Source organism: Erinaceus europaeus, unplaced genomic scaffold, assembly GCF_950295315.1.
Source record: "Erinaceus europaeus unplaced genomic scaffold, mEriEur2.1 scaffold_551, whole genome shotgun sequence".
Classification (NCBI taxonomy): domain Eukaryota; kingdom Metazoa; phylum Chordata; class Mammalia; order Eulipotyphla; family Erinaceidae; genus Erinaceus; species Erinaceus europaeus.
The window spans coordinates 1-67,963 of NW_026647505.1; the positions used below are offsets into that span (position 1 = coordinate 1).

General features: G+C 50.9%; 5 protein-coding genes across 14 annotated transcripts in view; 3 read left to right on the plus strand and 2 right to left on the minus strand.

Annotated features, from left to right (window-relative positions):
* Window positions 1-6: 6 nt before the first annotated feature.
* Window positions 7-4,554, plus strand: IZUMO1 (izumo sperm-oocyte fusion 1). 5 transcript variants are annotated; one of them, XR_009547968.1, is made up of 9 exons: window positions 7-414; window positions 1,185-1,259; window positions 1,580-1,666; window positions 1,873-1,893; window positions 2,110-2,190; window positions 2,358-2,458; window positions 2,741-2,925; window positions 3,560-4,077; window positions 4,314-4,453. XR_009547968.1 is itself a non-coding variant. In XM_007535986.2 (9 exons), exons 1-9 carry the CDS (start codon window positions 177-179, stop codon window positions 4,528-4,530), a joined length of 1,167 nt encoding a protein of 388 aa, XP_007536048.1. In that variant the 5' UTR covers window positions 7-176; the 3' UTR covers window positions 4,531-4,554. The 5 variants fall into 5 exon arrangements, 2 of the variants coding, with proteins under 2 accessions (XP_007536048.1, XP_060040068.1); XR_009547967.1 differs by having other exon boundaries at window positions 3,560-4,098; window positions 4,314-4,447; XM_007535986.2 differs by having other exon boundaries at window positions 2,741-2,894; window positions 3,885-4,077; window positions 4,314-4,554.
* A 248-nt stretch (window positions 4,555-4,802) lies between these two features.
* RASIP1 (Ras interacting protein 1) lies at window positions 4,803-27,343 on the plus strand. Of its 3 annotated transcripts, none has more exons than XM_060184082.1 (12): window positions 4,804-4,956; window positions 5,182-5,322; window positions 6,150-6,811; window positions 10,095-10,450; window positions 14,383-15,060; window positions 17,556-17,593; window positions 17,781-17,932; window positions 18,038-18,153; window positions 21,459-21,702; window positions 21,909-22,081; window positions 25,156-25,303; window positions 26,923-27,343. In XM_060184082.1, exons 2-12 carry the CDS (start codon window positions 5,186-5,188, stop codon window positions 27,120-27,122), a joined length of 2,904 nt encoding a protein of 967 aa, XP_060040065.1. In that variant the 5' UTR covers window positions 4,804-4,956; window positions 5,182-5,185; the 3' UTR covers window positions 27,123-27,343. The 3 variants fall into 3 exon arrangements, with proteins under 3 accessions (XP_060040067.1, XP_060040065.1, XP_060040066.1); XM_060184083.1 differs by having other exon boundaries at window positions 18,050-18,153; XM_060184084.1 differs by lacking the exons at window positions 25,156-25,303; window positions 26,923-27,343 and adding an exon at window positions 24,439-24,518 and having other exon boundaries at window positions 4,803-4,956.
* An 837-nt stretch (window positions 27,344-28,180) lies between these two features.
* MAMSTR (MEF2 activating motif and SAP domain containing transcriptional regulator) lies at window positions 28,181-33,930 on the plus strand. 3 transcript variants are annotated; one of them, XM_060184087.1, is made up of 10 exons: window positions 28,181-28,393; window positions 28,771-28,854; window positions 30,022-30,060; window positions 30,683-30,858; window positions 31,042-31,196; window positions 32,090-32,192; window positions 32,389-32,583; window positions 32,845-33,024; window positions 33,106-33,160; window positions 33,346-33,930. In XM_060184087.1, exons 2-10 carry the CDS (start codon window positions 28,797-28,799, stop codon window positions 33,627-33,629), a joined length of 1,245 nt encoding a protein of 414 aa, XP_060040070.1. In that variant the 5' UTR covers window positions 28,181-28,393; window positions 28,771-28,796; the 3' UTR covers window positions 33,630-33,930. The 3 variants fall into 3 exon arrangements, with proteins under 3 accessions (XP_060040070.1, XP_060040069.1, XP_016049312.1); XM_060184086.1 differs by having other exon boundaries at window positions 28,183-28,393; window positions 31,024-31,196; XM_016193826.2 differs by having other exon boundaries at window positions 28,188-28,393; window positions 30,725-30,858; window positions 31,024-31,196.
* Window positions 33,931-35,768: 1,838 nt separating this feature from the next.
* Window positions 35,769-37,845, minus strand: LOC103125189 (galactoside alpha-(1,2)-fucosyltransferase 2). Its single transcript, XM_007535960.2, has one exon. It carries the CDS (start codon window positions 37,843-37,845, stop codon window positions 36,823-36,825), a length of 1,023 nt encoding a protein of 340 aa, XP_007536022.2. The 3' UTR covers window positions 35,769-36,822.
* A 20,025-nt stretch (window positions 37,846-57,870) lies between these two features.
* LOC103125188 (galactoside alpha-(1,2)-fucosyltransferase 2-like) overlaps window positions 57,871-67,963 on the minus strand; it is a 23,105-nt gene continuing 13,012 nt past the window's right edge. For both annotated transcript variants that reach the window (XM_060184090.1, XM_060184088.1), the window contains one exon: window positions 57,871-59,304. In XM_060184090.1, coding sequence (XP_060040073.1) covers window positions 58,286-59,131 — 846 coding nt within the window. In that variant the 5' untranslated portion in view covers window positions 59,132-59,304 and the 3' untranslated portion in view covers window positions 57,871-58,285. The remainder of the gene's footprint in view (window positions 59,305-67,963) is intronic.

Sequence of the window (67,963 nt, forward strand, 5' to 3'; positions counted from 1 at the left end):
CCAGCGACCCCACGTGGTAGAGGGTCCCGCACCGAGGAACCGAGGTCGGGCAGTAATCGTCTAGGGGGGCGCGGGGTGGGGTAGGGAACTCTGATCTCCGTTTGACATTAACTTCCTCTCGGCCCTGCGTGAGAGGACCCTCCCTGGGGGTCTCAGCACGTCGCGTTCTGGGTGTCATGGGGTCGCGGCTTCCCCTCCTCCTGGGCGCGGCCCTGGCCGGCTGCCTGCTTCCTGCTCGGGGCTGTGTCATCTGTGACCCCAAGGTTGAGAAGGCGCTACAGTCCTTAGAGACGGAGTACCTGCCCGATCACCTGGAGGTCAAACATCACAAAGACTTTATGAACAGGGTAAAGCAGGCCGTGAAGGATTTCAAGGAACTGCCGATTCACGAGGATTCCTATATGGGGGTCGTCGGTGAGGGCAGGGCGGAGCGCCGACATCCTGGGTCTGGGGTCAGGGGAAAATAGGGGCTGGAGGCCTCCTGGGTTCTGAAATAGAGAAGTCCGAGGTGCAGATTCTGGGTGTTTTTTTTTTTTTTTTTTCCCCCAGAACACTGCTCAGCTCTGGCTTATGGTAGTGCAGGAGACTGAACCAGGGACCCGGGGCCTTCAGGCGTGAGAGTTTCTTTGCATAACCATTATGCTATCTACCCCCACCACCCTGATGTGCAGATTCTGGAGTGCTCCTGGACTAACATACCGGCTCCCTTCCCTGCAAGTTATATACTAAAACTACAATTCCCAGAAGGCAACGAGTGGCCAGCCTATTAACTAGGCCTGTCCCTGTCCAAGTAGCCCCATGGGTATTGTAGTTTCTTTTTTTTTTTTAATATTTATTTATTCCTTTTTGTTGCCCTTGTTGTTTTATTGTTAAAGTTTATTGTTGTTGTTGTTATTGATGTCGTCGTTGTTGGATAAGACAGAGAGAAATGGAGAGAGGAGGGGAAGGCAGAGGGGGGAGAGAAGGACACCTGCAGACCTGCTTCACTGCTTGTGAAGTGACTCCCCTGCAGGTGGGGAGCCCGGGATCCTTAAAGCTGTCCTTGCGCTTTGCGCCATGTGCACTTAATCCACTGCGCTACCGCCCGACTCCCGGTATTGTAGTTTCTAATGCTAGTGGAGCCAGAGATAGTGATGCTGGAATCTGGGGTTCTGTCTCTCCCACCACCCCCCACCCCTCCACAGATGAACCTACGCTGGAAAAGGCATCCTGGAGTTTGCTGAAGGAGTTGAAACGCATCATGGAAAGCAGAGTAAAAGGTACATGCATGTGGCAGAGGTGGGGGTAAGGGCAGCTGCAGAATCTCTCAGGGAAGTGATGGCTGGTTTCCCCTAGTCTGGTGGTGACTGGAGCCAGGTCGCCGGGTTAGTGTCTTCATCCCAGTCGCTGCTTAACTTTATGGCCAGCATTCCGTTCAGTGGGGTTATTTAATTTCACAATCCTTCTCCCAAATGGGAGTGTTAAACTCTGCAGAAAGAATATATATATATATATATATATATACTGCATTTCACAAAGGATGGAAAGGGGAGAAGGGGTCGGGGTGGAGGCCTCCCTGCACCCACCTGTTTCTTCACAGGTGAGCTCTTTGTAAAGGAGCTCTTCTGGATGTTGCACCTGGAGAAAGAAAACTTTGCCCGCTACGCTGCTCAGTTTCAAAAAGAGGGTGAGGGAAGATAGGAGTCCTGGTCCCTTTCCACAGTTCTAGTGTCCCTGTCCCCATTGGGGAGGGGGAGCGGGGGGCAGGGCGCCTAACATATATCTCCATCCCTCGGTGGGTAAAGCCTCAGCCTAGTCTCTACCTTCTCCTTCCCTCTGATTTGGAAAACTGATCCTTTTTCCCCTTTCTTTCTCCCCTTTCTCCCGAGGTAGCTTTTTGTCCCAATAATTGTGGTGAGTCTGTACTGCAGGGGCTGGTCCTCTGCCTCTCGTTCATGCCCCAGTTTTTCTCCTCCCCGCTTTGGGTCTCGGTGTCTAGGGGTGGAGATGAGGGGTTCCTGGCCTTCCACTTTGCCCTCAGCACCTCGCAAGTCTCAGCCCCTCCTGGTCCTGCCCTTCCTGTGAGCCCCGCCCCAGCGGGCGACTGCAGCCTCGCCCCTGCCCCTGCAGGGACCATGCTGCAGACTCTCATTTGGTGCAATACCTGTCAGAAGCAGGTCCACGCTTGTCGAAAGTCCATCGACTGTGGGGGTGAGAGCGAGGGCTTGGCGCCAGGGGGACCAAGTCCGGGGCGAGACTGAGTCGAGGGAGGGTGGAGACCGGAGAACCAGAACGAGAAGAGGAGGGATGACGGGGATGGGCTGGAAGCAGGGGCGCGGCCCACCAGAGCCCCCCTCTACCCCACCCCCATTCCCCAGAGCGGGAGATCCAGGTCCACGCCATGGAAGACTTAATCCTGGACTGTGAGCTCAACTGGCATCAAGCCTCTCAAGGCCTGACGGATTACAGTTTTTACAGGGTGTGGTCCTCCAACTCCTACAACACGTCCCCACCCCCTAAACTCCATCAGATTCTCCGCAGACCTGCACCCACAACCCCCATGACCCATGATGGCTTCTGCTGACCTACCCACCTCTTTTCCTGGATCCCCATCCCCTCCAAGCCCCTGACCACTTAGACTTCCCATTCCTCCGTCCTGAGCCCCCCACACACACCCGCCCCCATGATTGTTTCACCCCCACCCCACCCCCATCCCTGAATTTCCCAGGCCTCTGTTGTGACCCCTTGAGCTTGGGTGTAGGTCTGGCAGAACAATACTAAGACCTTGGTGTCCAGAGGGAAAGAGTCTACGCTGAGCAAGCCCATGGTGGATCCGAAGGACGCAGGCACGTACCTCTGTGAGCTGGGCACCGTGCAATCCAGCCCCGCTACCATCATTCATTTCCACGTCAAAGGTCAGCACAGGGCTGTTGCCACAAGTTGGAGGTTTTTATTTATTTATTTTTTATTTTATTTTATTTTTTTCCCTACATTCTGAATAATTTGTGCTACATGACAGGAACATGCATTATTTCTGTTACAGCCCATATCAATGGACTATAAATAATTATATACATAGGTATGTACATACATACCTTTGAAAATTTTCCATTTGTATAAAAATAATTCTAAGGGAGTTGGGCGGGCAGTAGCGCATCAGGTTAAGGGCAGGTGGCGCAAAGTGCAAGGACCGACATATGGATCCCGGTTCGAGTCCCTGGCTTTCCACCTGCAGGGGAGTCACTTCACAGGTGATGAAGCAGGTCTGCAGGTGTCTATCTTTCTCTCCCCCTCTCTGTCTTCCCCTCCTCTCTCCATTTCTTTCTGTTCTATCCAACAACTACAACAATAATAACTACAACAATAAAACAAGGGCAACAAAAGGGAATAAATAAATATTAAAGAAATAAAAAAAATAATGCCAAGTGATACCCCAAAATTGATACTGAAAGTAATAGAAAAGTGTAATCTGTTGGAGAATGGATATTACTGTCCTGTAGTAAACTCCTTTTTTTAAAATTTTTTTTTAATTTAAGAAAGGATTAATTAACAAAACCATAGGGTAGGAGGGGAGTTGGAGGTTTTTAATATTTTATTTATTTAGAATAAAGACAGAAGTGGAGAGAGAAAGGATAGAAGAAGGAAAGAGAGAGAGAGACCCCTGTAGCACTGCTTCACTGCTCATGTGGGTCCCCCAGGTGGGGGCCGGGTGCTTGAACCCAGGTCCTTGCACACTGATGTGTGCGCTTAGCCAGGTGCCCAGGGATTCCCTGGGGGCGTGGCATCCGGGGAGACTTGCGGCTTCACACTATCGGAGGCGTGGTTATGGGGGTGTGGGGAGATCGGGTCCTGAAGTGCGTTGGGCTGTCTGTCGATTTGGTCTGAGGGTTCTTCCCTTCTCTCAGTGTTGCCCAAAAGAATCCATGAGGAGACCCCATCCACGGCCGCCCCCCCCGGGGGGAAGGTACCTTTGGAGGTGTCCACAGGCACCCAGAATCCGCCTTTAGAGTCTCCGCAGCCCGGGAATGTGCTGAGTGGTCGCCTGGTGGGGCTGCTGACCTGGGGCTTGGTGGTTGTGATCATCGGCACAGCGACCGCGTGAGCCGCCCAGTGAAGAAGGCAGGGCTCGAGGGAGGGGCCCTAACCCTAAAGCCTGGCCCGAGGGGGTGTGGGAGCTCTGGACCGCCGGGCCAGCGAGCGAGGAGGGCCTCCGCAACTCGGTGGGACTCGCTCGTGTCACAGCTCAAAGGGAGACTGGGGGGCCGGGGGTGGGGGAGCAGTCCTCGGCTCAGCCAGGACCTAATCCGGGTCCCTTACATCCACCCCGCTCCCAGGCTGTTTTTCTCTCGCTCTGAGAAGGTGATCCACTTCCTCAAGTCCTTGCTACCGCGCGCTGGCAAGGAAGCCGAGGAGCAGTCTCACGCCTCCGAAAAATCCACAGAGAACTCTTTCGCCCAGGAGAATGTCCTGGAGTCTGAGGGAAATGTCACTGAGACAGAGAGAGAGGCCACGGAATCAGAGAAAAGTGGCATGGAATCAGTGGACGAATAAAGATGTATCTGGTTCTCTAACCAACTGATCCTGGCTTTGTTTTGTTTGTTTGTTTCCTCTTGACCTGGGCGTGGGTTGGGGTGGTGGGCATCTCCCGTGTGTGGGAGCAGAGGCTGGGAACCTGCCCCCCCCCCCACACACACACCCCATCCGCACTCTGGGTAAGGGAAGCTTCTGTGTGGTTCCAGAATTCAGGAGTCGGACAGGCCCAGCCCTCCCCAGATCTCCTCCCCCAGCCCCGGTCCCCCTCACAGGACGCCCCCTCCCCGCTCTTCCTGCCCAGTTTCCTCTCGCCTTTTCCTGTCCCCCACCCAGTTCTGGGAGCTGGGGCAGAGGCAAAGGCTGAAACAGGAGCGGTGGGGTCAGGAACCAACCCAGGCCAACGGAGCCAGGGCCTCCCGGTTGCTGCCGGGGACCCGAAACCGGGTAAGATCCAGCTGGGGACCCCCCCCCCAGTCCAGCCCCCTCCTCCCACAGCCCCAGGTGTCAGCCCCCAGACACCTCCCATATACTCGCACTCCAGGAAGCCCAGATTTCCAGCCTGAGGCAGGAGTCTGAGCCCCAACACCCTCCACCCTCTGACACTGCCCTCCCCGCCAACTCCACCATTCAGGACCTCAGGAATAGGGGGCTTTGCCCACCCTCCCTTAGGGTCATGCTATCTGGAGAAAGGAAAGAGGGGGGAAGCCCCCGCTTCGGGAAGCTCCATCTCCCGGTGGGCCTGTGGATCAACTCTCCCAGGAAGCAGCTTGCTAAGCTGGGGCGCCGCTGGCCTAGTGCTGCCTCCGTCAAGTGAGTGTGTCCTCCCCCACCTGCCCCCTTTCTATCCGGGCTCAAGCCCCAGCCCCTGTGTTAGGTCATGCCAGGGACCCGGAAAGAGTCAGCTCAGGTTCCTGTCCTGAACGGACAAGGGAGGAGGCAGTGGACCCAGGGATGGATGGAAGGCTGGGCCGGGAGGTGGACTGGGGCCGATGGATTCGGGGCAGGGGGTGCAGAAAGAAGGTGGAGGCTTTTGATTCACCTTCCTTCCCTCCCCTCCCCGCTCACCTCTTGGCATTTCCTTCTGCGAGGTTCGCCCTTATTTATTTTTAAATATTTTATTTACTTATTAACGAAGAAGATTGGAGGGGAGAGAGGAAGCAGCAGACATTCACTCCGGGACATGTGCTGCTGGGGACTGAACTCAGGACCTCATGCTTGAGAGCCCAGTGCTTTTATCCTCTACGCCACGTCCTAGACCACTACGTATTTATTTTAATATTTTTATTTACTTATGAGAAAGATAGGAGTAGCGTGAGAAAGAACCAGATATCACCCTGGTACATGTATGTGCTGCCGGGGATTGAACTCAGGACCTCATGCTTGAGAGTCCAGTGCTTTATCCTTGGCGCCACATCCGGGGCCACCTTATTTATTTATTTATTTTCTTTTTCTCTCCTCTTTACCTCTGGCCTCTGTGCCACTCCCCTCCCCATCTCTGGACCCTCCGTGGGATCTCTGTGCCCACCACCCCGCTTCTCTGAGTCTCGCTGTCTCTCTCTACCTGGGTCTCTGCTCCCCCCTTCTCTCAACCCCTCCCCCATGCCCCGTCCCCGCGTCTTTCTGGACCCGCGTCCCAGGTCCTCGTCCTCCGACACGGGGAGCCGCAGCAGCGAGCCGCCGCCGCCGCCGCCGCACGTGGAGCTGCGGCGGGTGGGCGCGGTGAAGGCGGCCGGGGGCGCGTCGGGCAGCCGCGCCAAGCGCATCTCCCAGCTGTTCCGGGGCTCGGGCGCCGGGGCGGCGGCGGCGGGCGGCGCGGGGAGCCCGGGGGCCGCGCAGCGCTGGGCCAGCGAGAAGAAGCTCCCCGAGCTGGCGGCCGGCGTGGCCCCCGAGCTCCCGCTGGCCGCCCGCCCCGCCGCGTCCCCCGGGGTCCTCAAGATCTTCGGGGCCGGGCTGACGTCGGGCGCCAACTACAAGAGCGTGCTGGCCACGGCGCGCTCCACGGCGCGCGAGCTGGTGGCCGAGGCGCTGGAGCGCTACGGGCTGGCGGGCGGCCCCGGCGAGAGCGGCTGCGTGGACGCCTTCGCGCTGTGCGACGCGCTGGGCCGGCAGGCGAGGGGCGGCGTGGACGCCGGCGAGTGGCGGGCGGAGCACCTGCGCGTGCTGGGCGACTCGGAGCGCCCGCTGCTGGTGCAGGAGCTGTGGCGCGCGCGGAACGGCTGGGCGCGGCGCTTCGAGCTGCGCGGCCGCGAGGAGGCGCGCCGCCTGGAGCAGGAGGCCTTCGGGGCTGCGGACGCGGACGGTGAGCCCGGGGCGGGGCTGGGGGCTGGGGGCGGGGCCTCAGGAGCCAGGTCTCGAGTGGCGGGCGGCTGCTCGGGGGCGGGGCCAATGCGAATAGCCGGGGTCAGTGGAGGGAGGGGCGGGGCTGGGAGCGAGGTCTCTGAGTGGTGGGCGGCTACTCGGGGGCGGGGCCAATGCGAATAGCCGGAGTCAGTGGAGGGGCGGGGCTGGGGGCGGGGCCTCAGGAGCCAGGTCTCGAGTGGCGGGCGGCTGCTCGGGGGCGGGGCCAATGCGAATAGCCGGGGTCAGTGGAGGGAGGGGCGGGGCTGGGAGCGAGGTCTCTGAGTGGCGGGCGGCTACTCGGGGGCGGGGCCAATGCGAATAGCCGGAGTCAGTGGAGGGGCGGGGCTGGGGGCGGGGCCTCAGGAGCCAGGTCTCGAGTGGCGGGCGGCTGCTCGGGGGCGGGGCCAATGCGAATAGCCGGGGTCAGTGGAGGGAGGGGCGGGGCTGGGGGCTCTCAGGAGCGAGGTCTCTGAGTGGTGGGCGGCTACTCGGGGGCGGGGCCAATACGAATAGCCGGGGTCAGTGGAGGGAGGGGCGGGGCTGGGGCGGGGCTGGGAGCGAGGTCTCAGAGTGGCGGGTGGCTACTCGGGGGCGGGGCCAATGCGAATAGCCGGGGGTCAGTGGAGGGAGGGGCGGGTCTGGGGGCGGGGCTAATGCTAATAGAGGGAGTCAGGGGAGGAGCGGGGCTGGGAGCGAGGTCTCGGAGTGATGGGCGGCTAATCGGGGCGGGGCCAATGCGAATAGCCGGGGTCAGTGGAGGGAGGGGCGGGGCTGGGGGCGGGGCTAATGCTAATAGAGGGAGTCAGTGGAGGGAGGGGCGGGGCTGGGGCGGGGCTGGGAGCGAGGTCTCTTACGGTGGGCGGCTACTCCGGGGGCGGGGCCAACTGGAGAATGAAAGGGACCAAGTAGAGGGAAGGCGGAACCAGTGAGGAGAGAAGACTGGGAGTGGCGGGCGACTCCTCTGGGGGCGGGACCAGCATGTGAGTGGGCGGAGCCGGTTTGATGGAGGGGCGGGACCACTACTCCAGGGGCGGGGCCAATTCGCAAATACGGGGGACCAGATGGCGGGAGGGGCGGAGCCACTGAGAAGCGAAGGTTGGGAGTGGCAGAAGACTGCTCTGGGGGCGGGACCAACTAGCGAGAGGGCGGGGCCTGTTGGGTAAAGGGGCGGGGCCATCGAGGACCGACACTGAAGAGTTGTGGGTGGCTACTTCAGGGGCGGGGCCAACCAATCATTGGGCGGGGTCTGATAGAGGGGCGGGGCCTCACAGTGGTGAACAGCTGTTCTGGGGCGGGGTCATGTGGAGTGGGCGGGGTTAGTGGAAGGTGGGCTGGGGCTTGTTGGCTGACCAGGCTTGCGGGCCGAGAGGGTGGACGCCAATCTGGCTGGGTGGGCGCCTACCCATACAGGAGACTGGAACGACCTATAGCACCGAGTTAAGGGGAGGGAGGAGCTGGGACAGGACCCGGGTGAGCCAGTAGGGTAGTCTAGAGGACGATGCCATTGGAGTTTGGGCTGTGATTTTACAGAATTGTCTTGCTCAGAGCAAGAGGTCAAGAGGTGGGGCAGATGCAAAGTGGCCCCGGTACCTAAAGCCTGAAGTCTCTTGGAGCAGTAGATTGAGTGGGTTGCTGTAGAGTATGCCCATGTGAATGAAGATTAGAAGGGGACGAACCTTAGGAGGGAGAAAATAGATAACTAGTTCAGGATCTAAGAATGGGCAGAACCTCAGAGCAGGTGGTTTTAAGCTAGACTAACTGGGAAGTGTAAGCATAATCTTGAGGTCTGAGCATGAGTATAGGGGGGAGAGATTTGCAGAAGTTTAAGACAAGGCTGCAGTGTGTATTTGTGTGTGGGGAGGGTGAGGGGGGATGCAGCCTGGGGGGACTGGTCTTTGCATGCACCTCTCTCCAACAGATGGCCTCAGTGGCGAGATGATTGTTGGAACAAGTCTGACAGGAATGAGGACTGATTCATGAAGATTAGGGGCCACTCAGAGAATCCTAGTGATTTTCTGGTCCTGAGTAATGTAGCAGTTAATCTCATCCAACTCAGTGTTGGATCCTGATTCATTCTGAGCTGGTTATACTCAATGAACTCCAAGGTGAAGGTCCAGTAAGATAATGCATATAGAGAGTTTTAGCACAGGACTTGGCACAAGTTACTTTAAAAAAAGAGCAAAAAAAAAAAAAAAAAGGCAGAGGTAGATAGAGATCTCATAATGGTTATGCAAAGAGACTCTCATGCCTGAGACTCCAAATTCCCCCACACCACCATAAGCTAGAACTGAGGAGTACTCTGGTGATAAAATAAAATAAAGTCATACAGTGGTGCATAGGATAAGAGTTGAGCCCCCACTCCTCATCTGCAGGGGAAATGCTTCATGAATGGTGAAGCTGGTCTGCAGGTCTCAATTTCTTTCTGTTCTGTCAAGTAAAAATAGAAAGAGAGAGAGAAAGAAAGAAAGAAAGAAAGGGGAAAATGGCCATCAGGTCCAGTGAATTCATAGTGCAGACACTGAGCCCCAGCAATAACCCTTGTGGCAACAACAACAATAATCAATTAGTTCACTTGGTAGAGTTCACACTTTGCCATGAGCGAGGACCATGTGGAAACACTCCACACATGGCACCACAAACAGCAGAGCAGTACTCCCTCCCTCTCTGACTAACTGAATTTCAAAGAAAGAAAGTCTGGTGGAAGGTCTACATTTCCTTTCCAAAAAGCAGTCATTTAGTCTACTATGCAGACATTTATTTAGGTTATAGCTAGGGCAGTGACAGGTTGTTTTCTTCTTAGATTTCACAGCCTAGTGAGGCACCCACTCTTTCATTCGAGTCGTTTCCATCAAGTTCTTACTCTATCTGCTGGGACTCTGCTGGTTCCCAGTGCCCAGTGGTACCATTCGCAGCCTCAACTTGCAGTGTCAGGGAAGGTGAAGGTGGTTCTGTTTCCCAGAGGGCAGGTTCTTCTCTGTTCACTGAGAAGTAAGTCCCCGGTGCCTAGAATAGCAACCTGGCAAATCTCAGGTGCTCAAAACTACTAATGAGAGAACGGGTTTCTCAGCTGCAGGAATGAATGAGCTGAAAACTGCAATGTGGGTAGAAGTTCCAGGCACAGGGAACAGCAGATGCAAATACTGATGTGCGGGGAAACAGGCTCACCCCCTCTAGAACCAATAAATGTCTTTGTAAATTTCTCTCTCTCTCTCTAATCTCAGCCTCTCCATGTCTCCCCGCAGGCTCGGGCGCCCCCTCGTGGCGGCCACAGAAGAACCGCTCCCGGGCGGCGTCCGGCGGGGCGGCTCTGGCCAGTCCCGGGCCCGGGTCGGGGTCCGGGACCCCTGCAGGGTCTGGAGGCAAAGAGCGCTCGGAAAACTTGTCGCTGCGGCGCAGCGTGTCGGAGCTCAGCTTGCAGGGTCGCCGGCGGCGGCAGCAGGAACGCCGGCAGCAGGCACTGAGCATGGCCCCCGGGGCAGCCGACCCCCAGATGGGACCTGTAGACCCCGGTGACTTCGACCAGCTGACCCAGTGCCTCATCCAGGCCCCCAACAACCGCCCCTACTTCCTGCTGCTCCAGGGCTACCAAGATGCTCAGGTCAGTGCAGCCTCTCCTGTCCCGAGAGCCCTAAGTCCCACAGTTATTTGAAGGGTGACCCTCACCCCGAAGGTGGGTCAGGACTGGGGTGAGGGTGGGGGGTTGCAGAGAGAGGAGGAAAAAGGGGAAAAAAAGACAGCTCTCAGAATTCCTTGGAACGCCCTGGAGGGACAGTAAGATTCAGAGTCGGAAACTAATGGGGACTAGTTAAATAGGAAATGGTTCGTTTCATTCCACGTTTGGGAGAGTGGAAAAGCCCACTGTCTAAAGATCCCCTATGGGAGGGCACCGTGCAGTGAGTACACACATCCCACTCCCCACCTGCACAGGGGAAGCTTGAACAGAGATGAAGTAGGTCTGCAGGTGTCTCTCTTTCTATTCCCCCCTCCCATCTCAGTTTCCATTTTCATTGCCAGAGAGGGATCCAACTGGGTTAGGTAGTGTGGCTGTGAATATGGGTGAGAGGTTAGAACTATTTAGAGAAGGGTTTGCATGAAGAATTCATCCCTCCCTGCTAGTGCAAGGGGACTGGGTGGATTCTTTACAGGAAGAGACTGGCGTGTATTATAAGGTCCATTCCTTCAGACCATGGGACTCAAGTTGAAGTATAGGAGGGTCTATTTGGGGGAGGTGGTCAGAAAGCTCAGTTACATCTCGGGCTAGAATCTGTGTGGAAAGGGGAAAACATCCGCTATTAAGGTGAGGTTTGTGATGAATTCCATTGTAAGAAACAGACTTGGGGGTGGCAGATGGCATAGTGGTTATGCAGAACACTGCTTTTATTTTTTTAGTATTTTATTTATTTTGGCTGCAGTCTAAGAGTTCACTGTAGGGACATTCCTTCTTGGGTTAAGGAACAGGAAACTCATTGTAGAAAGGGAGTTCTTGTGTCTTGGATAGTTTCATTTCTTCAGAGCAGGATATAAAATGAAACTTTAGCATCAGATGGTCAGATGGGAAAGACCCATTTCAATCTCTCTCTCTCTCTCCAATTTTCTAAAACTCATTTCTTCAGTCAGCTGAGTGAATCCACTGCAGGAAGGAGTCTCTAAAAGTCCATTCATGTGTCAGAGTAATGCTCTGGTCCTCTTCTTCTCTCTCATAAATAAATCTTTAAAATGAGGCCTGGGGAGATAGCATAATGGTTAATGCCTGAGGCTCTGAGGTACCAGGTTCAATCTCCAGACCCACCATAAACCAGAGCTGAGCAGTGCTCTGGTCTTTCTCCTGTATCTATCTCTATCTCTCTCTATTTCTCCCTCCCCCCCAAAACAAAATATCTTTTTAAAAAAAATCTTCAGAAATGAAAAGTATCCAGAACAGTGTTATGAGACAGTTCACCACCACTACAGGAAGTTTTTTTCTTTCTTGTTCACCGGAGCACAGCTCAGCTCTGGCCTAGGGTGGTGCTGAGAATTGAATTTGGAACCTTTGGTGCCTGAGGCACAAGAAGTATTTTTTGCATAACCACTATGCTCATCTCCCATGCTCTTTCTTTCTTTTCCTTTTTTAAAGAATTTATTTATTTATTTATTTATTTTGTTGCCCTTGTTGTTTTTATTGTTGTAGTTATTATTGGTGTCATCGTTGTTGGACAGGACAGAGAGAAATGGAGAGAGAAGGGGAAGACAGAGAGGGGGGAGAGAAAGACAGACACCTGCAGACCTGCTTCACCGCCTGTGAAGCCACTCCCCTGCAGGTGGGGACCTGGGGGCTCGAACCCAGATCCTTACTCTGGTTCCTGCGCTTTGTGCCACATGCACTCTTTCTTTTTAAAGGCATATTTATCTATTATGAGGGAGGTGAGAGAGAGAGACAGGGAGGGTCCAGGGCACTGCTCAGCTCCAGCATAAGGTGGTGCCTGGGATCGAACCTGTGGTCTGTGCACCTTCAGGTGTGCAAGCCGGTTTATCTCCCTGGCCCAGAAGTGGCTTTCAGGGACTGGGGACCTGACTGACAGAGTGCACTCTTCATCATGTTGGAGGGGCTGAGTTTGAGTCCTGGGCCACCACATGGAAGCAGTGTGAAAGCGGTGGAGCAGTGCCGTGGTGTGTCTCCTCTCCCTCTAGCTGGGGAAAAAATGCTTTAATACCTTTAAAATATATAGTTTATCTATTTATTTGGACAGAGACAGAAATTGAGAGGGTTGGGAGGGAGAGAGAAACCCACAGACCAGCACTGTTTCACTCCTCTTGAAGCTCCAGCCCCCCTGCAGGTGGGAACCTGGGGGCTTGAACCCAGATCCTTGAACATTGTAATATGTCTGCTCTACCAGCTGTGCCACCACTGTGCCCTAAGGGGAAATATATATATATATATATATATATATATATATATATATATATATATATATATATATTTTAAAGAGGGCTGGGGAGATAGCATAATAGTTATGCAAAAAGATTCTTATGCTTGAAGCTTTGAGGTACAGGTGCAGTCTCTAGCACCACCATGAGCCAGAGCTGAGCAGTGCCCTGGTAAAAATTAATTAACTTAGGGAGTCCGGCTGTAGCACAGCAGGTTAAGCCCACATGGCGTAAGGATTCCGGTAAGGATCCCGGTTTCAGCCCTGGGCTCCATCCCCCGGCTCCCCACCTGCAGGGGAGTCGCTTTACAAGCGGTGAAGCAGGTCTGCAGGTGTCTCTCTTTCTCTCCCCCTCTCTGTCTTCCCCTTCTCTCTCCATTTCTCTCTGTCCTATCCAACAACGACGACATCAGTAACGACAACAATAATAACTACAACAATAAAACAACAAGGGCAACAAAAGGGAATAAATAATTTTTTTTAATATTTTATTTTTGAGAGAGAGAGATACACAGAGAGAAACACCAGAGCCCTGCTCAGCTCTGGCTTATGGTGGTGCGAGGGGCTGAACCTGGGACTTTGGAGCCTCAGGCATGAGAGTCTGTTTGCATAACCATTAGGCTATCTCCCCGGCCCATAAATATTTTTTTAAAAAATAATTTAGGGAGTCGGGCGGTAGCGCAGCGGGTTAAGCGCACATGGCGCAAATCGCAAGGGCCAGCGTAAGGATCTGGGTTCGAGCCCCCGGCTCTCCACCTGCAGGGGAGTCGCTTCACAGGCGGTGAAGCAGGTCTGCAGGTGTCTGTCTATCTTTGTCTTCCCCTCCTCTCTCCATTTCTCTCTGTCCTATCCAACAACAACAGCTATGACAACAATAATAACTACAACAAGGGCAACAAAAAGGGAAAAATAGCCTCCAGGAGCAGTGGATTCGTAGTGCGAGCCCCAGCAATAACCCTGGAGGCAAAAATAATAATAATTAATTTAGGGGCCAGGTGGTGGCACACCTGGTTAAGCACGCATTACAGTGCACGAGGACCCAGGTTCAAGCCCCCGCTTCCCACCTGCAGGGGTGAAGCTTCCCGAGTGGTGAGGCGGGGCTGCAGGTGTTTGTCTGTCTCTTTCCCTCTCCACCTCCTCTTCCCTTCTCAGTTTCTGTCTCTCGCCAATAATAAATATATGGGAGTCGGGCTGTAGCGCAGCGGGCTAAGCGCAGGTGGCGCTAAGCACAAGGACCGGCATAAGGATCCCGGTTCGAACCCCGGCTCCCCACCTGCAGGGGTGTCGCTTCACAAGCGGTGAAGCAGGTCTGCAGGTGTCTCTCTTTCTCTCCCCCTCTCTGTCTTCCCCTCCTCTCTCCATTTCTCTCTGTCCTATCCAACAACAATGACAACAATAATAACTACAACAATAAAACAACAAGGGCAACGAAAGGGAATAAATAAATAAATAAATAAATAAAAATAAATATTGAATAAAATAAATAAATACATACCTATTTTTTAAAAAAGCTAAAAGTCAGTCTGTAGGAGTGTCCAGTGGGAGGTGGGGGTGTTTGCACCCGTGGGTGGGGGTGCGGTCCCTCGGAAACCCGCCCGCCTCGTGTCCCCCACCCCCCACCCCGCAGGACTTCGTGGTGTACGTGATGACCCGGGAGCAGCACGTGTTCGGCCGGGGAGGCCCGGCCTCGGGCCGCGGGGGGACGCCCGCCCCGTACGTGGACACCTTCCTCAGCGCCCCCGACATCCTGCCGCGACACTGCACGGTGCGCGCGGGCCCCGAGCCCCCGGCCCTGGTGCGGCCCTCGCGGGGGGCCCCGGTCACGCACAACGGCTGCCTCCTGCTGCGGGAGGCCGAGCTGCAGCCCGGAGACCTGCTGGGGCTGGGCGAGCACTTCCTGTTCATGTACAAGGACCCGCGCGGCGGGGGCGGCGGGGGCGGCGGGGGCGGCGGGGGCGCGGCGGCGAGACCCCCCTGGCTGCCCGCGCGCCCCGGCGCCGCGCCCCCCGGCCCGGGCTGGGCCTTCTCCTGCCGCCTGTGCGGCCGCGGCCTGCAGGAGCGCGGGGAGGCGCTGGCCGCCTACCTGGACGGCCGCGAGCCGGTGCTGCGCTACCGGCCGCGCGAGGAGGAGGCGCTGCTGGGCGAGATCGTGCGCGCCGCGGCCGCGGGCCCCGGGGACCTCCCGCCGCTCGGGCCGGCCACGCTGCTGGCGCTGTGCGTGCAGCACTCGGCGCGGGAGCTGGAGCTCGGGCACCTGCCGCGCCTGCTGGGCCGCCTGGCCCGGCTCATCAAAGAGGCCGTCTGGGTGAGCCCCCCACCGCACCCCGACCCTTCCCCGGCCGGCCGACCTGGACAGGACTCGCTGGGGGATGCCTGGGAGGAGCCCGGGGCTGCTGAGCAGGGAGCGCTTGGGGACGCTGGGGGCGGTTCTTGATTTATTTTACCAGCTCCTCCCCTTGCTCAGCTCTGGCTGATGGTGGGTGGGTGGGGGATTTGAACCTGGGACCTTGAAGCCTCAGGCAGGAGAGTCTGTTTGCACAACCATCACGCTGTCTCCCCCATTGTTTATTTCTTTCTTTATTTATTGTTGTAATGTTTTTACGTTTTTAATTAAAAAATTTTTTATTTGTTATTGGATAACGACAGAAATTGAGAGAGAAGGGGGAGATAGAGAGACAGACAGAAAGACACCTGCAGACCTGCTTCACCGCCTGTGAAGCGACTCCCCTGCAGGTGGGGAGCCGGGGGCTTGAATCGGGATCCTAACAGGTCCTTGAGCTTTGCGCCACGTGCGCTTAACCCGCTGAGCTACCGCCCGACTCCCCTTGTTTTTACTTATTTATTTTGATTACTGGGTAGAGACAGAGAGAAATTGAGAGGGGGGAGGAGGGAGACAGAGGAAAAGAGACAGAGAGACACCTGCAGCCCTGCTTCACCACTCACGAACCTCCCCCCCCCCCCAGCAGGTGGGGACCAAGGGCTTGAACCCAGGTCCTTGTGCTCTGGAATGTGTGCACTTCTTCTTCTTCTAGCGTTTGCCACTTAACCAGGTGCACCATTGCCTGCCCCCCCCCCCCAACTATTTATTTTTTTACCCAGAGTCCTGCTCAGCTCTGGCTGATGGTGGTGCTGGGGATTGAACCTGGGATTTCAGAGTTTCAGGCATAAGAGTCCATTATGCTCACTACCCCGCCTGGTTTTCCTTTTTAATATCTTATTTTTTAATGGCAAGAGAGGGAGAGACCAGCACTCTGGCTTGCATAGGGAATGCTGGGGGTTGAACTCGGGACCTCAGAGCCGTAGGCACAAAAGTCTTTTTCATAACCGTATGCTGTCTCCTCAGTCCTTAATTTGGAACAGACAGAGAAACTGAGAGGGAATGGAGAGAGAAGGGGCGGGGAGAGAAACCTCTGCAGCACTGCTTCACCTCTTATGAAAATTCCCTGCTGCAGGATTGAACCTGGGTCCTTGTGCACTATAATGTGTACACTCTACCAGAGGCATCACCACCCAGTTCTACTTATTTATTTATTTTTAAATATTTATTTATTCCCTTTTGTTGCTTTTGTTTTATTGTTGTAGTTATTAGTGTTGTTGTTACTGATGTCTTTGTTGTTGGACAGGACAGAGAGAAATGGAGAGATGAGGGGAAGACAGAGAGGGGGGAGAGAAAGACAGACACCTGCAGACCTGCTTCACCGCCTGTGAAGCGACTCCCCTGCAGGTGGGGAGCCGGGGGCTCAAACCAGGATCGTTAGGCCGGTCCTTGTGCGCTTAACTCGCTGCACTACCGCCCGATTCCTTATTTATTTATTTACTTATTTTTAATCAGAGCACTGTTCAGCTCTGGCTTATGGTGGTGTGGGGGATGGAACCTGGGACTCTGGAGCCTCGGGCATGAGAGTCTGTTTGCATAACCATTATGGTATGTACCCTCCGCCCTTTTTTTTTTTTTTTTTTTTTTTTTAATCTCACAAGTGATGAAGGCAGGCAGAGGCACCGCATCTGTCTGGTACTTGAGGTGCCTGGGATTGAACTCAGGACCTCATGCTCCTGAGTCTGACAATCTACTGTACCATCTCCCACAGCTGCAAATTCAGGGAAATCATTGTTAGAAACCATTCTGGACAACGGAGGGGTCCCTTCGAATGAGAAGCTGGGAGAAACCATTGTGCTGCGATTATGTAATCAGGACACTGCTCAGCTCTGGTTTATGGTGATGCCAGGGACTGAACCTGGGGGCCTCTGGGTTGTTGTGCTATATAGTTTACGCTTTCTCCCCAGCTTGGGGAGGAGGTAGCCCTTTGAGTCTAAAACTTGGAGCAGTAGTGGGTGAAACCATTCTGGGGTGAGAAAGAACAAACACTCTGGATGGATAGGTAGAAGTTCCACTAGGAGGGAGGGGAGAAGGTGTCATCATATTGATCTGGGGAGGAGTTTGAAGGTTTATGGAATTTCTTAGGGATGGTAAAAGGAAATGCAGAAGGGGCTTGGGGAAAGGGGGGCTGAAGATGAATGCGGTGGTTTATGCAACAGATTTTCACGTCTGAGGCTATGAGGGCCCAGGTTCTGTCTTTGGCACCACCATAAACCAGAGCTGAGCAGTACTCAAGTAAAAGAAACGAGTACCATGGGGGAAAAAAAAATAGAAAAAGCATAGACTACTTGGGGGTTCAAGTTCATTTGAAATATGAGGCGAGGCCTCTGTCCAAAATTAATAGCCCGGGATAACCCAGCTATCAGTTCATAGGCCTCTCTACCCAGCCGCCTCACCTTGATTCTGCTCTGACTGTCCCACAGGAAAAGATAAAGGAGATTGGAGACCGTCAGCCGGAAAAGTAAGGGACAAGCTGGGGAGGACGTTTGGAGGGATGAGGGGGCTGGGGGCCGCTGCCCTCCTTGGGACTCAACTTTTCCAGCTGTGAAGTGGGAATTGGACTCAGCTGCCAATCTGACCCCAGTCTCAGGGGCTGGCCACTGTGGTGTGAGCTGGGCAGGGATTATGGGCTCTTCGTCTTTCCCCAGCCACCCTGAGGGAGTCCCCGAGGTGCCCTTGACCCCCGAGGCTGTGTCTGTGGAGCTTCGGCCCCTCATGCTGTGGATGGCCAACACCACAGAGCTGCTGAGTTTTGTGCAGGAGAAGGTGCTAGAGATGGAGAAGGAAGCCGACCAAGAAGGTGAGCTGTGACCCAGGTCCAGGCCTGTCCCCGCTCCCTGCCACTCCCCATACGCGGGACCTGGGCTCCTGCCTGTCAGCCTGTGGTTGTCCCTCTCACCCCCAGGCCTGTCTTCAGACCCACAGCTCTGCAATGACTTGGAATTATGTGATGAGGCCATGGCCCTCCTGGATGAGGTCATCATGTGCACCTTCCAGCAGTCTGTCTACTACCTCACGAAGGTTGGCCTTGCCCCCCTTGCTTCCTGTTTGATATGGATCACTGCCTGTGTGGACCAGGCATTACCTTGCTCTGTTGTCACTTCCTACTTGCCCCCCTCTCCAAGACTTCCTGCTTCTCTGAGGTCATTTCCTGTTTCTGCTGCACTGTCTTGACGCTACTTCGGGTTGGACATCACCTATGGCCCATCTGGCCCCCTTTCTGGAACTATCCCTTCTCAGGGGGATGGATGACCTCATCGCCTGGTTAGAGAACCATTCTCACTTTCTCTGGCCCCTGTTTTCTAGCTCCACTCTTCAAGTCCCTGATGAATGTGATAAATAAGAGGAAAAAAAAAAAAGCAGAGGAAATAGTGCCAGGCACTGTCACAGTAATCTTTCATCCGGCCCTCTTTTTTTTTTTTTTGTCACCCAGCTGGGGCTCAGTGCCAGCACTATGAATCCACTGCTCCAGTAGCTGGCCCCACTTTTATTTTTATCTTTTCTTCCCCCTTTTGTTGCCCCTTTTTCTTTTTATCATCGTTGTGGTTGTTATTATTGTTGTTATTGTTGGATAGGACAGAGAGAAATGGAGAAAGGAGGGGAAGACAGAGAGGAGTAGAGAAAGACAGACACCTGCAGACCTGCGTCACCACTTGTGAAGCGACCCCACTACAGGAAGAGAGCTGGGGACTCAAACCGGGATCCTTATGTTGGTCCTTGAGCTTTGTGCCATGAGCGCTTAACCCACTGAGCTACCGCCTGACTCCCTCACTTTTATTTTTAAATTGTATTTATTATTAGATAGATACAGAGACATTGAGAGGAGAGGGGGAGAGGGGGAGATAAAGAGGGAGAGAGACAAGAGAGACACCTGAGGCTCTACTTCATCATTTGTGAAGCTTTCCCCCTGCAGGTGGGGATCAGGGGTTTGAACCTGGGTCCTTGCTCACTGTAATCTGAGCTCTTAATCAGGTGGGGCACCACCTGGCCCATTGGCCCCATTATCTAAAGGTCAGAACTCAGTACCTTTTCTGAACTGCAGTCCCCTGCCCCCCACCACCAATTAAGTGTGCATCTTCTATAACCTGACTTCTGTCCCAACTCCTCTTGACCTGAACAGTGCTTTCTGGAACTCTCAAGTTTCTGACACCCTATCTGCATAATTAAAGGAGATCTTTTTTAAAAAAAACTTTTTTTTTTTTTTTTTGCCTCCAAGGTTATCACTAGGGCTCAGTGTCTACACTACGAATCTGCTGCTCCTGTGGACATTTATTTTTAATTAATTTTTTTTTTGGATAGGATAGAGAGAAATTGAGAGGGGAGGGAGAGATAGAGGAGAGAGACAACTGCAGACCTACTTCGCCACTTGTGAAATGACCTCCCTTCAGATGGGGAGCAGGGCCTCGAACCATGGTTCCTTGTGTGGGTCCTTATGCTTCATACTGTGTGCGCTTAACCTGATGTACCATCACATGGCCCTTAAAGGAGATTTTTTTAAAGTTTTTTTAAAAATATTATTTATTTTCTCTTGTTGCCCTTGTTTTATTGTTGTAGTTATTATTGTTGTTGTTATTGATGTTGTTGTAGAGGACAGAGAGAAATGGAGAGAGGAGGGGAAGACAGAGAGAGAGGGGGAGAGAAAGATAGACACCTGCAGACCTGCTTCACCGCCTGTGAAGCGACTCCCCTGCAGGTGGGGAGCCGAGGGCTCGAACCGGGATCCTTACACAGTTCGTTGCGCTTTGCACCACGTGCACTTAACCCTCTGCGCTACCACCCAACTCCCTCTTTTCCTTTTTTTTTTTTTTAAGATTTCATTTATTTATTTATGAGAAATGATAGGAGAGAGAAAGAACCAGACATCACTCTGGTACGTGTGCTGCTGGGGATTGAACTTGGGACCTCATGCTTGAGAGTCCAAAGCCTTATCCACTCTTTTTCTTTTTTTAAAGATATTATTTTAATGTGTGTGGGAGGGAGAGGGAAAAAGAACCAGAGCATCATTCTGGTACTTGCTATGCTGGGAATCAAATTCTGGACCTCATGCCTGAGAATCCTTGCTTTATCCACTGTGCCACCTCCTGGGTTTCACTTCCTGTGCATCCCTGCCAAGTGTGATTTGAGCTCTCTCTGGCTCTGACCTCATTTCCTGCCCTGGCAGTGATTTCACTTTCCACTGGCTGCCCCTCTCCGACTTCCTGAGTCCATTCTTCTTTCCTTAGGGAATTCTGGGTAAGGAGTTCTGTGAATGAAGGAATTCTTGTTCATATCACTTCTTCTCTTTAAACTGTCAGTCTTGAGAACTACAAGTCCCATAAAGCACCACAGGTGATCCTATGATAATACTCAAGAAACTTCTAGAAAGGAACTCCCCCCCCCCCCAGCCCCCCAGAGCACTGCTCAGCTCTGGTTTAAGATTGGGGATTGAACCTGGGACTTTGGAGCTTTAGGCATGAGAGTCCTTTTGCAAAACCATGATGCTGTCTCCCTCATCTTTACTTCTTCCTTTATGCTTCAACACTCACAAAGCTTTCTCCCCCTGTAGGGGGCTTGAACCCAGGTCCTTGTGTATTCTTTTTTTTTTAAATTTTATAATATTTATTTATTCCCTTTTGCTGCCCTTTCTGTTTTATTGTTGTTATTATTGATGCCATTGTTGTTGAATAGGACAGAGAGAAATGGAGAGAGAAGGGGAAGACAGAGGGGGAGAGAAAGATAGACACCTGCAGACCTGCTTCACCGCCTGTGAAGCGACTCCCCCTGCAAGTGGGGAGCCGGGGGCTTGAACCGAGATCCTTACTCCAGTTCTTGCGCTTTGTGCCGGGTGTGCTTAACCCACTGCGCTACCACCCAACTCCCGTCCTTGCATATTCTAACATATGTGCTCAACCAGGTGTGCCGCCACCTGACCCCTAACTTTTTCATTCTTTTAATTGTAGAGCTGGGGGAGGGGTGGTGGAGAGACACACCACAGCACTGCTCCATCATCTGTGGAATTTTCCCTGTGCCGTGGGACTCCTATGTCGTATTGGGCCTTGAACCTGGATCCCTGTGCATAACAACGCATTGTACCGGGTGATCTGCCTCCCAGCCCCTAGAACGGCTCTATATAGGTGAAGTGACTAGACTCCAGGCCTGCCAGAAGCCTAGCTGGGAGGTGGGCACTTGCACGGGGAGACCCTTAGGTAGAAATGGACCACAGCTTCCACAGATTCTTGGTGAAGCGGCCCCCGCAGGGATGTACAGGCCGGATACGGTCCATGGTCACATGGCGGTGGTCCATCGGGCCACAGTCCAGTCACCTGCTTGCATGTCTGTCTCCGCAGACTCTGTATTCCACGCTGCCCGCCCTCCTGGACAGTAACCCTTTCACAGCTGGGGCCGAGCTTCCAGGCCCTGGCGCAGAACTGGAGGCCATGCCACCCGGACTGAGACCCACCCTGGGAGTGTTCCAGGCGGCCCTGGAGCTCACCAGCCAGTGCGAGCTACACCCGGACCTCGTATCTCAGACTTTTGGCTACTTGTTCTTTTTCTCCAATGCTTCCCTTCTCAACTCGCTGATGGAACGAGGTGAGGGCAGGCGGACACGGAAGCAGAAATAGGTGTCGAGTGAGCCATCCCACATTCTCGAATGTCTCCTCGGATGCTGGGGAGTAAGCTTCAGATCCCTAGTAGATGGACAGAAAGGAAGGAGGGAGCTTGGGTGAGAGGTTGCGGCTGGGAGGGAGAAGGGCCCAGTCCACGCGCTCATGAGCCCTTGCACCTGGCTCCCACAGGTCAGGGCCGACCTTTCTACCAGTGGTCCCGAGCTGTCCAGATCCGCACCAACCTGGACCTCGTCTTGGACTGGCTGCAGGGGGCCGGGCTGGGAGACATCGCCACTGAGTTCTTCCGGAAACTCTCCCTGGCTGTGAACCTGCTCTGCGTGCCTCGAACCTCTCTGCTCAAGGTGACCCCTGTCCTGACTCCCCAACTGCATACAGCCTTCCTCTGTGCTCAGCTCCTGTCTACACCCCGTCCCTCCAATCTGGTACCCCTGGTTCCAGCTTAGGAAACCGAAGCACTTGCCAGAAGTTATTTAGTTTCCAGTATTTATTTATTTACCTAGCCTCCAGGATTATTGTTGGGCTTGGTGCCTACATTATGAATCCACTGCTGCTGGTAGGTGAGTGTGTGCATGTGTGTGTATATGTGTGTGTGCATGTGTGTGTATGTGTGTGTGTATTTTTCCCCCATTGCTGCTACTGCTGTTGTTGTTGGCTAAGTCAGAGAGAAATTTAGAGAGGAGAGGAAGCCAGAGAAAGGGAAAGACAGACATCTACAGACCTGCTTCACTGCTTGTAAAGTGACCGCCCCCCCCCCCCCGTAGGTGGGGAGCCCGGGGCTCGAACCGGGATCCTTGCACCGGTCCTTGTGCTTCATACTATGGGCACTTAACCCGGCATGCTACCGCCTGGTCCTCCCACTTAATTTTTTAAGATTTCAATTTATTTATTTATTATTGGAGAGAGACGGAGAGAAATTAGAGGGGAGGAGGAAGTAAAGAGGGAGAGAGACGGAGAGAAATTAGAGGGAGGAGGAAGTAAAAAGGGAGAGAGACGCAGAGACCCCGCAGCTCTGCTTTACCATGAACGAAGTCCCCCTGAAGGTGAGGACTTGGATCCAGGTCCTGGCTCACTACAGTGTGTGCACTTAACCAGGTGTGCCACTGCCTGGCCCCTTGTTTCCAAATGTTTTAAGAGTTTGGGGTTCCAGTAGTGACCTGTCTGTCCAGCAGAGCACACACGTTAGCATCTGTAAGGACACAGGTTCAAGCCCCTGGCCCCCCCCCACCTGCAGGTGGGACATTTCATGAGTAGTGGAGACTTCTCTCTTCCTTTTTCACTCATCTCTTTTATTTCAGAAAAAAGTGGAGGGCAGGGAGTCGGGCGGTAGCGCAGTGGGTTAAGCGCACATGGCGCAAAGCACAAGGACCGGCGTTAAGGATCCCGGTTCAAGCCCCGGCTCCCCACCTGCAGGGGAGTCGCTTCACAGGCGGTGAAGCAGGTCTGCAGGTGTCTGTCTTTCTCTCCCCCTCTCTGTCTTCCGCTCCTCTCTCCATTTCTCTCTGTCCTATCCAACAACAACAGCTATAACAACAATAACAATAATAACAACAACAAGTGCAACAATGGAAAAAGTAGCCTCCAGGAGCAGTGGATTCGTAGTGCAGGCACCAAACCCCAGCAATAACCTTGGAGGCAAAGGAAAAAAAGTGGAGGGTAAGGGGGGGAAAAGTGCATCACAGAGCTCCTGAAATAACTCTGGTGGCAAAATAAATAAAATATTAACTTTAAAAAAAAATTTACTTATTTCCTTTTTGTTGCCCTTGTTTATATTGTTGTTGTAGTTATTATTGTTGTTGATGTCGTCGTTGTTGGATAGGACAGAGAGAAATGGAGAGAGGAGGGGAAGACGGAGAGGGGGAGAGAAAGACAGACACCTGCAGACCTGCTTCACCGCCTGGGAAGTGACTTTGTTGCCCTTGTTGTAGCATCGTTGTGGTTATTATTGCCATTGTTGATGTTGTTCATTGTTGGACAGGACAGAGAGAAATGGAGAGAGGAGGGGAAGACAGAGAGGGGGAGAGAAAGAGAGACACCTGCAGACCTGCTTCACCGCCTGTTTTTCTTTCTCTTTGTATCTCTCTCATTAAATTTTTTTTTTTAAGTAAGTAAAGTTATGTATCATTGAGAAAGAGACGAGAGGAGAGTGAGAACCAGAACATCACTCTGGCACATGTGGTGTTGGGGATCAAACTCAGGACTGTGCCACCTCCCTATGTGATTTTAATTTAATTTAATTGATATTAAGGTTGTCTCTGGAGCTTGGTGCCAGCATTGTGAATCCACTGCTCCTGGCAGCCATTTTTTCCTTTTTTTTTTTTTTTTGATAGGACAGAGAGAAATGGAGAGAGGAGGGGAAGACAGAGGGGGAGAGAAAGACAGACACCTGCAGGCCTGCTTCACCGCTTGTGACTCGACTCCCCTGCAGGGGGAGAGCCGGGGACTCGAACCACAATCCTTACACCGGTCCTTGCGCTTCTATGTGTGCTTAACCTGGTGTGCCACTGTCTACCCCCCCCCCATTTTATTTTATTTTTTAAAAATTTTAGCCAGAGCACTGCTTAGCTATGGCTTATGGTGGTGCTGGTGATTGGACCTGGGACCACAGAGCCTCAGGCTCATTTCATATGGAAGTCTTTTGTGTAACCATTATGCTGTCACCACCATATTTATTTATTTATTTATTTATTTAGGCCCCCAGGGCATGATGAATACTTGATACCACCACTGCCTGACCTCCTGAGGCCAACTTTTTCATCCCTTATTTTATGTATTTATTTATTTTTTAAAATATTTTTTAAATATTTATTTTCCCTTTTGTTGCCCTTGTTGTTTAACATTGTTGTGGTTATTGATGTCATTGTTGTTGGAAAGGACAGAAAGAAATGGAGAGAGGAGAGGAAGACAGAGGGGGAGAGATAGACATTTGCAGACCTGCTTCACCGCCTGTGAAGTGACTCCCCTGCAGGTGGGGAGCCGGGGGCTCAAACTGGGATCCTTATGCCGGTCCTTGCGCTTTGCGCTGCATGTGCTTAGCCCGCTGCGCTACCTACCGACTCCCAGAAGATATATTTCTATGTTAAGGAGAGGGAGAGAAAGAGCAAGTGAGAGAGGCTACACCACAGCATCACTGTGACACATGAGATGCAGGAATTGAACCCTGGCATCAAGCTCGGGGCCTCCTGCTTGCAGGTCACTTTACCCACCGCACCACTTCTGGGGCCACACAGATACTTGTGTAAAGCTGAGAGCAGACCCCTTTCCTCGAGGAGGTCATGAACAAACAGACATCAGTGCCCAGAAGGCACTGTCCTGACTCCACATCTGCCCACTATGCCTCCCTCTTGATGGAAGGCCCTGCTGGGACTCCTCAGCCATCCCATGATGACCCAGAAGCCTCACCTCCTCTTCCTACCAGGCTTCCTGGAGTAGCCTTCGAACTGATCACCCCACCCTGACGCCTGCTCAGCTCCACCACCTTCTCAGCCACTACCAGCTGGGTCCTGGCCGTGGGCCCCCTCCTGCCTGGGACCCTCCTCCTGCAGAACGCGATGCTGTGGACACAGGTGAGAACCTGGGATACAGGTACGGAGGCGAGCAGCAGCCAGGAGCCAGGCATCCATGCCCCCTGTCCCTTCCTCTTCCTTTCCTCTTGGAAGGTTTATTTTTAGGGGCCGCGAGGTGGCGCACCTAGTTGAGCGCACATATTACAGTGCGCAAGGACCCAGGTTTAAGTCCCCAGTCCCCACCTGCAGGGGGAAAGCTTTGCGAGCGGTGGAAGCAGGGCTGCAGGTGTCTCTGTCTCATTCCCTCTTCCTTCAATTTCTGGCTATGTCTATCCAACAAATAAAGATAATAAAAAGTAAACTAATATATATATATACTTAAAAAAAAAAAAAAAAAAAACCTCCAGGGTTATTGCTGGGGCTCCGTGCCTGCACTATGAATCTACTGCTCCTGGAGGCCATTTTTCCCCACTTTGTTGCCCTTGTTGTCATCATTATTGTTGTTATCATTGCTGTTGTTGTTGTTGTTGGCTAGGACAGAGAGAAATGGAGAGAGGAGAGGAAGACAGAGAGGGGGAGAGAAAGACAGACACCTGCAGACCTGCTTCACCGCCTGTGAAGCGACCCTCCTGCAGGTGGGGAGCCGGGGGCTCGAACCGGGATCCTCCTGCCGGTCCTTGCTCTTGTGCCATGTGCGTTTAACCCGCTGCGCTACCGCCCGACCCCCAACTAAAATATTTTTTAAAGATTTATTATTTTTATTTGACAGGACAGATAGAAATTGAGAAGGGAGGAATGAGAGGGGGAGTAAGAGAGACACCTGCAGTACTTCACTGTTCATGAAGCATTCTCCCTGCAGATGGGGAGCAAGGCTGGAACCTGGGTCCTTGCACATGGTGGTATGGGTGCTTAAGTGGGTTCGCCACCACTCGGCACTCTCTTTGAAGACTTTACACACACACACACACACACACACACACACACACACACACACACACAGCCAAAGCATCACTCTGGCATACATGACACTGGGGATGAAATGCAAGACCTTGTGTTTTTAAGTGTAAAGCTCTAATAGGTGAGGAAGATAACATTAGCCGTCATGCAAGTAAGTTTCGAGCCTGAGGCTCCTAAGGTTCCAGGTTCAATCCCCAGCACCACCATAAGCCAGAGCTAAGCAATGTTCTGGTAAAATGAAATAAAATCAAGCTCTAGCCACTGCACCACCTCCGGGGTCGCCCCCTCCTCTTTTTGATCAGCCTTCTGGCTATCTTCACAGGATTTATATGCTGGTCTCTAATCCTCCCCCAGGATGCATGAGTTCAAGCCCCCAAGCTCTTTTTTTTTTTTTCATTGAGGTTCACCTGAACCAGGCCCCCATACACATACACCTAGGAATTCAGACTCCAGGCCTTTCCATTGTATGGAATCCATCAAGCTAACCGACCAAGTTCTTTCCTTCCACTTGGGACTCAAGAACTCCACCTCTCTCACCTCCCAGGCAATGAGCATCTTTCACAGTCTGAACTACAATTCCCATGATGCTCGCGGCCCTTGTCCCGGGAGCTGCTGGGAGTTGGAAGTTTTTCCCTTCTTCAAGCACGCTGCAGCCCACGCTCTCGACATTGCCGCCTCCTGTCGATTCTCAGACCTTAACCTTGTCTTCTTTCGTCTCCCAGGGGACATCTTCGAAAGCTTCTCTTCCCACCCTCCCCTTATCCTGCCCCTGGGCAGCTCGCGCCTGAGCCTCACAGGCCCCGTGACGGACGACGCCCTGCACCGGGAACTGCGCAGGCTCCGCCGCCTCCTCTGGGATCTAGAGCAGCAGGAACTACCGGCCAATCACCGGCACGGACCTCTCGTGACCACGCCTCCTTGACAGCCAGTCACAGACGAGCGCGCGAACCTTGAAAACCGAAGCGACGTCTAATCGCCGGCGCCGGTCTGAGCGCGGAGCTTTCTGGGAGTTGTAGTTCTTTCCCTTCCCTAGCGTGGACTGCTGAAGTTTTGAGTTTGTGGGTAGTAAGAGGCTGGGACGGTGGGGAGATGGGTTTGGGATTAGAGCGCTGGGAGCAATAAAGGTTTCCGATATTAGCAAAGGCTTATTTTGTTAAGGGCGGGGCGCAGGTGGTAGGATTTTCCTGCAGAATCCAGCACCAGGGGCTCTGGCCTGGAGCACTGGGCTCCTGCTGAGTCCGAGGAGGTATTTATAGCCATGGCCTCAGCTTGCCCTCTAGCCTGTAACACAACCCTGGAGCCCTGGGCCCTCAGGCTTCCCAGCACAGAGCCAAACCTGCCTGCTCTGCCAAAGATCAGGCCCTCAGTCTCGCCAGCAATCTCTCCTTCTGACCCCCTCAAGATCCATTCTCCAACCCCCCGATGCCTTAGCACCCAGGAGGAGGGGGTCCCCGCGCCTTCTGCCTCATTGGCGCAGCCCTGATCTGGAGCAGCACTGATTCATCCCTTGTGAAGCCTCCCCCCTGCGGGTGGGGACCGGAGGCTTGAACCCGGGTCTTTGCACATAACATGGTAATGTGTGCGCTCAACTAAACGCACCACCGCCCAGCCACCCCCCCCCCCCCACACACACACACAACACACACCCTACACCTCTTGTTCCCGTTCTGTTCCGGGGCCCTCTTTCCTACAAACCCTGGAATGCTGATTCCCGGGCTCCTCTCGGATCCAGGATTTCGGGGCTCCGGGTTGAACTTTATATTTACCCCGCCCCCACCCCCACCCGCGCGCGCACACACACCCCACTATCCACTCCGCCCTCCCAGCACTGAATCTGACTCCTGCTGCTGCGTCAGGGAAAAAGCAGGGGACAGGTGGCACCTGCCCGCGGGGCCAGGACGCGACCACCTGCCGCTGCTGCTCACTCGGGCCCGCGCCCCACCTGCCGCCGTCAGTCCGCCCGCCGCTCCCGGCCCGACCCGGCTGCCCCCGGGACGGACACGCGGAGGAGGAGCCCAGCCGCCCGCGCCCCGCCCCGGCCCCGCCCCTGTGCGGGGTCCCAGGCGGGGCTGCGGTCACCCCCGGGCCCAGAAAGGGGGGGTCGGGGCGGTCCCTGGCTGGGAGGGTGGAGTCAGCGCCCTCCGGCCAGACCGCGGGCTGCGCTGTCCGAGCACTGCTGCGCCTGCCCACCTGGTGAGCGCCCTCGGGCCCAGGGGTGGGGGACACCCGCCCGAACTTGGAGGTGGGGGCTGGGGAGCGGGCAGAGACCCATCCGTCCCCCCCAGGGACCTGTCAGTCCCTCTAGATCCGCGATGTTGGAGCCTAGTGCCTTTGGGGTACTGAGTTCAGGCTCCCTCCCCCCCTTTTTTTTTCCACACCCAGGGTCCAGGCCCCCAACGCCACTCCCTTATGGGACTCAGGGGTTCTTCTCCCCAGCCTCTCTTCCCTGACATCCAGGATTTGGGGTCCCCGACCCCACCCCACTGCTTCCTGGCCCTCAAGGGTGGGGCCTTCAGCCTCCTGCCCACCCCAAGGCCTGTCCCTGACCTCCGCTCTGACCCCTCCCCCAGCCCAGGGCCCCAGCCCAGCCGTGACCATGACCCTGGCGGCCTCCTCCCAGCGCTCCCAAATCATCCGTTCCAAGTTCCGATCTGGTGAGAGCTTTCTCTCTGGGCTTGCAGGAACGGGGTCCCCTGGGACTGGGTGTCCTGGGGATCTTTGGATTTACAATGTGTGTCGCCGGGCTTGGCTGAGGGTGGGGCGGGACCCTCGCAGCCTGTGCAGAAGGTCACTGGTGCATAAGGGAGGCCCAGTCGTGGGCTGGGAGGGTGGCCGAGCAGAGGGTCAGGGGCCTCCTGGACCCCGAGGAGTCCTCAGGAGGGCCTATGGGAGCCAGGACACCTTGGACATGCCCAAGGTGGGTGCAAGGGGTCCAAATGGCAGAAGTTCTGAAGGGGAGCTGAGTTGCAGGCACAGTCGGGTGACGAGAGTGCAAAAGAGGACACTGCAGAACCTGGGTTCAAGACCTCCCTCAGTTTCCACCTGCAGCGAAGAAGCTGCGAGAATGGTGAAGCAGTGCTACAGGCCTCTCTCTTGCTCTCTGTCTCTCTCTTCTGTCTCTGGCAAATAAAATAACAAGTAAATATATATTAACATTTTATGTATTAATGAGAAAGGTAGGAGAGACAGAAAGAACAAGACATCACTCTGGGGATTGAACTCAGGACCTCATGCTTGAGAGTCCGATGCTTTATCCACTGCACCACCTCTGAGACTACAGACTGCCATATATATTTTAAAAGTTCATGAATCCTGAGAGCAGACATGTGCACAGAGGGGTCCTCACTCCAGATCGGGGGGAGGGAGGCGGGAGTCCACAGTGTGTAAAGTGGTGTGTCCGAGTGGGTGTGTGGGAGCCCAGGCAGAGTGGGCCAGGGCTGAGGATGTCAAAAGGTACAGCTGCACGTGAGTAGGGCTGTGTGCAGAACGATCACCCTGGCTCAGAGGTGGCAAAGGAAAGATGGTGACGGTGCAAAGCGTCAGGGGTGGGCAGGGCTGGTGAAGGGGGCAGGTGGAGCCAGGGCAGGGCTGCCTCCTGCCTGCATGTTGGCTGGAGCTGGCTCCCAGCCCGGTCCGATGGCTCTGCTCTGGTCCTCTGCACCGTGCTGGCAGGGAGCAGAAGGGAGGCCCGGGGAAGGGAGCAGGGAGCAGGCCGCCTAGCCTGCAAGGGGTGTGTTAGGGGGCTGGGCACTCAGGGGTGCCAACAACTGCAGCTCCCAAGCTCCTGGACACTCCCTTCCCGCCTCTCTCCTCCCCTCCAGTGCTCCAGCTGCGGATCCACCAACGGTATCAGAAGCCCAGTGAGTGGGGCCCCATGGGAAAAGGAGGGAATGGGCCCCATTGGCCCAGGGCACCCTGGAGTGCTGCCATAGAGCACCCCCCAACACCCCACTTGGGCTCCAGTCCCTACACTCCATGATTCAGCCAAGGGAACAGTGCACGTGTGTGTGTGTGTGTGTGTGTGTGTGTGTGTGTGTGTGTGTGTGTACACACACACACACACATGCACACCTCAAAGTTCCTCTGCTTCATGTCCTTGGGCTGTTCCCAGCCCCTCAAATACATGAATCCAAATCACATTTCTTTGGGGAATCCTGGAGTCACATAAGAATCTAGACAGGCCTTTAGCTTCTTTCTCTCATCTTAGGAATCGGGGTGCCAGCCCCATCCCTTTCTCAGCAACTCCCCAGCAAGAGCCTCTGCTACCACAGCCCTCAGAGACTGAGGACTCCGTCCAGTCTCGCTAGAAAACATATGGGTCTGGTTCCCCAACACATCTGCCCTTAGCACCAGGGGTCCTGGCACCCAGCTCCCATCAGCAGACTCGCCCCAGACCTGCCCTATTGCACCCTGGGAGCTGGGGCCTCCCTGGGCCTTCTTCCACACAGCCTTGTTCCTTCGTGCCTGGCTTGCTGCTTGCAGGCCACCCAAGGCCCTTCAGCACCTCTCCTGCCTCTGATCCAGATCCCTGGATCTCAGCCTCGGATCCAGCTGGAGCCTCAGCCCCAGCCCTGCCCTCGGCCCCCAGCTCTCTGCTCTTCAGCCCGGGGGGCCTGCTCCCTGAGCCAGAATACAGACCCTGGAAGACCCAGAAAAAGGTGAGTTTCCATCTGAGTGAGGGAAATGCCCTTGTGGGTCCAGCCCTGGTCTTCCTCAGTGTTGCCCATTTTGCTTCTCTCTGATCCCCTATTTATGGCTCGAGGCCCAGGGGCAGAAAATTGGGAGAGATGAAGCTGCCTCAGACATAACAGCTGCTTTTTCAGGCCTCTCTACACTGGCAGGAACCCAAGCTCAAGGCAAACTTGACCTACCATCAGTACATGCCCCCGGAGTCAAGACGGGAGTCCAGGGCAGAGCCCCAGGCTGAAGGGTCAGTTCAGCCCCCCTCGGGGCCACCTTTGTGGAAAGGGACAAAGTCACAGCTGCCACCTCCTAGGTATGGCCTGTTTCTGTTTCTTTTTCAAAAAAAAAATATATATATATAGAGAGAGGGGGGGGGGCACCAGAACATCTCTCTTGCACATGCAGAGTCAGGGACTGAACCTGGAACCTCATGCTTGTAATTCTTGTGCTCTAACCATTGCATCACGGCCACCAGGCCACAGGATCCCCATTTTTGTACTCTGGGAAGTTCAGTCCTGAGCCGCTTTCTCCCTCAGGATTCAGGAGTTCAGAAGCCCAGCCCGTCTTCCTTCTGGTTCTAGTTGTCCCCGTGTCTGAATATGATGTGGACAGGGCTTCCCATGTTTGCATGCTCACTGACTTCTGAGCCACTGGGTTGTGGGAATAGTCATGACATATATATATATATATAACAGAAAACAGATAAGTCATGACTTTTCCAACAACCCGATACTTGGGATTGGGTGGGTGAGGGGAGGCCAAATCAGACCTTGTGTGTGCAGTTTCCTTACTCAGAGCCTTCCCCCTTCATTCAGACAGACAGATGCCACAGCAGCAGAGCGGTATCTCTGCATAGCAGCCCCCATGGGTGCTGGGGTATGATCTTGGGTTGAAAGCATGGCAAAGCACACCCTCTACGCTATGAGCTATGTCTGTGCCCCTCCCTTTTATTAGGAAAAAAAACCTGATTAATTACAAAAGAGAGAGAATGAGTGACAGAGACCAGAACTCTGCCTTAAGGCGGAGCTGGGGGTTGACACCACAGCCTCTGAGGCATCAGACATGCAAGTCCTGCGCTCTAGCAGACTGAGCGAGCTCAAGCCCTGGGCTCTCTCACGTTCTAGCTGCTTGTCCAGCCCCTGCCTTTGAGAACAGGATTCTGTCTCTCTGCCTCCTAACCTCTGCCTCCCCCTCCGCTGTGGCCAGGATGAAGCCCACCCCCTTCACTCCCTCCCCACCCGGGATCCCCTGCCCTTCGCCTCCTCCGCACAAGCTGGAACTGCAGACCCTGAAACTGGAGGAGCTGACGGTGAGTTTGGGGCAGCCACCTGGGCGGGGAGGGGGCACACCCTGGAGTCTCACCCTGCGGCCTCCGGCCCATCGTAGACGCAGAGACGGGGCCCCCTACCCCGTCCGCCTTCCTCTCGGGTGCCCCTAGCCCAACCCCGCCGTCCCTGAGCCCCCCCAAGCCCGCCCAGCACCGCCTCTCCCCGCCCCCACTTCAGGTCTCCGAGCTCAGGCAGCAGCTGCGCCTGCGGGGCCTCCCGGTGTCCGGGACCAAGTCGATGCTCCTAGAGCGCATGCGCGGCGGCAACCCGGCCCGCGAGCGGCCCAAGCCTCGGCGCGAGGATAGTCCGGCGGGTGGTCCTTGGCCGCGACTCAGACCCAAGGCGCAGGCGGCGGCCCGCAGGCAGGGCTCGGTGAGGGCGGGGCTACGCGCGTGGGAACCAATGAAGAGACGACAAGGCGGAACGGGGGGCGGGCGAGAAACGTGTAGCCAATCCAATGACGTGTGGGGCGTGGCTATGAGCTATGGGGGCGGGGCTTGATGGAAAGTGTCCAATGAGAGAACAGAATGATGCAGAGGGTGGGAAGGAACCGGGATAAGGGGTGGAGCCACAGGCTTGGTGGGTGGGGCTTCGTCCGGTGGGCGTGGCTGATGGGCCGGTCTGCCGCTCTAGTCCAAGCCCAGCCCAGAGTCTCACCCACCTCCTCGAGCCAAGAAAACCCCAGTGACAGCTTCGGTCGGGGCTCCGACTCGGGCTCAGACGGCAGCCCCAGCGCTGACGCCTTCCCCTGCACCAGCTTCGGCCGCTCTGACACTGGAGGAGGAGTTGCAGGAGGCGATCCGTAGGGCACAGGTGAGAGGGCTTGAATTAGGGGGTCTGTGGTCAGAAGCTGGGTCTGAGCCCCAAGTTCACGTCGCTTCTGTCTGTCCGCAGTTGCTTCCAAACCGGGGCATCGATGACATCTTGGAGGATCAGGTGGAACCAGAAGGTAAGAGTCAAACCCCTCGGTTTTGGGGGAACGGAACTGGGGTCTGGATCCATGGGTGTGAAGCTGGAGGGGTAGGGCCCTTGGGTGAGGGAGGAGAGGCTGGGGGACCCCTGGGTGTGACGGAGGAGGGGCTGGGCTCCAATTCCCCACCTTCGGAAGCTCACACTCCCCTCCTTCCCCCGTAGACCCGCTGCCCCCCATTCCCCTGGACTTCCCTGGCTCCCTGGATGTGCTGTCCCCCTCCCCGGACTCCGAAGGCCTCTCGTCCGTCTTCTCTTCCTCCTTTCCCTCCCCAGCTAACTCCCCATCCCCAGCTCCTGTGGGGCCCACTGACTCCCTGGACTGGCTGGAGGCTCTGAGTGGGGGCCCCTCCCTGGACTGCACCCCACCGGCCCCCAGCATTTTCTCTGCAGACTTATCTGACTCTACTGGCAGGCGGCTGTGGGACCTGCTGGGTGACCCCTGGTGATGGCTTCCTGGGGGTCTTAGGGACCCAGAGCCAGTGGGGGTGAGGAGGTCACAGAAAGAAACTCTCTTGGGGGGGGGAGGGTGGAAGGAGCAGGGGTGCCCCTCTGGCCACCTTGAGAGACACAGAATCAGAGAACCCCTCCTCTTCACCTGGCCCTACCCCTGAGCTGCTGCCGATGTGCCATCCCCTGGCTTTTGCCCAACTGCCCTGCTTGTGGGCCCCCCGCAGCTGTGTGGCAAGGGGCACGGAGTTGTTCTGAGCTGCCGGCCAGGCAAACATAATGCTTGCTGCTTTCTTCAGAGACGTCCTAAATGATTCTGTTTCTTCTCCTTCTTCCCCTGAAACGTCCCACTGACTGGATGGCTGCCCATTGCTGGGGAGAGTGAAAGTGCTTTTTGGATGCAGACAAGAGTGGGGAGGGTTGGGGTAGGGGGTAGGTAGGTAGCATAATTGTTATGCAAAGAAACTCTCAAGCCTGAGGCTCCAAAGTCCCAGATTCAACCCCTGCCACCCACCCACCCACCCACCCACCAACCATAAGCCAGAGCTGAGCAATGCTCTGGTAAAAAAAATAGTAGGGAGGGTGTGTGACCCAAGCGATGATGGCCCAATGGCTAGAGCACTAGACTTAAAAGCATGAGGTCCAGAGTCTCGTCCCAAGTTCAATCCCTGGCATCACCTGTGCTAGAATGATCCTCCAGTTTTGCCTCTGTCTCAATAATTTAAAAAAACAAAACAAACAAACAAAAAAAAACACCTGGTTCTAGAAGTGACTTTCATATCTGAGGCTCTGAGATCCCAGGTTCAAATCTCTGCACCACCATAAGCCTGAAATGAGCAGTGTTCTGGAAATGGAAAAATTAAAAAGCCAGATTCTTGGCTTCCAGTTTGGAGAGATAAATGAGAGAGATGGGCACAAAGAGAGAGAGACCAGAGCACTGCTCAGTTCTGGCGTATGGAGGTGCCTGGGGTTGAACCTGGGGTCTCAGGCATGCAAGTCCTGTGTTCTCACACCTTGAGCTAACTCCCAGGCTCTAGGGGCTCAGTCTTGCAGGAGACTTCACATCAAGCTGAACCCTGGGCACATCAGGAAGGGGTGTGACGGGCCTTCTAAACTCTGCCCCCCACCCCCAAATCCATCCCTTTCTTCTCAACAGTCCATTTCCCTGGTGTCCACAAGAGGGCAGTGTTGGGCTAAGGCCTGTGATCAAGTCAGGACTCAGGGCTGCCGAGAAAGTCTCTGGGAGATGATCTTCCAGAGTTCCCAGGACCCAGCTCTCTCCAGGCATGTGGGCGCTGCCCTCCAGGGAAGGGCTTGGCTTCCCCAAGGGGGCTGGACCCTTTGGGACTCAGCGGGATGGTGAGGCATTGTACCTAGTTGTCAGCCACCATATCGGCGGAAGACAGCTATGGAACACGAGAGAGACCAAAAATATACTTGTCGAGTCACTGGTTTTCCTTACGGCCATCGAGGAGGACACACTTGGATTCATAAAAATATATATTATTTATTATAACTACATATAACATAATAGATGTTGCATATACTATTATGTATAATACATGTTACATAAATTTAGTTAGTTTTGAGAAAGGAGCATCACCCTGGCACATGCACATCACCCTGGGACCTCACACTTAAATGTCCTGATTTTTTAAAATTTATTTATTCATTTATTTATTTATTCCCTTTTGTTGCCCTTGTTGTTCTATTGTTGTTATTGATGTCGTCATTGTTAGATAGGACAGAGAGAAACGGAGAGAGGAGGGGAGACAGAGGGGGAGAGAAAGACAGACGCCTACAGACCTGCTTCACCGCCTGTGAAGCGGCTTCCCAACTAGGGAGCCAGGGGCTCGGACCGGGATCCTTACACTTGTCCTTGCACTTTGCGCTTTTTTTTTTTTTTTTTTTTTAAGAGATTGAGGACCAACCATGGATCTCACTTGGGTAGTGCGATGCTTTGCCATGTGTGTGAGTCAGGTTTAAGCCCCACCCCCACCACACTGAAAGAAGTCTCCTTGCTGAGTTCTGGCTAATGCTTTGGGCTCTTGTGTTTCCCCCTCCCTTAAATGAGTGGTGGGCACCCAGATAAGAGCGCTTATCACCAAGCGCAAGGACTCATGTTCAAGCCCCTGGTTTGTACTTGTAGAGGTGAAGCTTCTGGAGTGGTGAAGCAGTGCAGGAAGTGGCTCTCTCTCCGATCAAATAATAGAATAAAAAAGGGGGGGAGGAGAATATACACAGACATCTAGTTTTTCGTTGGAGACAGAGCCTTGTCATTGTACCACTTTCTCCTTCACACAGAGAGATAGAAAGGGAGAAACCAGGAGTCGGGCGGTAGCAGCGGTGTAAGCACACTTGGCGCGAAGCACAAGAACCCATGTAAGGATCCCGGTTCGAGCCCCCGGCTCCCCACCTGCAGGGGAGTCGCTTCCCAGGCAGTGAAGCAGGTCTGCAGGTGTCCATCTTTCTCTTCCTTCCTCTCTCCATTTCTCTCTGTCCTGTCTAACAACAACAACATCCATAACAACAATAATAGTAATTACAACAATAAAAAAAACAAGGGCAACAAAAGGGAAAATAAAAAAATATTTAAAAAAAAAAAAAGAAGAAGAAAGGGAGAAACCCCACAGCACTGGGGCCCGTGTGCCGCAGAGCTTGTGTCCTACCTGGTGAGCTAGTTCAGCCCCTGCATTCTGTTTTCTCCCTTTCTCCTCTGAGCTGTTCCCTAAAGATAATCCTGCTGCCACTTTGACCCTGGACTTCTGGTCTCCAAGAGGTCACTGATGGCACTGCTAAGCTCAGGAATCCGCTGGTGCTGGAGAGGTGTCTTGGAGGGAGACAGGAAAAGCAGCTGTTTAGAGAGTTTGCCCAGGGTTCACATCTGCGGAGACCACCACTTCCCGAGGACATTTTTTTTTTTTTCCAGATAGAGAGGGGAAGATGCCACAGCACTGCTCTACCATTTATGGGCCTTCACACCCTGTGTCTCACACAGTATTTTCTTGTGGGGCTAGGGGCTCAAAACCAGGGTCCTTAAGCATGATAAGACGTGCACTATTGACTGAGGAGAGCTGGGGTGTGCGTTACTTGCAGCCTAAATCATCCTGAAATATCAGGAAATGGTTCTGAGTCATGTTACCATGTGCTGTCGGTGCCCTGGGGGAGCCAACAGAGGAGACAAAGATGCCATCAGTGCTTGAGGAGTGGGGACAGGTCTGCCGGGATCCCAATCCACTCTGGCAGGAAGGTAGCCTCAGGCTTAAAGATGGAGAGGAAAGGGGAGTCTGGGAGGGTGTAATTGGCCAGGTAGATGGTCTGTCCCCCTGTGAGGTAGCCTGCCCAGACCCCAAAGGTCCCTATGGTCATGATGGTGTGGTTACACTGCATGAGCAGCGCAAAGTCCCTGCCGGGAGAGCCCTCCAGGCCATTGCCAGCAAACACCACATCCCCACGGGAGGCATCAATGTTGACTTGGCACCAGGCCATGTCATTGCTGGTCACCACGAACAGAGGGGAGCTGTGGTGGGTGCGGAACCAGGCCAGGGCCTGCTGCAGGTAGCCCCTGTCAGCCACCACGCCCTTCCAGACTTTGGGCATGATGTGGACATAGTCCCCCCTGCGCACATGCACCCCCACAAAGGTGCTGGGCTGGCTCCCGTTCACCATCAGGCCTCGCAGCAGCCTCTGGGCCTCCTCCCTCAAGTGGTCGTGCAGAGTGAACTCACGCAGGATCTCCTGGCGCAGGTGGTGGTAGAAGGTCCAGGAGCAGGGGTAGCCCGTCAGACGCACATACTGCCCTGGGATGTGGCGGTACTGCTCCTCCATCCAGTCGTTCAGTTTATAGTTGCTCCATGGGATCTGTCTGGCTGTGGTGCCGTGCAGGACGGGGAGGCTGATTCTGAAGAGGGGGGCCAGCCAGTCATGCATCTGGGGCGGGATGAAGGCTGGGCGCCCATTCATCTTGGCCAGTGCGTACAGCGTGGCGTACTCCCCCATCTGGTTCCCGAGGCGGCCTATGGAGTTGATGGTCCACATCCCCTTGGGCTGCTGGCTTGCAGGGTTCTCCTTGGGGACTGGCACCAGCCTCTGGAGCTCCCAGGAAGACTGGAGCTTGGTTACTCGCTGCTGCAGGTGGAATATGGTAGAAGCCACGAAGACAAAAAAGATGAAGTGGATCGTGTGGAAGGAGACGGACGCCTGGGAGCTGAGCATGGCTGATGGCTGCAGGGGAGAGAGAGCAGAGGAGAACCTTTGGGGGGGCTTGCCTGTACTGACAGGTGTGGGGGGCATGTGCTCCCATTATTTCGTGGAGCCTGGTCCTTGCACATGAGCCATTTCATCTCTCCCAGCCAACTTTTTCTTTCAGGTAGAAAGAAAAGGAGAGAGACAGGCAGAGGGAGGCGTCTTAGCACTGATGCTTCCCCAGGTGGGTGAGCTATTCCTCGAGCCCCATATGTGCAGATTTTATTTTTATTTTATTTTTAATTTTTTAAAGTATTTATTTATTTTCCCTTTTATTGCTCTTGTTGTTTTTTTTATTGTTGTTGTAGTTATTATTGGTGTCATTGTTGTTGGATAGGATAGAGAGAAACAGAGAGAGGAGGGGAAGACAGAGAGGGGGAGAGAAAGACAGACACCTGCAGATCTGCTTCACCGCCTGTGAAGCGACTCCCCTGCAGGTGGGGATCCGGGGGCTCGAACCCTTGTGCTTTGCGCCACGTGCGTTTAACCCACTGCACCACCGCCCGACTCCTGATTTCAATTTTATTTATGTCTTATTGTCACCAGGATTATTGATGGGTCTCTATATGAGAAATCCATCCAATCCAGTCATTGTTCATTTACTTATTTATTTATTTTTAAGATTTTATTTATTCATGAGAAAGCTAGGAGAGAGAGAGAGAGAGAAAGAACCAGACGTCACTCTGGCACATGTGCTGCCAGAGATTGAACTCAGGACCTCTTGCTTGAGAGTCTGATGCTTTATCCACTGCGCCACCTCCCGGACCACTATTTATTTATTTTCTATTTTATTTGGTAGGATAGAGAGATATTGACGGGAGGAGGTGACAGGGAGAGAGAGGAAGAGAGAGAGAGAGAGAGAAAGACCTGCAGCCCTGATTTACCACTTGTCAAGCAGGTGGGGACTGGGAGATTGAACCTGGGTCTTTGCTCATGGCAAAGGGTATGCTCTGCCTTACAGCCATCTCTTGGCCCCAGATTTATTTATTTATTTTTATTATTACTATTTTTAATGAGACACTGATGACTCAGCTCGGTTTTTGGTGTTTCCAGCTCAGGCAGAAGTGTCCATTGCAGTGTCCATTGCTTGACTACCCTTCTATCTTCATTGCCTTCCCTGGAAATTCCAATTCTTTTTTGCCTCCAGGGTTATTGCTGGGGCTCGGCGAATCCACTGCTCCTGGAGGCTTTTTCCCCCCCCTTTTGTTGCCCTTTTTTTAAAATCATTGTTATGGTTATTATTGTTATCCATGTCATTGTTGGATAGGACAGAGAGAAATGGAGAGGAGGGGAAGGCAGAGATGGGAGAGAAAGACAGACACCTGCAGACCTGCTTCACTGCTTGGGAAGCAACCCCCCTGCAGGTGGGGAGCCAGGGGCTCAAACCAGGATCCTTAGCCGGTCCTTGTACTTCACACCGTGTGCGTTTAACCCTCTGCACTACCTCCCGAACCCCAGAAATTCCAATTTTTAAAGTGGCCAAGAAGGATCTGATTGTAGCCAGAGCTTACTTATCACACAAAGGAGTTTTCTAAACTCAGCATGAACACTGGGCTGTGGCACTGTAACCCTATTTTTGCCCCACCAGGGTTATCACTGAGGCTCAGAGCCTACACTACAAATCCATTGCTCCCAGCAGCCATTTTTCTTCCTTCCTTTCTTCCTTTCTTTCTTTCTCTTTCTTTCTTTCTTTCTTTCCCTCCTTCCTAACTTTTTTCTTTTTCCCTTCTATTTTTATATGACAGGACAGAGAGAAATTGAGAGGGAAGGAGAGGTAGAGAGGGGGTAAGAAAGAGACACACAGGAGTCGGGTGGTAGCGCAGCGGGTTAAGCGCACTTGGCGCAAAGCATAAGGACCAGCGTAAGGATCCCAGTTTGAGCCCCAAGCTTCCCACCTGCAGGGGAGTCGCTTCACAAGCGAAGCAGGTCTGCAGGTGTCTGTCTTTCTCTCCCCCTCTGCTTTCCCCTCCTCTCTCCATTTCTCTCTGTCCTAACCAACAACAATGACATCAGTAACTACAACAATAAAACAAGGGCAACAAAAGGAAATAAATACATATTAAATTAAAAAAAAGATTAAGAAAAAAAAAAAGAAAGAGACACACCTGCAGACCTGCTTCACCTCATGAAGCATTCCACTGCAGATAGGAATCAGGGGCTTGAGCTCAGGTCCTCGTGCTTGGTGAAATGTGTGCTTAAGCAGATGCACTACTACTGCCTGGCCCCAAATCCTACTTGTTCTAGTGCTAGAATTCCCACCAAGGGAGTCGGGCGGTAGCGCAGCGGGTTAAGTGCACATGGTGCAAAGCGCAAGGACCGGGTGTAAGGATCCCAGTTCAAGCCCCCGGCTCCCCACCTGCAGGGGGGTCGCTTCACAGGTGGTGAAGCAGATCTACAGGTGTCTGTCTTTCTCTCCTTCTCTCTGTCTTCCCCTCCTCTCTCCATTTCTCTCTGTCCTATCCAACAATGACAACATCAACAATAGCTACAACAACAATAAAAACAAAGGCAACAAAAAGGAAATAAATAAATAAATAAATAAATAAATAAATAAATAAATAAAAAGAATTCCCACCAAAGGGAGGAGATTTCAGACACAGACTTGCTGTGTAGGGTGTCAGTAGAGTATGGCCATTCCTGCACCCACATATGCAATGATGATACAGCACCACCAGTGGAGAACCCCAAATCCAGCCTGCATAAAATCATAACCCTAGGGGATAGGTGGTTGCCCACCCAGTGAAGCGCACGTTACTGTGCTCAAGGACTGGGGGGGGGGGGGGCTGAGCCCACATTCCCCACCTGCGGGGCGGGGTAGTTAGCAGGTAACTCTTCTCTCAATTTCTCTCTATCCTATCAAGAATAATAGAAAGGAAAAAAAAAAAGTATCACAAAGTCAGCTCTCTTAGAACGTCTGCCTCTCAGCTGTCTCCCTTTGAGCCCAAGTAGAAAGAGCACTGGGGAAAAAGCTTAGTGGTTCTGCAAATAGACTCTCCTGCCTGCGGCTCCAAAGTTCTAGATTTAATCCCCTGCACCACTATAAACCAGAGCTGAGCAGGGCTCTGGGGAAAAATAATCCTTGTTTGAGGCAACCTAGAAGATAGTTCACCTCACAGTGCATGTGCCCTGCTGGACCTGTGGCCCAGCATTCAAACCCTGGCACAACGTGGGAGAACCACTGCATCAGAGAGACCTCTGGTGCTGTGGAATCTCTCTCTCTCTTTTAAAAATATTTTCGGGATCGGGTGGTAGTGCAATGGGTTAAGTGCACGTGGCACAAAGCACACGAATGGGTATAAGGATCTGGGTTCGAGTCCCCGGCTCCCCACCTGCAGGGCAGTCGCTTCACAGGTGGTGAAGCAGGTCTGCAGGTGTTTCTCTTTCTCTCCCCCTCTCTGTTTTCCCCTCCTCTCTCTATTTCTCTTTGTTCTATCCAACAATGACAACAATAATAATAACTACAACAACAATAAAAAAAAAACAAGGGCAACAAAAGGGAAAAAAAAAGAAAAAATTAAAATATATAAAGAGAGGAGAGAGAGAGAGAAAGATGGAGAAAGTCAGCCCAGGAGCAGAGAAATCAAGTGTGTATGAGATCCTGGTGCTAAAAAATAAAAAGCATGAAAATAGTCCTTTCTGGGAGCCGGGTGGTGGCGCACCTGGTTGAGCGCACATGTTACAGTGCACAAGGACCCAGGTTTGAGCCCCTGGTCCCCACCTTCAGGGGGAGAGCTTCACAAGTGGTGAAGCAGGGCAGCAGGTGTCTCTCTGTCTCTCTCCCTCTCTATCAGCCCCTTCCCTCTCAGTGTCTGGCTGTTTCTATCCAATAAATAAAAACAATAATAAAAAAAAATTTTTTTTTAATGGAGTTCAGCGGTAGTGCAGCGGATTAAGCTCAAGTCGAGCGAAGCACAAGGACCGGGGTAAGGATCCCGGTTCGCACCCCCGGCTCCCCACCTGCAGGGGAGTCACTTCACAAGCGGTGAAGCAGGTCTGCAGGTGTCTGTCTTTCTCTCCTCCTTTCTGTCTTCCCCTCCTCTCTCCATTTCTCTCTGTCCTATCCAACAATGATGACACCACCAACAATAATAACAACAATAATAATTAAAAAACAAAACAAAACAAGGGCAACAAAAGGGAAAATAAATAATTTAAAAAAGAAAAGAAAAAATAGTCCTTTCTGTTATAACACAAAGTTTGTATGACAAAGGTCCCAGAAGTCCCAGGTTCAATCCCTGGCATCACCATAAGCCAGAAGTGGGCAGTATTCTGGTCTTTCTCATAAAAAAAAAAAAAAAAAAGAAAAATTTTTTTAAAAGGCAGGGTTTTGTTTTTTAAAAAAAGGCAGGTTTTTTTGTTTTTTTTTTTTAATTTTTAAAAATCCCTCCCCACCCAGGAAGGGGGAATGTGCTCAGTCTCCCACCCAGTGGGAACTTGGCCTTCTGACTGATGGCACTAACAAGAAGAGGGGAAGAGGTAGGGTGAACCTCAAGGAGTGGGGCCCCCAGGTTCAGAAAGTGTCGTGTTTGGGGCTGGTAGAGCACACAGGGACAGTGTGCAAGGTCCCTGGTTCAAGCCCCAGGGGGTAAGCTTTTTTCAAACTTTTGTTTTATTATTATTTTTATTTATTGGACAGAAATAGCCAGAAATTGAGAGGAAAGGAGGTGATAGGGAGAGAGACAGAAAAATACCTGTAGCACTGCTTTGCCACTTGCAAAGCTTTCCCCCAACAGATGAGGACCGGGGGAGGGGCTCGAACCCTGGTCCTTGTGCATTGTAACATGTGCACTCAACCAGGTGCACCACCACCTGGCCCGGGGCGAAGCTTTAAGAGCGGTGAAACAGTGCTGCAGGTGTCTCTCACCCTTTCCTCTCAATTTCTGTTTCCATCCAAAAAAAAACCTGAATGCATTTAAATTAAAAAAGAAAAAAGATAGAGTTACGTTTGGAAAGCTTGTGAGATGCGTCCCTCCCTGTCTCCCACTAAGCGGGGTGACCAGGACCCCTCACTGAGCTCTACCTCTCCATCTGGGTTTGGGGGCTGATGAGCAGACGGACCCCTAGATGAACACGTGTTGAGGTCAGACTGGACTCAGTGCCCTGGCTCCATCCAGTTCGCCTTTCTTAAACTTGAACATCAGGTTCCAACACTTCACTGGGGAGTGGGGGGGTCCTGCCGTCCTCTTGGGGGAAATCTTGGTGAGAAGGGGGTGTATTGTGAGCCAAATGTCATGAAGAAAGCAGATAGGGAAACCCTCAGCGTGTCCAACCCTGAGCTGACCCCGCCACAGCCCAGCCGAGCGGCGGGGAGGCAGGGAGGGGCCTCCCTCCTTCCCGGGGCTGGGCGCGTGTGGGGAGGGGTGGGGCAGGGAGGGAGGAGCCCCTCGGAATGCAGAGGAGGGCCGGCCCCTCTCCAGGTCTTTAGGCACCTGCTGGTCATTTTGTTTGCTTGTTTGTTGTTTTTGTTTTCCCAGACTCCTGCTCAGCTCTGGCTTCTGGTGGTGCTGAGAATTGAAGCTGGGACCTTGGAAGGCATAAGAGTCTGCATCACCATTATGCTGTCTCCCCCAGCCACATTTTCCCCAAGGTCAGCCTTATGCTGCCCCCCTGGGACTCCCCCACCCCCATCTGTGCTCACACCCAGAGCCTGCCCAGTCCTGCCCACTGACACCCCTCCCCGGCCAAGCTTTAAGGGGGGGTGTGACTCCACTTTCTAATTCCCCAAGCCCTGCCTGGTCACTGGTGGGTGGGGTCTCTGATTGCCACCTTCTGTCCTATTGCCCCTCCCCCATGGCCTCACCCCACCCCACACTCAGCCCTCAGTTCCCACCAGCCCAGCCTCGCTTCATTCCTATTCTTTTTCTTTTCATTTGTGATTAATAGTGGGTTACAGATTGTAAGATTACAGAGCATAGTTCCAGGCCACACCTCCACCCTCCCTATTCTTTTCTTTTTTTTTTTTTTTTGCCACCAGGATTATTCCTGGGGCTCAGTGCCAACACTACAAATCCACCACTCCCAGTGGCCTTTTTTTTTTTTTCTTATCATACTTGACCGGATAGAGAGAAACTGAGAGGGGAGGGGGAGGGGGAGATAGAGAGAGAGACAGAGAAACACCTGCAGAGAAACACTTGCTTCATCCCTTGTGAAGCCTCCAGCCTGAAGGTGGGGAGTGGGGGCTCAAACCGGGGTCCTGGCTGATGTGTGAGCTCAATTGGGTGCAACCCCACCCGGCTCCCCCCCTCTTCCTAGTCTAATGACCTTGCTTCCCTGGTCTTTCCCCTACTCCCCAGAAGTCTACACCATCACCCCAAAACCCAACAAGGACATGGGGCCACCACTCGGAACCCCCACCACCCAATTTTATTCTGTGGGTCACATCCAAGTGGTGTGGTGATGGGGTCAGGAGGTCAGCTAATGGGGGACCCCTGTGGTGTGGGGGAGTTCCTGCTGGAGGCTGGGGAGTGGGGTGGGAAGAGAAAACTGGGGAGCTCTCGCCCTGGGACAGGGACCCAGGCTTGGTGCCAGGAAGCTGTAAAAGGAGGCAGGAGGAGAGAGGGACCTAGCTGGCAGTCTGGGGGTGGCAGCTGGGGGGGGGGGGTGAGAGGGAGCTCAGTTGGGTGTCCATGTGCCCATCCACTTACCTGCGTCCACCTGGGAATCTGGGCGGCTTGGCCGGAACTGAGTCTGCTTTCTCTCCTCTGGAACAATTCAGGTGCTAAACCTCCTTGCTTTTCCAAGTCGGGCTTGAAAACCCCACCCAGCAACTACCTGGTGTCCTGGGAGGTGGGGTGACCAGGTCCATAGAGGAGGGCCTCCAGCTCCTCCTCCTTCTCCACCATAGAGCATTGGGCGGGCAGGTCAGAAAGCAGGCCATTAGGGCTGCCTGGAGGAGGGGGGCAGAGTCAGGCTGGACCAGACTCTCCCTGATACTGAGCGCTACTGTTCCTTTATTATTATTTTTAATTTCTTTATTGGGGGAGTTAATGGTTTACAGTCAGTGTTTTTATTCTTTAAAGATTCAGTTTATTTTGTTGCTGTTTGCTTTTCTTATTTCTTTCTTTCTTTCTTTCTTTTTTTTACCTGCCTGCAGCTATGTCCAGAGGAGAAGCAACTACAGAAGCCAGAACTCCCACCTTCTGCATCCCCAAAATAATTTTGATCCATACTCCCAGTGGGGGAGAAATGATAGGGGGAAGATGACCAGAGGGCTCTGAACTCCAACTTTATCAGGAACCAGAAAGAAGATAAAAGGAGAGGCACTGGGATGTGGTAATAGGTGTATGTGTGACTTGGAAAGGAAGAGAAGATAGTGTTGGAGAATAAGGCCCACTGTCCTGGGAAGTCCAGGCCATTGTTTCCATGAGGTTCAAGCAGGGTGACCCCCAATTCTCCTTTAGGTGGATAGAAGGACAGGTTCCCCTGACCTCTTGAATTAATGATGGATGGCTTCTCCAGAAAGGGGTTACCTTTCTACACGTGCCTCTCCTTGCTGTTTGTTTCTCATGTATGAGATAGAAGAGGAGCTTCACTCTGGCCTGTGCGATGCTGATGCCACGGGATCTAACCTCGGGGTCCCCTGCTGGAAAATTCAAGGCTTTATCCACAGTGCCACCTACATCAGGCTCAACCTGACGCTGTTGACTGGCTACGGAAGAAGGGCAAACGCTAGAAGAAGAAGAAGCGCCACCTACTCCCCTCTGGGCTGCCCTGCTGTTGTTGTCCTCCCTCTCCTCCTCATCTTTCTGTTCCTCCTGCTCTTCCTCTTCTTCTTAAATATTTCATTGATTTTAATGAGAGAGATACAGAGAAAGACCAGAGCCCTGCTCAGTTCTGGTTTGTGGTGGTGTTCAGGATTGAACCTGGGACCATGGAAACTGAGGCGTGACACCCAGCTGAGCACACATGTTGACCTTTTTTTTTTTATTGTTGTAGTTATTATTGGCGTCGTCATTGTTGGATAGGACAGAGAGAAATGGAGAGAGGAGGGAAAGACAGAGAGGGGGAGAGAAAGACAGACACCTGCAGACCTGCTTCACCGCCTGTAAAGCGACTCCCCTGCAGGTGGGGAGCCGGGGGCTCGAACCGGGATCCTTATTCCAGCCCTTGCACTTTGTGCCACCTGAGCTTAACCCGCCGCGCTCCCGCCTGAGCACACATGTTATACTGTGCGCGGACCAGGGCTGCACCTGCAGGGGGGAAGCTTCATGAGTGCTGCGGGTGTCTCTCTGTCTCTCCTATCTCTCCCCTTTCCCCTTCCATTTCTTTGTCTCTGTCCAATACATCAATCAATAAAATACTTTGATTCACTTTTTATTATTAGTTTACCAGAGTTAGGCCCTGGGAGGTGGTGCAGTGGATAAAGCATTGGACTCTCAAGCATGAGGTCCTGAGTTCGATCCCTAGCAGTGAGTGCACGTTGAGTGATGCTCTGGTTCTCTCTCTCTCTCATCAGTAAATAATAAAGAAACCAGTCAAAGTTAGCAGCCTGGGAAGCAGCCTGGTGGATAAGACATCGGACTGTCAAGTACGAGATTCAGAGTCTGATCCCCTGATACCACTCGTGTCAGAGTCACGCTCTGGCTATCTCTCCAATAAGCAGATAAATGGAGGGGTGTCGGGCTGGCTTCGCGAGAGGAGACAGACGACCAGGGACTCACGGTTGAGCTGTACGCAGTATCTCTTTATTCATGCAGGACGCAGCGCAATCTAAGCCGAGCTAGACTAAAACTAACACAACTACCAACTAACTAAAACAAACAATGTTGTCCTTACATACTTTCCAAGTAGGGTGTAAACAAGATGTGACATACAGAGGGTGGAGAGAAAAGTGACTGGTGAAAATCAGGGTGTGACAAGGAGAGGGGGCGGAGCAGGCAAGAATTCTACCACTGAACCACCAATGCCCTGGAGGGAGGGTGGTGCTTTATGTAAATGTAAAAGTGATTTATGTAAATAGACCGCAGCAGTGGTTATGTAAATAGAATGCAGTGTTAAGTAGGGGGTATTAAACTAATGAAACAGAAGGGGTTTTTAGAAGCATACCAACAGAGGGGAGTCTACAAAGATTTCCTGATTAATTGGTGACAGAGATAGATGATAGATAGATAGATAGATATGATAGATAGATATGATAGATAGATAGATAGATGATAGATAGATGATAGATAGATATGATAGATGATAGATATGATAGATAGATGATAGATAGATGATAGATAGATAGATGATAGATGATAGATAGATAGATAGATATGATAGATATGATAGATAGATAGATAGATAGATGATAGAGATGATAGATGATAGATATGATTGATAGATAGATGATAGATGATAGATAGATGGTAGATATAGATAGATGATAGATATAGATAGATGATAGATTATAGATGATATATAGATAGATGATAGATAGATAGATGATAGATGATAGACAGATGATAGATAGATGACAGATAGATAGATAGATGATAGATAGATGATAGATAGATAGATGGGGGGCAGAGCATCATTCTGGCACATGCTGTGTCAGGGATTGAACTTGAGATCTCAAGGATTTAAGTCCAATGCTTAATCCACTGCATCAACCCCCCGGATCACAATAAATGAACTTTTTTTTTAAAAAAAATTATTTATTTATTCCCTTTTGTTGCCCTTGTTGTTTTATTGTTGTAGTTATTGTTGTTGTTGTTGTTGGATAGGACAGAGAGAAATGGAGAGAGGAGGGGAAGACAGAGAGGGGGAGAGAAAGATAGACACCTGCAAACCTGCTTCACCGCCTGTGAAGCGACTCCCCTGCAGGTGGGGAGCTGGGGGCTCAATCCTTACGTTGGTCCTTGCGCTTGGCGCCACCTGCACTTAACCCGCTGCACTACTGCCCGACTCCCAATAAATGAACTTTTTAAAAAGTTGGTGAGGAGGGAGTTGGGCGGTAGCACAGTGGGTTAAATGCAGGTGGCACAAAACACATGGACCGGCGTAAGGATCCCGGTTCGAGCCCCCGGCTCCCCACCTGCAGGGGAGTCGCTTCACAGGCGGTGCAGCAGGTCTGCAGGTGTCTGTCTTTCTCTCCCCCTCTGTCTTCCCCTCCTCTCTCCATTTCTCTCTGACCTATACAACAACAACGACAACAATAACTACAACAATAAAACAACAAGGGCAACAAAAGGGAATAAATAAATTTTTTTTTTTTAAAAAAGAAACTCATTTAAAAAAAAAGTTGGTGAGGGGAAAAAAAAAATCTAGGGCATGGGACAGGTAGCTCCGTGGGGGAGGTGGTCGCCTTGCCCTTGGCCTGGGCCCAGGCCTGGAGGCAGCCCTGGTGCTGTGGTGTCTATTTGAATGAAAAATGAGCCCAAAGTGGTGAGGTGCCACGCAGACAACCACTAAATCCACAGCCGAAAACACACAGGACTCATGGCCGGTCTGCTGTGTGTGGAGCCGGCACATGTCCCCTTGAGTGCCTCCCTTCCCTCCCTGGGTCCCAGGAGGAAACCAGAAAATGGGTTGGAAAATAAATGAATGGAAACAAGTGACTTGCCTACAAGCGTGGTAAGTGTTGGGCCGGCCTGTCTTTAGCAAGTCTGAGGACGGTTCCATGCCTTAGACAGTCTGCCATAGGAACTTGACTCTTCTCTTTCTCTCTTTTTAAAATATTTATTTATTTCCTTTTTGTTGCCCTTGTTTTTATTGTTGTTGTCATTATTGATGTTGTCGGTGTTCTGCTGTCTTTTAAGATTTATTTTAAAATATTTATGGGAGTAGGGTGGTAGCGCAGCGGGTTAAACGCACGTGGCCCAAAGCGCAAGGACCGGCGTAAGGATCCTGGTTCAAGCCCCCGGCTCCCCACCTGCAGGGGAATCGCTTCACAAGCAGTAAAGCAGGTCTGCAGGTGTCTGTCTTTCTCTCCCCCTCTCTGTCTTCCCCTTCTCTCTTCATTTCTCTCTGTCCTATCCAACAATAACAACAACAATAACTAACAATAAAAAAACAAGGGCAACAAAAGGGAATACATTTAAAATAAATTAAAAATATTTATGAGAGAGAAGAGGAGAGAGAACCAGAGCATCAGTTGGGCACATGCAGTGCCAGGAATCGAACTAGGGACCTCATGCCTGCAAACCAGCATTCCCTGCTGGGTCATCTCCTGGGCTGTTGTGGTACACTTTCACTTTCTCTTTTATATATCTTTTAAAATATTTATTGATTTACTTATTTATTTATGAGAGAAAGAGATGCTGAGAATTGAACTCAGGATCTCATGCTTGAGAGTTCAGCATCTCACCTACTGGGCCACTCAGCTCTTCTGTCTGTCATTTCACTTGTGGTAAATTGGCTTTTGTTACCGGACGGGAAGTGGTGCAGTGAAGTCACAGGACTGGCAGCTGAGACCTGAGGTCAGTCCCCAGCACCACGTGCACCAGAGTGTTGCTCTGCTTCTCTTTCTTTCTTTTTTTTTTAAAGATCTTATTTTTTGGTATTATTATTATTTTTTTCCTCCAGGGTTATTGCTGGGCTTGGTGCCTGCACCATGAATCCACTGCTCCTGGAGGCCATTTTCCCCCCTTTTGTTGCCCTTGTTGTTGTAGCCTCGTTGTGGTTATTATTGCCATTGTTGATGTTGTTCGTTGTTGGATAGGACAGAGAAATGGAGAGAGGAGGGGAAGACAGAGAGGGGGAGAGAAAGACAGACACCTGCAGACCTGCTTCACCGCCTGGATCCTTACACCGGTCCTTGCGCTTTGTGCCACATGCGCTTAACCCACTGCGCCACTGCCCGATCCCAATATTTTATTTTTTTTATTGATGAGGAAGATAGGAGGAGAGAGAAAGAACCAGACATCACTCTGGCACATATGCTGGCGGGGATCGAACTCACGACCTCATGCTTGTGAATCCAAAGCCTTATCATTGCACCAACTCCCGGACCACTCTGCTTCTCTCTCTCTCTTTTTTTTTTTTTTTGACTGGATACTGCTCAGCGCTGGTTTAAGGTGGTGTGGGGAATGAACCTGGGACTTTAGAGCCTCAGGCATGAGAGTCTCTTTGCATAACCATTATGCTATTCCCCCACTCTACATCTGCTTCTCTTTCTTATTAATCATTTTGTTGTGTTTTTCCCTGAGCATTGCTCAGCTCTGGTTTACGGTGAGGTGATGCAGGGCTGGTGGATGTGTCTGGAGGTCCCCACCTTCTGCTTCAAACTTGCATGTCCAGGAAGGAACTGGGCAAATATTTGACAAACGAGTTAGTGCTGTGCCTTGTGGACAGCTGGCTTTTAAGAAAGAGGAACACTTCCTCTTCTGGGCAGGGCCTGGTCTTCTCACCTTCCCTTCAGAGTTTAAAGTAATCAGAATCAGCGAGTGGCTGAGAGACCTTGCGGGAGCATTGGGGCTTGCATGGGCGAGGTCCTGGCTCCCACTCTGTGGGGCTAGGGACTTGGGTTCAGTCACTGGCACCATATAAGCCAGAGTAGTGCTCTGGTCTTGGTCTCTCATAGAATAATAAAAAAAAATATTTTAAAAGTAAAAAAGCACTGGGGGGGGGGTGGGCACACCAGGTTGAGAACACATGTTACCAAGCACAAGGACCCAGGTCCCAATTGCATGGGGGTGGGGTGGGGGGAGCTTCATAAGTGGGGAACCAGTGCTGTAGGTCTCTATCTCTCCCCCTCGCTCCCCCTCTCTTATTCTCTCCCTTTCTATCTCCTCTTTTTCAGTTTCTCTTTATCAAATCAATCAATCATATATTTAAAATAAAAAATAAAAGCACTGAGGAGATAGTTCAGTCTATTAGAGCACCATCTTTCATGCCTGAGGCCTCAGAAGCTGCAGGTTCAATCCCTGGCATCACCTTATGCTCAAGCTGAGCAATGCTTTGGTCTCTCTCTCTCTTATTAGGACTTTTTTTAAAAAAAAGATTTATTTATTCACTAATGATAGAGGGCAGAGGAGAGAGAACCAGAGCATTGAGCTCAGGATCTTCATGCTTGAGATTCCAGTACTTGATCCACTCTGGTCACCTACGGGGCAGCTAAATGAATTGTCTAAAAAAGAACTAATATTTCAGATGATAACATTTTAGAGGAAAAGACATCTCATATGCTGCTGTGGTCTTCATGAAGTGAATTCAGTCTGCTAGGGCCCCTGTCTCACTGGGCAGGTGACAACTCTGTCCACCATCATCACCCCACCTGCCCAGTTCAGATCCTACCTAGGGTCCAAGCAGGAGGAGAAATTCAGCCTCAGGCAGGGGGTAGATAGCATAATGGTTATGCAAAGATACTTTCACACCTGAGGCTCCAAAGTCCCAGGTTCAATCCCCTACACCACCATCAGCCAGAGCTGAGCAGCGCTCTGGTAAAAAAAAAAAAAAAAGAGAGAGATAGAGAGAGAAAGAAATTCAGCCTCGGTCAGATTCCCACCCACTTCCATCCTCCCATACACATCAGCCCAGGACAGCACCCCCCCAACCCCCAATGGGCCCCAAAGTCGGGGGACTGAGCCTAGCTGCTGGGTTGAGGACAAAGATGCTGTTCACCCTAGGCCTTCAGGCTGCTCCTCTCTGAACTGAGAGACTTGGTTATACTCTGGTCTCCCCCGGAAATTGAACCAGTCAGTGGGGAAATTTGGGGTCACGCTGGCGAGGCAGTGTACTTGGCCGACCGCTTGGAGGGATGTGGCGTGTCACAGCCAGCTGCTTCCTGTCACGCCAGCCTCTCTAGTCCTGCTTCCTTCTGTCTAGAATTCGCTTTTCCTTCTGTATGGCCCCCTGGAACGCCTTTCAGACTGCTAGACTGGGAGCTGCCCACCCGTGTGTGGTTGAATAAAGTCATTCAGATCTTTTAAAATGTGCTGGTGGGGGGGGGGGGTAACACAGCAGGATAAGAACACATGGCATGAAGCGCAAGGACTAGCGTAAGGCGTAAGGATCCAGGTTCGAGCCCCCCAGCTCCTCACCTGCAGGGGAGTCGCTTCTCAAGTGGTGAAGCAGGTCTGCAGGTGTCTGTCTTTCTCTCCCCCTCTGTCTTCCCCTCCTCTCTCCATTTCTCTCTTTCCTATCCAGCAACGACGGCATTAATAACAACAGCAATAATAACCACAACAACGATAAAACAACAGGGGCAACAAATGGGGTGAAAAATGGCCTCTAGGAGCAGTGGATTCCTAGTGCAGGCACTGAGCCCCAGCAATAACCTTGGAGGCAAAAAAAGAAAAAAAATGTGCTCATGGGCTTGGGAGACAGCATAATGGTCATGTAGGTGACTTTCATGCCTGAGGCTCTGAAGTCCTAGGTTCAACCCCCAATACCACCATAAGCCAGAGTTGAGCAGTGCTCTGGGGTCTCTCTCTCCCTTGCATTAAAATAAATCAAATATTTATTATTTTAAAAATTTCCCATTTTTATTTGTGATTAATAGGAGGTTACAAGATTGTAAGATGACAATGTCTAGCTCCACACCACACCCACCACCAGAGTTCTGTGCCTCCCCCCCCAAAGATCACCACCAGAGTTCTTAACAGTCTTATGGCATGCTTGCTTCTGTTGTTTGTTTGGTTTTTTTTAACCTGTTTTTTTTTTTTCTTTCAAGTTAGTGTGTATCAGTTCTTTAAGTTCTACATATGAGTGAAACCATAATAAAATATTTTTTAAATATTTATTTCCTTTTGTTGCCCATGTTGTTTTATTATTGTAGTTATTGTTGTTGATGATGTCATAATTGTTGGATAGGACAGAGAGAAATAGAGAGAGGAGGGGAAGACAGAGAGGGGGAGAGAAAGACAGACACCTGCAGATTTCCTTCACTGCTTGTAAAGCGACTCCCCTGCAGGTGGGGAGCCGAGGGCTCAAACCGGGATCCTTATGCCGGTCCTTGTGCTTTATGCCACCTGTATTTAACCTGCTGTGTTACTGCCTGACTCCCAATAAAATACTTTTTTAAAAATCAGGTGGCAGTCTGGGAGGTGACTCAGTGGGTGAAGTGCAGGACTTGTGGGTGTGAGGTAGTGAATTCAATCCCCTGTTCTGTGTATACCAGAGTGAGGATTTGGTTCTCTCTTTCATGACTAAACAAACATTTTTTTTCTTTAAATCTTTATTTGGTGACCTAGGAGGTGGCAAAGTGGTAGAACTCTGGACTTAAAAGCATGAGGCTCTGAGTTCAGTCCCTGGTACTGCATATGCCAGACTGATGCTGTTTCTGTCTCTCTCATGTGAAATAAGTAAATCTTGAAAAACAATGTGTTTATCTACATCAGATGAGATACACAGAGTGCCTGCCACAGGAGAGAAGCCAGAGCACCACTCCCGGGACAGCCAGACAAAAGCAGGAGTCTGTGTTCTTTTCCCCAGCTATGAACGGCAAAAAGTTAAAAGCAAATTGACCCAGTTGAAGTGATTTCTCCACTGGACCCAGGGCCCCTGCATGTGTGCCAGCCCCAGCTTCCCAAAGCCCTTCTCTCACCTTCTAGCAAGTCTCAGCCAGTCTGGAGGAGTCCAGCTTTCTCTGAGGCCCAACTCCCTTCGTCTCTGGGACTAGGAGCTCCCTCTCCTGGCCAAAAGCAAAAAGCCCCTGAGATGGGGTGACTTGACTCTTGGTGGGCAAAGACTCCTGTGCCATTTCTCCCAGGTGGGAAAGCCCACCCTGAATGTGCAGACATGACTGAGCTTCATGAGAATCCGGTGTGTTTTGCTACAGAAACACTCATAATGGGTCATGGGAAGCCGCCCATCTACACCCTGTGAGGCCACCACAAAGTGTTGGTAGGTGTTCTTATATGTCACTCACATTTCTGGGAAAATGAATCTGGAAAGTCAACACCCAGAGAACCGAACTATCTTGTTCAGGGACACACACATAGGTGATAAAACAGTGAGGAAACATAGGATTTATATCCCTCAGGTGAGGAGCCTGGGAGGTGGCTCAGCAGATAAAAAACATGCTTTGCTGTGGGGGAGGCCCTGGGTTGAGGCCCCGGTACCACATGGGGCCACCCTAATGGTACAGGAAGCATTCCATGGGTATTAGATCAGTGATGTGGTGTTTCTCCTTTCTCTCTGTTCTCCTCCCCCCTTCTCCTCTCTCTTTCTCTCTCCCTCTTTCTCTCTAGAATACCAGGGTCAAGCCCCCAGTTCCCACTTTCAGGAGAAATGAATAAATTCTGCAGGTGTTTTTCCTTTCTCTATCACTCTCTTCTCTTAAAAAAAAATAGAAAAAGCAAAAATTAGCCCCTTGGAGTAGTGGAGTCATTGTGCAGTAATCCTGGTGAAAACACAGAAGTGGCTCAGGAGGTGACGCAGTGGATCAAGCACTGGACTCTCGGGCATGGGATCCTGAGTTTGGTTCCTGTAGTGCACATGCCAGATCTGGTGGACTCTCTCTCTCCCTCCTTTCCCCTCCCTCCTTCCCCTTCTCTCTTTCATTACTGAATTAAATAAATCTTTTTAAAACATCAAAGAGGGAGTCGGGCTATAGCGCAGCGTTTTAAACGCAGGTGGCGCAAAGCACAAGGACCGGCATAAGGATCCCGGTTCGAACCCGGGCTCCCCACCTGCAGGGGAGTCGCTTCACAGGCGGTGAGGCAGGTCTGCAGGTGTCTGTCTTTCTCTCCTCCTCTCTGTCTTCCCCTCCTCTCTCCATTTCTCTCTGTCCTATCCAACAACAACAACAACAATAATAACTACAACAATAAAACAACAAGGGCAACAAAAGGGAATAAATAAATAAATAAAATAAATATTAAAAAAAAAACAAAGAAAAGGGGAGTCAGGCAGTAGTGCAGCAAATTAAGCGCACGTGGCGCAAAGTGTTAATGGACTGGTGTGAGCCCCGGGATCCCCACCTGGAGGGGGTTGGATTCACAGGTGGTGAAGCAAGTCTGCAGGTGTCTTGTCTTTCTCTTCCCCTCCTCTCTCCATTTCTCTCTGTCCTCTCCAACAACACCATCAACAACAACAACAGTAACTACAACAATAAAACAAGGGCAACAAAAGGGAATAAATAAAATAAATACAAAAAGTTTTAAAAAAATCAAAGAAAAGCAGGCTGCCAGCATATGTATAACTCCATACTTGCCAAAAAGAGCATCTAGTTTCCCCCATTTGTTCATTCAAGTCTCAAAGTTCTTTTCTAAGAGTTTGATTTTTTTTTTCTCCACATAACTCAAGTCATGTTTGTGAAGAATCCATGTTTCATCAATGATTGGTAATCCCAGACCCAATATACATGCAAACCTCCAGAGCATTTCTGTCTCTTTCTGGTATCTCCAGGCTGTTCCTGTCACCTGTCTTCCAGGCACTAGGGCCACTGTTAGTCATTGAGGCTTCAGACACTATTTTTTTCCCTTATTGTCACTAGGGCCTTGGTACTGGCACTACAAATCTGCTGCTTCTGGAAGCCACAACCCCCACTTTGTTTTGTTTTTCTATTTTATTTGATAGATTAGAGAGAAAGCAAGAGGAGGAGGAGAGGGAGAGGGAGAGGGAAAGAGAAAGAGAAACACTTGAGGACCTTCTTCATTGCTTACGAAGCATCCTCAGTGCAGGTGGGGAGCAGGGGCTCAAGACACTATTTCTAAGTGTTGGGTAGAGACCTTCACTGTTCAACACCTTTGGGATTATTATTACTATCTTTCCCGGTGTTTAACTTGTTTTATGTTCTAGATGACAGTCTCTGGAACCAAAACAAAAAATGTGAGAGTTGCGCATGAGTAGGATGTGAAACCATGAAATCAGCTCTGAGCCACAGGCCCCAGCTCGAGGTGGCACATGGGAGGCATGTGCTGTGTCCGTGAACGTGGTGTTGCTAACGGGAAGTGGATGGGTGGGGACCCAGGCAGGTCTGAAGCTGGGCCGATTGAAGCTGGGTTAGCTGGGGTGCCTCCACTAACTCCCCAAGACAGCCCTCCCCAAGGCCCCACACTCCACATGGGTCCCCCAGTGTTGCTGTAGGCAGATCTCACCCCCTGGTTCAAGCTAGGCTCTAGCAGGGTTAGTTTCAGCCAAGACTGCCAGGGCAGCCAGGAAAGGGGTGGGGACAGTTGTCCAGGGAGAAGTTAGATCCGACCATGGGGCCCTTTATGTACTCGCTTGGTTGGCAAGGCCATCCCCAGGCTGACTTTTTCATTCTCTTTATTTCAGAGATGCCAAGGCACTGCTCTGTCATGGGTGGAGGTGGCTCTGTGCTCCCTGGGGTGCTTTACTGGGTGAGCCAGCCCCTGGCTGCCCCACATGACCAAGCAGGGTGGTTTCAGCACAGACTTCCCGAGCGGGGAGAGGCATGTTGGGAGGAGGCTGACGCAGCCCGCAGGATGGAGCTCCAGGGGGAGATGGCAGTGCTCCCACAGAGTCAGACAGATCTCTCAGCACGCATGCTCCCCTGGGCCATGAGGCTGCAGGAAGTCTGTCTTCTTCTTCTTCTTCTCCTTCGTTTTCTTCTTTAGAATTTTCAGAAAATATTTTATTGAGAGAGATAGAGTGAGACCAGAGCAGTGGTCAGCTCTGGCTAATGGTGGTGCTGGGATTGAACCTGGGAACTCAGAGCCTCAGGCATGAGAGTCTTGCAGAACCACTGTGCTGCCTCCCCAGCCCTGGAATGGCTTCTTAATATAGCCAGTCAGCTCACCTGGGAAGGGGCCTGCTCTGCTGTGTGTGACAAAGGCTTGAGCTCAACCCCACCACACTGGGAGAAGATTTGGTGCTTTGGTCTCTTCTCTCTCTGAAAAAAACATTGTCCCAGGCTAATGAAGCACCAATGAAGATAAGAAAGAAAGAAGGAAAGAAAGAAAGAAAGAAATGAAGGAAGAAAGGGAAAAGAAAGAAAGAAAGAAAGAAAGAAAGAAAGAAAGAAAGAAAGAAAGAAAAGGGGGAAGGGGAAGGGGAAGGGGAGGGGAAGGAAAGGAAGGGAAAGGAAAGGAAGAGCCTGTGGGTGACAGCAGAGATTCCTGTCTGCTGAGTTCACTGACACAAATGGTTATTCTGGGAACCAGTGGCCTGTCCTCAGGGGCAGACAGGTGTTGGGAAAAGAGGCCAAAAGTCAAAGGCTTGGGGAGCAGAGACAGACCCTTTGGACAGTGCTGCTGTGTTCCTGGGTAGGACACCCAATATATCTGCCTGCGAGAGGAGGGTGTGCCCTTAGCTGCAGGGGAGCAGCTGGCTTGTGGCAATGTTGTGTAAAGGGATCATTGTGCCCAACACACTTTTCACCCCCAAGGCCAGGAAACTGGGGCCTTACTGGAAGGCCTTAGAAGTTTTCCTTGTGGGAGTCGGGCGGTAGCGCAGTGGGTTAAGGGCATGTGGCGTGAAGCGCAAGGACCGGCGTAAGGATCCTGGTTCGAGTCCCCGGCTCCCCACCTGCAGGGGTGTCCCTTCACAAGTGGTGAAGCAGGTTTGCAGGTATCCATTTTCCTCTCCCCCTCTCTGTCTTCCCCTCCTCTCTCCATTTCTCTCTGTCCTAACAACACCACCACCACCAACAATAACTACAACAGTAATAAAAAACAACAACAAGGGCAACAAAAGGGAAAATAAATAAATAATTAATTTAAAAGGGGGCTGGGCAGTAGCGCAGCGGGTAAAGCACACATGGAGCAAAGTGCAAGGACCAGCCTAAGGATCCGGTTTGAGCCCTTGGCTCCCCATCTGCAGGAGATCACTTCACAGATGGTAAAGCGGGTCTGCGGGTGTCTTTCTCTCCTCCTCTCTGTCTTCCCCTTCTATTTCTTCTATGTCTTTCCCCTCGATTTTTCTGTCCTATCCAGCAGCAACAACAACAAGGGCAACAAAAATGGAAACAAATGGCCTCCAGGAGCAGTGGATTTGTAGTGCAGGGGACCAAGCCCCAGGGATCAGCCTGAAAGAAAAAAAAATTAAAAAAAAATTTTCCTTGTGCCTCAAAAGGAACCCATGAGAGGAAGGAGCTGGTAACAGCATTTAGAGCACGGCAGCCTGGGCAAGTCGGTGGCAGGTGGGGTGAGGATTACACACAGAGGTGTGAAGCCAAATGTTCCAAATTTTATAGTCTTACAAACCTATAGTAAATCAATATAGTTAGATTTTTAAAAAAATCAAGAAAAGAACTTCTTTCTGCTTCCTGGAGAGGTTGTCTTGAGTGTGCCACCAAATTATTTGGCAGCCCTCCAAGGACTGTGAGGAAAGCGAGTCAGGAGACGATGGGGTAGAGGTCGCTGGTGATGGTCTCCGTAGTTGAAGCCACAATCCTGGCCATGTGTCACATCCGGTTGTTGTTGGATACACAAAAATGTGTTTTTTAAAGAGCAGAGTTGGGATATGTGTTACTTGCAGCCTAAAGCATTCTAAAATACCAAGAAATGGTCCAGAGGCACATCACCATGCACTCCTGGTGCCCTGGGGGTGGAGGTGGGGCTCAACGGGGGACAGAGAAAAGTTATCAGTGCTTGAGGAGTGGGGACAGGTCTGCCGGGATCCCAATCCACTCTGGCAGGAAGGTAGCCTCAGGCTTAAAGATGGAGAGGAAAGGGGAGTCTGGGAGGGTGTAATTGGCCAGGTAGATGGTCTGTCCCCCTGTGAGGTAGCCTGCCCAGACCCCAAAAGTCCCAACGGTCATGATGGTGTGGTTACACTGCATGAGCAGCGCAAAGTCCTTGCTGGGAGAGCCCTCCAGGCCATTGCCAGCAAACACCACATCCCCACGGGAGGCATCAATGTTGTCTCGGCACCAGGCCATGTCATTGCTGGTCACCACGAACAGAGGGGAGCTGTGGTGGGTGCGGAACCAGGCCAGGGCCTGCTGCAGGTAGCCCCTGTCAGCCACCACGCCCCTCCAGACTTTGGGCATGAGGTAGACATAGTCCCCCCTGCGCACATGCACCCCCACAAAGGTGCTGGGCTGGCTCCCGTTCACCATCAGGCCTCGCAGCAGCCTCTGGGCCTCCTCCCTCAAGTGGTCGTGCAGAGTGAACTCATGCAGGATCTCCTGGCGCAGGTGGTGGTAGAAGGTCCAGGAGCAGGGGTAGCCCGTCAGGCGCACATACTGCCCTGGGATGTGGCGGTACTGCTCCTCCATCCAGTCGTTCAGTTTATAGTTGCTCCATGGGAATAGGCTGGCTGTGGTGCCGTGCAGGATGGGGAGGCTGATTCTGAAGAGGGGGGCTAGCCAGTCATGCATCTGGGGCGGGATGAAGGCTGGGCGCCCATTCATCTTGGCCAGTGCGTACAGCGTGGCGTACTCCCCCATCTGGTTCCCGAGGCGGCCTATGGAGTTGATGGTGAACATGCCATCCTGGGCCAAGTCATTGGGCGACAGGACCACAGGGGCTGGGTAGAGCAAGGACGTGGGTACCTGAGCCAGACGCTGGTAACTGTAGAAGAGGATGGATGCCAAGAAGATGGTGAGGAGGAAGCAGACGATGGAGAAGGAAGGACAGGTGACCCAACACCTTGAGATAGCTGTGAAGAGGACAGAGGACATGACTGTCAGTCACTCACTGTGTTCACTCCCATGCCTGGTGGGCAACATGGCACAGACCCACTGTGTGACCTTTGTCAGGTTTCCTCAGCTCTCTGACTCCCAGCTCCCTTGTCAGTATAGGGGCCGGCAGATGTTACCTGACAGAGCATACTCCTTACTATGTGGGAGGGCCTGGGCTGGGGCCTTGAGACCCTTATGGAGCTCGACGTATGGTCTATGATGTGGTACTGTGTTTTTTTTTCTCTCTCTCTCTCTCCCTCTCTCTCCCTCTCTCTCTCTCTCTCCCCATCTTTTCTCTCACTCTCAAATAAAGACTTAACCAAAACTGCATAAGTGGTGGTGGGTATGGGGCTAGGCCCTAGATATACTTTAAAAAAAAAAAATCGGTCAATATTTAACTCACAGAAACTGCCCTCACTTGATCTAACCAAACAGAACAGGATATATAGGGCAACCTCTCAAAAGGCTTAAGGACCTAGAGGCTGAGGTCCAAGAGATAAAGGAAGTGATCATAGAACTTAACCAGCACCTTAAAAACAAGAAGAAGCAAAGGCCTGTCGTGATCTTGACCCACCCTAATTCCTCTGCATCTTGCCCTGAGGCCCCTATTTTGGCATCTTGCCCTGAGGCCCCTATTTTGGCAGACACGTGTCCGAATTCTCCATTGGACTCCACAGCCACTTCTTCGGCCACCCCCATTTTGGCAGACACATGACCGGAACCTCCTGCTGCCTCCACGGGTGCTTCTTCGCCCACCCCCGTTTTGACAGACACATGTCCGAATTCTCCTGTAGCCTCCAAAACCACTTCTTCAGCCACTTGTCCAGAAGCTTCCACTTCGGTGACTCCTCCTACCGCTACACACTTATCAGAGCAAGTCCACACATTTCCGGTCAATGTTGCCCCCAACAGACAAAAACCTCAGGCCTGGTATCCATATTCTGCCACAAACCTGAAGGAACTATGCCAGGCTATCAAGGATGACGGTGTTCATGCCCCATGCACCAGGTCCATTTTACAAGGCCTGCTTCAGAACTTTAATACCCCCCAAGATTGGAGGGATGTAACTCGCGCTACGCTCCCAGGCCCCCTCTTCCTGCAATGGGAGGCATTCTTTCGCGACGAATGTTTACAACAATCGCGGAAAAATATTCAAAATCAGCCAGAGGGGAATTTCGATGCATTGTTTGGAACAGGCCAATTAGAAACAGGGATTCAACAGGCGGAAGCCAAGTTTCCACCGGGGTATTTTGATCAGGTACGCCTGTGTGCATTAAAAGCATGGGAGCGATTAACACCACCTATGGGAGCGGCCTCAGCCCCCATTCTCTCCCTTCAACAAGAACCTGATGAATCCCTCGCTAAATTCATTGCCAGGGTCCAGTCGAGTTTGGAAAGGAAGATTTATAATCCTAACGCTCGTTTTCTCCTCCTGCGATCCATAGTCTGGGATGGAATGCTTCCGCATTTTCGACAGGCCTGTATCACTCTTAAAAACGAACACCTAGATACTTGGATTATAGCTACACGGGATCTCAGATAAAGCTCTTTTCAAGGACCTATGTTACAGGCCTATGCAGCTACCTTACATAAGCAAAAAGGGGCTTGCTTTCAGTGCGGTTGCCAAGGGCATTGGCGTAACCAATATCCAGAAAATAGACTGCGACCCCGCCTCCAGTCAGGGCAACCCCACTTCCAGACAGGGAATCAGAGACCACGAATGCCTTGTCCCAGATGCCAGAAAGGATTTCACTGGAGGAGAGATTGTTGGTCAAGGTTCCATAGGAACGCATGCCTCTGCCAAATGTAAACAGGGATTTAAACTAGGTGTGGGGCTTCCCTTAGCCCCGCCCCAAGAGGGAAGGAAGCAGGTCGCCCACTTGGTGCTGTACCCTTCTTCCACAAACAGAAGGCCAGCTTGGGACCCAATCCATCGCTACACCCACCACGCCAAGTAACAATAACAGAGGGTGAGCAGAAGGAGGAACCCGTGGTATATGGGAACTTCCAGCATAGAAATAACCGGCTAGAGCAAGAGAACAGCTCGAATTCGGAGCCTGAGATTTTATGGACCACCCCTGTTTTAGAAAGGGGTCACCCAACTATGACAGTAAAGATTGGTAATATTCCTTTTAAGTGTTTGATTGACATGGGAGAAGATAAGACAATATTAAGACAAGCAGAGGTTCCCCAGAGTTGGGAACTCCTCCCAGGACCACACTTACATGGTGTTGGAGGATTGACTCAGGCATTCCGCACACGAGATTCCCTTGTGTGGGAAGATCCAGAAGGGACTACCGGACGCTTTCAGCCTTTAATAGCTGATATAATTAGACTTCCGGAGGTGGAGCTACGAGCAGCAGATCGCTTTCTCTCCTCTCCTCTCCTCTCCTCTCCTCTCCTCTCCTCTCCTCTCCTCTCCTCTCCTCTCCCGGATCAACTAGGAATACCAAAGGAGACCACCCAGACCGAAACAAGACAGGACTAGAATGACCACAGAAACCCAGTAAATCACCCGTGAGTACAAACAAACGTGGCTGGTGACAGAGAGGAGAGAGGGGCCTAAGGAGAGATTAAGTGACTGCTAACAGTTCGACAGTTTGTCAGTGGAGACACCACCTCCAGTCTGCTCCACCAACAAGGGGACAGCTGAAGGGAAGAAAGGACTCCACAGAGACTCACCAAGTGCAACTCTGAGTCTCCATTGCTACTACCCTCAGAATCTGGAGCAGCAACAGGGAGGGAAACCAGGGGACAGAGATCTAACCGGGAAACTCAGGAGAAGACGGATACCTCAGTGGCATAGCTGAGGGGCTGTGAAAGTCTCTTTGCATAACCACTGGATTATCTCTGCCACACCCTGCTTTATCTCTGGGTCAGGAGTCAGTGATTAAGCTAAAAAGCCTATTGATAGTTTAAAAGCCCTCAGGCTCCCATAGCCTACAGGGAAAAAAAAGGCTTTTACACCACTGAGCTCCAACTCAGGGATTGAAAAAACTGTTAACATATATAAAATGGTTAAAACAACAAGAAAAAATATTGGAGACTCGAACCAGGACAAGAGTCCAGCTAAAAGTCCTCCAGAGGGTGAAGCACAAAACAACGAGTTCAACATCCAAACATTAGCTAAGGAAATAATAATAGGAGTGAGTAAAGAATTTGAAAAAATTGTAATCAGAAATGCAGGAACAACAAATGAGAATATGGAAGAAAATTCTAATTATCTCATGGTTATTAGAGAGCTGAAAGCTGAAATCGCTGAGCTAAGAAGGCAACTAGCTGAACAAGCTAAAACAGTATCAGAGCAGGGCAACAAAATAGATGAACTCCAGAAAGCAGTAGAGGGCAGAGAGAATAGAATCAATGAGGCTGAAGACAGAATTAGCAAGACTGAGGATGAATTAGAGACAACAAAAAAAGAAGTAAGAGATCTCAAAAAGAGATTAAGAGATGCTGAAAACAACAACAGAGTCCTATGGGATGACTTCAAAAGAAACAATATACGCATTTTTGGCTTACCAGAGGAAGAAAGAGAAGGAGAGGAAGAAAGCGTTCTCCAGGCCATAATAGCTGAAAATTTCTCTAGTCTAGACAACACCAAAGACATAAAGATTCAAGAAGCCCAGAGGGTCCCAAACAGAATTAACCCAGACCTAAAGACACCAAGACATGTCATACTTAGATTGGAAAGGAATAAGGATAAAGAAAGGATCCTCAAGGCTGCAAGAGAAAAACAAAGAGTCACCTACAAAGGAAAACCCATAAGATTAGCAGCAGACTTCTCCATACAAACACTACAGGCCAGAAGAGAATGGCAAGATATCTATCGAGTGCTCAATGAGAAAGGCTTTCAGCCAAGAATACTATATCCTGCTAGATTGTCATTCAGACTAGATGGAAGCATCAAAACCTTCTCAGACAAGCAACAGTTGAAGGAAGCAACCATCACCAAGCCTGCCCTGAAAGAAGTTCTGAAAGGTCTCCTATAAACAACCAGACCACCACAAATAGGACATATATCAAAACACTCTAAAACTCTACAAGAATGGCGTTAAAATATCTTCAATCTTTTATATCAATAAATGTCAATGGCCTGAATTCATCTATTAAAAGACACAGAGTAGGAAAATGGATCAGAAAACACAACCCAACAATATGTTGTCTACAGGAAACTCACCTAACGCAACAAGACAAACACAGACTTAAAGTGAAAGGATGGAAAACTATCATTCAAGCTAATGGCCCACAAAAAAGGGCAGGAACAGCTATTCTCATATCTGACATGATAGACTTTAAAATAGATAAGATTAAAAAAGATAGGAATGGACACTACTTAATGCTCAGAGGATCAGTCAATCAAGAGGACTTAACAATTATTAATATCTATGCATCCAATGAGAAGCCATCTAAATACATCAAACTTCTACTGAAAGAGCTACAGCAATATATTAACAGTAACACAATCATAGTAGGGGACTTCAACACCCCACTATCTCAACTTGACAGATCATCCAGGCAGAAAATCAGTAAAGACATAAGGGAGCTAAATGAAGAGATAGATAAACTAGAACTATTGGACATTTTCAGAGTCATTCATCCCAAGAAACTGGAATACACATTTTACTCAAATCCACATGGATCATTCTCAAGGATAGACCATATGTTAGGCCACAAAGACAGCATCAGCCAATTCAAGAGCACTGAAATCATCCCAAGCATCTTCTCAGACCACAGTGGAATTAAACTAACACTTAACAATCAACAAAAGATTAGTAACAGTGCCAAAATGTGGAAGCTCAACAGTACACTTCTTAACAACTTCTGGGTCAAAGAGGAAATCAAGGAAGAAATCAAAATGTTTCAAGAGTTCAATGAAAATGAAGACACAAGCTATCAAAATATTTGGGACACAGCTAAAGCAGTCCTAAGAGGGAAGTTCATAGCTATACAAGCACACATTAGGAAACAAGAAAAGGCACAAATAAACAGCCTGATTGCACATCTTAAAGACCTAGAAGAAGAACAACAAAGGAATCCTAAAGCAACCAGAAGGACAGAAATTACTAAAGTTAGGGCAGAAATAAATAACATTGAGAATAGGAAAACCATACAAAAGATCAATGAAAGTAAATGTTGGTTCTTCGAAAGAGTAAACAAAATCGACAAACCTTTAGCCAGACTCACAAAACAAAAAAGGGAGAAGACCCAAATAAATCGGATAGTAAATGAAAGAGGAGATATCACAACAGACACTACAGAAATTCAACATATCATGTGAGGCTTCTATGAACAACTATATGCCACCAAGCTAGAGAACCTGGAAGAAATGAATGATTTCCTAGATACCTACCAACTTCCAAAACTAAGTAAAGAGGAAGTGGATAACATGAACAGGCCCATCACAGCTAATGAAATTGAAACAGTTATCAAAAATCTTCCCAAAAATAAAAGTCCTGGACCAGATGGTTTTACAAATGAATTCTACAAAACTTTCAAAGAAGAACTAATACCTCTACTTTTAAAAGTCTTCCAGAAGATTGAAGACACTGGAATACTCCCTGCCACCTTCTATGAAGCCAACATCACCCTGATACCAAAAGCAGACAGGGACACAACCAAAAAAGAAAACTACAGACCAATATCTCTGATGAACATAGATGCGAAAATATTGAACAAAATTCTAGCCAACCGGATACAGCAGTATATCAAAAAAATTGTTCATCATGACCAAGTGGGGTTTATCCCAGGTATGCAAGGTTGGTTTAATATACGTAAATCAATCAATGTGATCCACCACATCAACAAAAGCAAGACCAAAAACCACATGGTCATATCAATAGATGCAGAGAAAGCCTTTGACAAAATACAACATCCCTTTATGATCAAAACACTACAAAAAATAGGAATAGATGGAAAATTCCTGAAGATAGTGGAGTCTATATATAGCAAACCTACAGCCAACATCATACTCAATGGTGAAAAACTGGAAGCATTTCCCCTCAGATCAGGTACTAGACAGGGCTGCCCACTATCACCATTACTATTCAACATAGTGTTGGAAGTTCTTGCCATAGCAATCAGGCAGGAGCAAGGAATTCAAGGCATACAGATTGGAAGAGAAGAAGTCAAACTCTCCTTATTTGCAGATGACATGATAGTATACATGGAAAAACCTAAGGAATCCAGCAAGAAGCTTTTTGAAATCATCAGGCAATACAGTAAGGTGTCAGGCTATAAAATTAACATTCAAAAGTCAGTGGCATTCCTCTATGCAAACAATAAGTTAGAAGAAATTGAAATCCAGAAATCAGTTCCTTTTTCTATAGCAACAAAAACAATAAAATATCTAGGAATAAACCTAACCAAAGAAGTGAAAGACTTGTATACTGAAAATTATGAGTCACTACTCAAAGAAATTGAAAAAGACACAAAGAAGTGGAAAGATATTCCATGTTCATGGGTTGGAAGAATTAACATCATCAAAATGAATATATTACCCAGAGCCATCTACAAATTTAATGCTATCCCCATCAAGATCCCAAGCACATTTTTTAGGAGAATAGAACAAATGCTAGAAATGTTTATCTGGAACCAGAAAAGACCTAGAATTGCCAAAACAATCTTGAGAAAAAAGAACAGAACCGGAGGCATCACACTGCCAGATCTCAAACTGTATTATAGGGCCATTGTCATCAAAACTGCTTGGTACTGGAACATGAACAGACACACTGACCAGTGGAATAGAATTGAGAGCCCAGAAATGAGGCCCCACACCTATGGACATCTAATCTTTGACAAAGGGGCCCAGACTATTATATGGGGAAAGCAGAGTCTCTTCAACAAATGGTGTTGGAAACAATGGGTTGAAACATGCAGAAGAATGAAACTGAATCACTGTATTTCACCAAATACAAAAGTAAATTCCAAGTGGATCAAGGACTTGGATGTTAGACCACAAACTATCAGATACTTAGAGGAAAATATTGGAAGAACTTTTTTCCGCATAAATTTTAAAGACATTTTCAATGAAACAAATCCAATTACAAGGAAGACTAAGGCAAGTATAAACCTATGGGACTACATCAAATTAAAAAGCTTCTTCACAGCAAAAGAAACCACTACCCAAATCAAGAGACCCCTCACAGAATGGGAGAAGATCTTTACATGCCATACATCAGATAAGAGTTTAATAACCAACATATATAAAGAGCTTGCCAAACTCAACAACAAGACAACAAATAACCCCATCCAAAAATGGGGGGAGGACTTGGACAGAATATTCACCACAGAAGAGATCCAAAAGGTCGAGAAACACATGAAAAAATGCTCCAAGTCTCTGATTGTCAGAGAAATGCAAATCAAGACAACAATGAGATATCACTTCACTCCTGTGAGAATGTCATACATCAGAAAAGGTAACAGCAGCAAATGCTAGAGAGGGTGTGGGGTCAAAGGAACCCTCCCTACACTGCTGGTGGGAATGTCAATTGGTCCAACCTCTGTGGAGAACAGTCTGGAGAACTCTCAGAAGGCTAGAAATGGACCTACCCTATGACCCTGCAATTCCCCTCCTGGGGATATATCCTAAGGAACCCAACACATCCATCCAAAAAGATCTGTGTACACATATGTTCTTGGCAGCACAATTTGTAATAGCCAAAACCTGGAAGCAACCCAGGTGTCCAACAACAGATGAGTGGCTGAGCAAGTGGTGGTATATATACACAATGGAATACTACTCAGCTGTAAAAAATGGTGACTTCACTGTTTTCAGCCGATCTTGGATGGACCTTGAAAAAATCATGTTGAGTGAAATAAGTCAGAAACAGAAGGATGAATATGGGATGATCTCACTCTCAGGCCGAAGTTGAAAAACAAGATTAGAAAAGAAAACACAAGTCGAACCTGAAATGGAATTGAAGTATTACACCAAAGTAAAAGACTCTGGGGTGGGTAGGTGGGTGGGGAGAATACAGGTCCATGAAAAATGATGAATGAAATAGTGGGGGTTGTATTGTTAAATGGGAATCTGGGGAATGTTAGGCATGTAAAAAAAAAAAAAAAGAAGTAGAAACGCAAAGCAGAAATTGACTGAGTTTGGAGTATGGCACCAAAGTAAGAAAGCAGAAGTACACTAAAGTTTGCAGTGAGTACCCTCCCTAACACTTCCTCTCCACTTTTGCAAGCTTTGGGTCCATGATTGCTCAACAATTTGTTTGGCTTTGTATGTTAACTCTCTTTTCAGTCACCAGGTTCCAGGTGTCATCAGGATGCCGGCCAGACTTCCTTGGACTGAAGACCCCACCAATATGTCCTGGAGCTCAGCTTCCCCAGAGGCACACCCTACTAGGGAAAGAGAGAGGCAGACTGGGAGTATGGACCGACCAGTCAACGCCCATGTTCAGTGGGGAAGCAATTACAGAAGCCAGACCTTCTACCTTCTGCAACCCACAATGACCCTGGGTCCATGCTCCCAGAGGGATAGAGAATGGGAAAGCTACTGGGGAGGGGGTGGAATATGGAGATTGGGCGGTGTGAATTGTGTGGAGTTGTACCCCTCCTACCCTATGGTTTTGTTAATTAATCCTTTCTAAATAAAAAATAAAAAATAAATTAAAAAAATAGCTGATATAAGCA

What these genes read in the sequence shown, in the direction of transcription:
- MAMSTR (XM_060184086.1), top strand. Translation starts at nt 28,797, where the DNA reads ATGACCCTGGCGGCCTCCTCCCAGCGCTCCCAAATCATCCGTTCCAAG. An exon ending in CCTGGAAGACCCAGAAAAAG is followed by an intron (nt 30,859 to 31,023) that starts GTGAGTTTCCAT and finishes CTGCTTTTTCAG; the next exon opens with GCCTCTCTACACTGGCAGGA. An exon ending in GGATCAGGTGGAACCAGAAG is followed by an intron (nt 33,161 to 33,345) that starts GTAAGAGTCAAA and finishes CTTCCCCCGTAG; the next exon opens with ACCCGCTGCCCCCCATTCCC.
- IZUMO1 (XM_007535986.2), top strand. Translation starts at nt 177, where the DNA reads ATGGGGTCGCGGCTTCCCCTCCTCCTGGGCGCGGCCCTGGCCGGCTGC. An exon ending in TTCCTATATGGGGGTCGTCG is followed by an intron (nt 415 to 1,184) that starts GTGAGGGCAGGG and finishes ACCCCTCCACAG; the next exon opens with ATGAACCTACGCTGGAAAAG. An exon ending in CGGATTACAGTTTTTACAGG is followed by an intron (nt 2,459 to 2,740) that starts GTGTGGTCCTCC and finishes GCTTGGGTGTAG; the next exon opens with GTCTGGCAGAACAATACTAA.
- RASIP1 (XM_060184082.1), top strand. Translation starts at nt 5,186, where the DNA reads ATGCTATCTGGAGAAAGGAAAGAGGGGGGAAGCCCCCGCTTCGGGAAG. An exon ending in GGAGACCGTCAGCCGGAAAA is followed by an intron (nt 17,594 to 17,780) that starts GTAAGGGACAAG and finishes GTCTTTCCCCAG; the next exon opens with CCACCCTGAGGGAGTCCCCG. An exon ending in CTCGAACCTCTCTGCTCAAG is followed by an intron (nt 22,082 to 25,155) that starts GTGACCCCTGTC and finishes TCTTCCTACCAG; the next exon opens with GCTTCCTGGAGTAGCCTTCG.
- LOC103125189 (XM_007535960.2), bottom strand. Translation starts at nt 37,845, where the DNA reads ATGCTCAGCTCCCAGGCGTCCGTCTCCTTCCACACGATCCACTTCATC.